General features: G+C 43.2%; 2 protein-coding genes across 2 annotated transcripts; one reads left to right on the top strand and one right to left on the bottom strand.

The window, feature by feature from the left end:
- The first annotated feature begins 11,724 nt into the window (after nucleotides 1-11,724).
- Nucleotides 11,725-39,893, top strand: LOC120054137 (AMP deaminase 3-like). Its single transcript, XM_039001551.1, has 15 exons — nucleotides 11,725-11,863; nucleotides 25,121-25,346; nucleotides 25,571-25,763; nucleotides 25,950-26,115; nucleotides 26,317-26,536; nucleotides 26,638-26,767; nucleotides 26,918-27,112; nucleotides 27,440-27,571; nucleotides 27,662-27,825; nucleotides 30,519-30,645; nucleotides 32,851-33,014; nucleotides 35,583-35,703; nucleotides 37,905-38,078; nucleotides 38,328-38,438; nucleotides 38,702-39,893. The coding sequence occupies exons 2-15, from the start codon at nucleotides 25,126-25,128 to the stop codon at nucleotides 38,876-38,878; spliced, it is 2,295 nt and encodes a 764-aa protein (XP_038857479.1). The 5' UTR covers nucleotides 11,725-11,863; nucleotides 25,121-25,125; the 3' UTR covers nucleotides 38,879-39,893.
- A 6,804-nt stretch (nucleotides 39,894-46,697) lies between these two features.
- On the bottom strand, nucleotides 46,698-58,986 carry LOC120054136 (RING finger protein 141-like). The gene is made up of 6 exons (XM_039001550.1): nucleotides 58,846-58,986; nucleotides 51,991-52,188; nucleotides 51,449-51,557; nucleotides 51,072-51,250; nucleotides 50,818-50,925; nucleotides 46,698-47,181 (listed from the first exon to the last, which is right to left on the bottom strand). The coding sequence occupies exons 2-6, from the start codon at nucleotides 52,125-52,127 to the stop codon at nucleotides 47,031-47,033; spliced, it is 684 nt and encodes a 227-aa protein (XP_038857478.1). The 5' UTR covers nucleotides 52,128-52,188; nucleotides 58,846-58,986; the 3' UTR covers nucleotides 46,698-47,030.
- Between the last annotated feature and the right edge of the window lie 13,103 nt (nucleotides 58,987-72,089).

The following is a 72,089-nucleotide window of genomic DNA, read 5'->3' as shown; positions in this document are numbered from 1 at the left end:
CACACACACAAGTATTACTAGCATTTTCCAACCAAGCATTAGCGTCACGAAAGTCAGAAATAACAATAAAATAAATCTTCCTCTGGTGGCAATGCCAAGTGTCCTAACTACACAGTGAATGTTCGTTTTGTTTGATAAAATAAATTTTTATAGCCTAACACGAAACATTTGTAAACCGGTTGCGTCGTGATTTCCGTCTTTCAACTTTGGATGAAGCGTTCGTGGTAATTACACACACTAAACAAACGTTTATCCAGTCATGGTTGGTTTCATTGCAATCCTCTTGTTGTTAATAACACAACCATACTTGATGGTTCTTTTCCTGGGACGTATTGACTGAAACAAACCGTTTTGAAGACACCAATCAATGACCTCATTGCGCACCAATGGTAGGACCGGTCTATCGTTGATTGACTGTATTTTGGCCCAATGACCATCTTGAAATCTAGCTTGGAAGATATCCAATGTGGTGAGGTAAACGGCAATATGTAATGGTTATACGTTCGAAGACCAGCCTTTGTCGTAAACTCTGGCGTAAAAGAGGTTCATTCGCCATTGCAAATCCTACTTGGCGGAGCCATGAGTGTTACGCATAGCAATACATATTCAATAGCATTTTCAACAAGTTTATATATTTAAATTAAGGCGAATAAATCAGGAAAAGCTAAAACAGTCTAGGTATACAGATTTAACCCAAATTATAGAGGAAATTGATAGAGACAGCGAGACCGAGTTTCTTCAGGAAGATGAATCTTTCAGCGAAGCTAGTTTTGACTCCCAGGCGGAGGAAATGTTTCTGCACGGCGAGGATGCCATGCTGGATTGGTAAGTTCTAATGCTAATGTCATTGTTTGAAATTAATATGAAATATTATTCATTTGAGATTTTAAAAAATATATTTTATTATTTTATTTGCAATATATAAAAATATCATCTAATGAAATGTGTAAAGTACACATTGGCAATACTGTGTGTGTGTGTGACATATTTGTAACATTTATTTTACATAAACATGGAATGGAACAGCACTTCACCATAGTGATTATGTTCCCTGTACTCTATATATATCTGTATATTTTACGTGTTGATACAGGGCTCATACGTGAAAGTATTGTTACTGATTTTTTAAATCTTTCACAGTGGCAGTGATTCTGATTATGAGCCGCCAATGTCTAGGTGTCCATCTCCCTCTGAAGCTGGATCCAGCCGGACCCCCGGCTCCACACCTACCCGGCCATCTAGAGTTGTAAAGTCAGTGACAAAGAAGAGGAGGTGGGGAAGAGAGAAACCTGCAGACAGAGGGCCAGAGGGTCGTTGGCACTCTGTGTTAAAAGATGATGTGGAACCAAATCCACCAGTTTTTAGACCCAAAAGGCAGCCAGGACCTCAACTAGACATGACTGCAAAGCCCCCTTCAACTTTTTCAATTGTTTTTCACCTCGTCAGTTGTTGATTCCCTGGAGTCGAACACCAATAAGTACGGGGTGAAGAAGCAGGCAGGAAAGAAAGAGGCATGGAAGACCATTTCCATGTCAGACCTTTTCTGCTACTTTTCAATGGTCATTTACATAGGGCTGGTGAAGTTGAAAACTCTAAGGGACTACTGGAAAACGTCAGCTCTCTATCAACTGCCTTTCCCCATGACGGTCATGTCTTCTAAAAGGTTTCTGATGGGGAGAATGACAAGAAGAGAGGCACGCCAAGGTTTGATAGGCTCTGTAAAATAAAACCTCTCTACCCCAGCATCGTTGAGGCCTGCAAGACCTATTTTCAGCCCGCCCAGAACCTGTCCATCGATGAGAGGATGGTAGCCTCAAAGGCCAGAATCAGCCTCAAACAATACATGCGTAACAAACCAACCAAATGGGGTTACAAACTGTTTGTTTTGGCTGATTCTGTGTGAGCCTACACTTGCAATTTTTTTTGTTTATGAGGGGAAAAACAGTTTTGCTACCGGTAATGTACTGAGTTATGATTCCGTTATGGAGTTATTGGATTTTCAACTGCTGGGGAAGGGCTACAAACTGTTTGTGGACAACTTCTACACAAGCCCTGTTTACAGAGCCGTTATGAAGTTATTGGATTTTCAACTGCTTGGGAAGGGCTACAAACTGTTTGTGGACAACTTCTACACAAGCCCTGTTTACAGAGCCGTTATGAAGTTATTGGATTTTCAACTGCTGGGGAAGGGCTACAAACTGTTTGTGGACAACTTCTACACAAGCCCTGTTTACAGAGCCGTTATGAAGTTATTGGATTTTCAACTGCTGGGGAAGGGCTACAAACTGTTTGTGGACAACTTCTACACAAGCCCTGTTTACAGAGCCCTGTAAACCCTGTTTACAGAGCTGAGGAAGCGGGAGGTGTGGGCTTGTGGCACCATTCGTACCAACAGGGTGGGATTTCCAAAGACAAAGGTGAATGACATGCCTAAGCGGGCTGAGCGGGATACCATGCGATGGATCCGTGAAGATGGCCTGCTGTTTGTGAAGTGGATGGATACCAGAGAGGTGGTCATGTGCTCCAGTATCCACAAGTCCTTCAGTGGAGATCACGTCGTCAGGCGTGTGAAGGACGGTGCCGGGGCATGGACCACAAAAAATTTCCCCATTCCAGCTGCTGTGAAGGACTACAACAAGAGCATGGGAGGTGTGGACCTGTCAGATGCGCTGATAGGATACTACAATGTTCTCCACAAGACCATCAAATGGTACAAAACATTTTTCTATCATTTCATTGACATTGCTGTGGTGAATTCCTTCATACTCCAGAAGGAAATGGCCAAGAGCTGTGGACAGCCCCCCATCTCACAGCTAGCCTTCAGGGAGCTGCTCATCCAGGAGCTTGCTAGCTACAGCAAGTCCACTGCAGCACCTTCTGTCCCTTCTGCTCCAACCAGTGGTGTTCACCTGCCCAGATTCATCTCTGCAGGCATGAATGTGCCTCAGGGCAAAAAGGGCACAGTAGGGAGACGTTGTTGTGCCCTTTGTCACAGGAAATGCCCCATCACCTGCACCACCTGTTCGGTAAGCCTCTGCTTTACAGCAGAAAAAGACTGCTATGGGCCATGGCACCAGCAGCACAATATTGTGTAGAGGACTAAGGGTCTTCACAATATTGTAAATAGAAAATGTGTAAATAGTTACCCTTGTTATTTGTTTGTTTATTATAATAAAAAAATGTATTATGATTTTTTTCATATATATATATTTATTTTTGGGGGGGGGGGGGGGGGTGTTAGAATAGCCTTTCTTCAAAATGTATCACTGTACCAATTCGGCCACTTGGGTACATTTGGGTACATTTGTGTGGGACACCTGGGTGACTTCATGCTCAATGTCATGTAGCTCGCTCATTTTTGAAGTTATCTGTCTAAAACTTTGCTCAGCTATTGTTGCCATCTTATGTTGTTTATTCAAATCATCCACAGCATCCTATCTGTATGTTTGGCTGTTCTTGGTCATTTGAAAGATGTAGCAACAATAAAAAACAGAAAATGTATGTTTATTTCCTTGTATTTTCTTCTACCAGATCTATTGTGTTATATTCTCCTACATTCACATTTCCACAAAATTCAGAGTGTTTCCTTTCAAATGATGCCAAGAATATGCATATCCTTGCTTCTGGGCCTGAGCTACATGCAGTTAGATTAGGGTATGTCTTTAGGCGGAAATTGAAAAGAAGGGGGGGTACCCCAAAGAAGTTAAGTACTTTAAATCACTGTAAATAACACACACATATATATATATATATTATTCAACCATTTAAAAACACAGCATGGGAATACAATTATATATATATATATGTGTGTTATTTACAGTGATGTAAAGTACTTAAGTAGATTAAAAAACATGAGCTGGCGCACACCCAAAAAAATGTGTTTGTGTGGGGAAATAAACGATAAACTATCAAAATAAAGAACACTCCATATATAAACTCCCAGTAATTTATTGAGTATTTGCCAACGTTTCGGCATCACTGTGCCTTCTTCAGGGTAAGTTTCTTTGGAAGAGATACATAGATTGTGCTTTGGGAAGGAAGTCAGCGGGAACTAAATTAATTCCAAACCCTACTAAACGAGAGCTGTGAATACCTCAAATTCACCATGCAGACTGATGAGAGAAAAATAAACTACCTGGACTTATGGATCATCAAAGAGGATGATGCAGTACACACAGACTTATACACAAAGCCCACAGACCGCAAAACCTCGCAATGTGCGGATAGTATGCATCCCCTTCCCCTCAAGAATGGTCTACCATATAGCCAGTTATGCAGGGTTACACAAATCTGTGGCCAGCAGACAGATTTTGACAGCACCTACCCCAAATGGGAACTACAAATGTGGCTCAGTGCAATAGCACTATAAAAACATCCTTCTTCAGACACCCACATACAGGTCGAAAAATCCCTGTTTGGGGTATCATCTCATGCAAGACCACGGGAGTAATCTATCTCATCACCTGTTCATGTAAAAAGCCTACAAAGGGAGGCTTACTGGATATCCTGTCTAAAAACATTGACCCCTAGTGGTCTGAATATTGACTTTGATCTCAGGCCCTTCTTATGAACAATTCTTTCTTTTATGAACAAGTCTTATAAATTGATATATTCTTTCTACAGCTTATTAGCATACACCTAATATGTTCCCTCTGTTGATGATGCTCATTATACATTAAGGTTGAACTAAATGATTACATGTGACAAATATGAAATGAAATATGAAACAATTAAATATGTGAAATTGAATTAAACAATAATGTATGTGGATGCTAATATGATGTACTATATTCAATTATGTTTCTATATGATAACAATAGCCTAATATATTTAATATGCCACAAACAATTGTTTTTTTTAACAGTTTCACTAATTCATTCTAATTAACTTAATCATTATGACACACCCCTCACTATTGTCATTGGTTGCACTAACTGCACTGTTTGTCTACATAACCTGGTTCAAGTATTCATGACATTACCCTGAAGCAGGCACAGTGATGCTGAAACGTTGGTAAATACCCAATAAATTACTGGGACTTTATATATGGAGTGTGCAACTTTCTTTATTTTCATATAAAGTATTTAAGTAAAAATACGTTAAAGTACTGTATCTGTACTTTACTATTTATGTTTGACATATTTTACTTTTACTTAACAACATTCCTAAAGAATATGATGTACTTTTTACTCCAAACATTTTCCCTGACACCCAAAAGTACTCATTACATTATGAATGCTTAGCAGGACAGAAAATAGTCCAATTCCCACACTTATCAAGAGAACATCCCTGGTCATCCCTACTGCCTCTGATCTGGCGGACTCACTAATCACTAAACACAAATGCTTTGTTTTTAAACGATATCTGAGTGTGACCCTGGCTATCCGGTTTGCTTAATTTAAGGAATTTTAAATTCATACTTTTACTTTTCATACTTAGGATGCTATAATAAATAGATAATTGCGATTTTCAGATTTATTTGAGTAGTGAGAATTTATTTGCCGTGCATATATGCTGATAAATTGAATATGAAACTAAAGTGAATTTTTTTCCAAAGGCGTCTGTGGCGTTAGCTGCGAACGTTCCACACAGATGTTCAATGAGCGATCGAGTTCTACTAAACTCACTAGGCCTACTCTCATTTAAATAAATTCAAAACCACTACTGTAATGAAAATAAAAGCCAGTAAACTGAATAATTACTGTCAAACTATTATTTTTATTAAATTGTTGAATTAGTCCTATTATATTTAATGTTACATTTCATGCCTATTCAAGTGGATTTGACAAACTTTTGATGTGGACGGACGGCTGCTATGTCATAATGTACATGATGTCATAATGAAGCATTCTTTTGTTAAAATAAAACATTCCATAGACAGGTCATTGACGCTCTTCTTGAACTGAGGTAGGACCTATAATTTAATGAAATAATCTCAAATGCATTACTTTTATTTTATGAGAACTTTATTTGATCAATAACTGTCAGAAACTGTTATGTTTTGTGATTTGTGACTAGGTCTTGTTGTCTTGTGTTTCTGTTTTCAAGAATATATTGTTGAAACTGTATAGTCAAATCCTACGTGTGCAAATTATCTGGAAGTCCAAATTGAAGGTAGGCCTTAGTCTGTAAATCTTTAATTTTTATGAATTTATGAACATTTGGCAGGAATTGGAATGTCCTTTGAAAGTGGAAGAACACTAGTTCATAATAACTTTGATCAAATTCTATTTATTCTAGATTCTTATTCTCAAACATGCTTTTTGTTGTTGTTTGCTCCTCCACTGTGACTCTCACAGCCATGAAAGACAGAGGGAAGTCCAAGACTAGGACACAAGAGACCAGTCACAACAGTTCTGAGAACAGCCTGACAGACATCCTCAGTGTCCGGAGTGCCAGTGATATTGTCCTACAGCCAATGCCACCAGGGAGAAAGAACAGCCGATCCCACGTCCACAACATGGATGTGACTAAAGAGAGGGCTGACATGGGAAGGCTTCCAATGGCCACTCCACCCATCAGGCTCCCAATGCTCACTGTGACCTCTCTCAATGTCCAAAGGATCAAAAACACCCCTAAGGTGCCTCGCATGCCTCGTCTGCAGCTGGAGGGACAGATGGGTAGCAAGCGTCTGGGTCCGGTCTTAACCAAAACCGGAGGGAGCACATATACCTCTAGCCACAAGCAGGAGCCAGAGGTTAAATCCAGCAGACCACAGACACCAGGAAGCATCCCTAGGAGGCCCAATGTATGCTCCACTGCAGCCAAGGCAGTAGCTCCTTTATCTGGGACTCCATGCAGCCAGTCTGAGGTCAGGATCCAGGCCGACTGGATCCAGGCCAATCCTCTCCAGACGTCTAACATCCAGGACCAAAGTCCCCGCTCTCCTCCTGCTCAGGCCAGACGGTCTCTTTCCGACGGCAGCCTCTTGCAGCCACCATGGTCTCCTGTGGATGTCCTCCAGCCGGAGGTCCAGGCCAGCAGAAGCCTGGCTCGACCCAAGACCGGGATAGCTAGGATAACAAGACATACTGACGGCAGCACTCTGAGGTTCCCTAACCAGACCTTAGAGCTTATAAACTCCATGGGTAGGAGGGAGAGCACCAATTTTCCCCCTGTACTGCCAACCATTGCAGTGTCAGCCTCACCTGCCCAGATGGCCATCCCATTGCCTACCCCAATGGTCAGCCATGTGCCTGACCTTCTGGTGCCTACTCCATCTGCTTCTCCGGTTCCTTCCAGCCGAGTGCCTGCCCCACCTGCCTACCCAGTGCCAGCCCGGCCTGCCAATGCCAGATCACGGCGTGTGTCGAAGAGGATCCAGCTCTTACAGATCCGGTCTGCTATGCTGGATCAGCAGCTACCAGAACAACTGGGTGACAAACAAATCATATTACCCTCTGAGCCCCTGTCCTTCAGTAGCACTGAGAGGATTTTCCTCTGTGGTCCACCTTTAATCTGCCACCCAGCTAACGTAGGCGGAGATGATGGCTGTCACCCCCTGCCCAGACCTACGCCCAGCCACACAGGTCGCACCGACCACTCCGCTTTACTGACCAGTAGGAGAGCCATGCAGGCGGGCGAGAAGTGCCCCTTTGAAATCCTCTTGACCCCCTTGACCCCACTGGCGGAACAGCCTCCTATCAAGCGGTGGCACATGCCCGCCTCCCGTGCCAAGGCCAAGCGGGAATGGGAGAATAGCCAACGAGGGCGCAGGAAGAGAGTGAAGCCCATTCACTGGGATGTTAACTTTAAGTCTGGGCCTTTCTTCCATGTGTGTGTCTCTCCATCACTGCCCTCGATCTTGGAGGTGGATGAAGAGTCTCTTTCTGAAGAGATGGAGCAAAGCAAGTTGTAGGGGGTCGCGCAAACACACACACCTTCATTTTATTAACTTTATTTAAATAGGCAAGTTAGTTAAGAACAAATTCTTATTTACAATGACGGCCTACCCCGGCCAAACCCTAACCCGGACGGCACTGGGCCAATTGTGCGTCGCCCTATGGGACCAGTGCCTTAGACGGCTGCGCCAATCGGGAGCCCTATTGAGACCTCATGGCCTACCATGGACCAGAGAGGATCAGCCAGCATCATCCCAGCGTCTGCTTTGCCTGCCATCCTAGTACCTCCACTGCCCTTTCAACCCCAAACCACAAAGGGCAGGTGACAGAATTGATTCAGCGCCCACCGATCCAGGCTGTTGTGCATAAGCAGCAGCAGCAGCTACTGTCGGAAGTACTGTTGGAACAGACTTTTCCTATGAGATCCAACAGGAGCCACAAGCTGTCAAAGTACTTTCATCCCTGGGGTGTGTAGCTTCTCGAAGAGTGTTCTCTTCCTGAAGATGGACTGCTTCAACCCCTTGGGAGTACCCAGAGTATCTAGTAGGCTAGAGTGATGATAGAATATGTCCCTCAGTATCAACTAGAGATTAACATGAATCCACTTGTTATTCTAGTTAGGCAAATGTTAATTTATCCTCAGCATGTTCCAAAGAATTCTGTTTCTATAAAGTTTTATTGCAGTTGAAAGTGATCTGTGGTGTGTGTTGGTGGTTTCTTTTGAGCTATGAAGTATACCCTTTTAGTAGAATATTTATTTCTTCATTGGATTTGTTGATTTGTTGACCAAGGAGAAGAGGTAAGTGCTGACCTGACTAATATAAGTGAAGGTCCGATTCAAATTTGTATTAATCCGAAGGAGGCACATCGGACTCACAACTTAGTGCCATAATTCTATTTGTACTACAGCATTGGACATGAGGATCTATCCAAACACAGTGTTTATGAAATGCGAGAATGCTGAACAACATTTTCTAACCAATAGGCTTGTTTGTCATAATATTTGGCCAAAGTTTTCTTCGCTTGAGTCAAAAGGCCCTGTCTCAACTTGCACATGTAAGGGAAGCAGACAGTTGCAGATTTAATATAACTGCTGGGTTACGCGGTAAACGGGTCTCTCTTGCCAAAAGAACCCACTTTTGCAAGAAAGACCTGGATAGTGCCACATAACACAACACCTATATAATTCTTCCTTTTATACAAATAAAAATTACCCCTTTATCTGGAATAGATGTAGTGTTGCCTTGCATCTGTGAAATGTGAATGACATTTGCTTAGCCTTCAAACTGTGCTTCGTTTAAAATACCGTTGGTTGGACTGCGAGGCAGTGACTGTATCGTTTTTCTTTTGATCTGAAGCCTGATACTGTACGACACATCGTGTCTCATCCTCCGTCTTTTGAATAAAGCTTCCTCGGCATGATATTATTATAACATTATCCATGTGTATTTTTTCTTGCAACACTCAAAAACAAATGTTGATCCCCATGTAACGACACGTGATATTCCACAGGGGGGCACTAAAGGTCTGTAACGAAAGGTGGTTGAACACATTGTACCTTGAACGCCATCAACTTGCTCACAGCCTCAAATATTTAAATGACAGAAAATGTCATATCTGCTCTCACACAGTACATTAATAGATGATGATCCCTTGGGTTTTTCACAGTCCATCAAAATAAATAATTTTTGGCAATTTATGTATTGTTGTCTAAGGTTCATTCTGAAACGCATTCTCTCCACCAAAGCCCAAAGCTTACTAGCATTATAAATATATCACTCAAGTTTAAGAGGTGTTATCACATTTTTGTAGAGATTTATATGGGGGCCAGTGCAAAGACTCACATTGCACTGTAAGATCAGTCATGCATCGTACACAGTTTCTCTCTAGAAACATGCATGAGAAAGCTATGACTAAGCAGAGAAGTATGGCTGTATCAATTGTTCTAGAACTGGTTCAAGAAAGAAGAGCCAGAGATAGAGAGCAAAGCATAGAAGGATGTTGGTTTACATATGAACACTTTCCATCATACTCTCAGGAAGGTTAGGTTAGTTAGGCTACATGTGATTGTGCGTCACCATAACTGAAACATGGCCTTCTTTCTTTCATGGGTTCATGCCATGGTGCAAGTATTTGCATAACTGGGAAACATTTGCATACATTTCAATTTCCCTGGCCGGCAGTGAAGGGGTTAATCAGCTGTGTGCTCTCAGTGTACGCTCACTAGCAGAATCTGTCTGCCTCAAAATCTGTCTGCCGCAGCTGCTGCGCTAAGGCTAATCTTCTATCACAGAGAGCGATGACAAGCAGAGGTGTTTCCAGAGGCCAACAACACAGAGCAGGTTAGAGAAGCTTCAAACTTAACCACGCACGCACGCACCCGCACACACACAGTATGCTAATGAATATTTAGATGCACTTGCAGGCACATAGAGTATGAAAGTAAAACAGCAATGTCTGAATGCCGAGGTGAGAACGCAGCCCGGGGCATTCCATTGTTCTCTACCAGCATTTAAGAGTTAAGTACTGTTCAAGGTATGAGCATGTGCACTGGCCATTCAGCAGGGTCAGTGCAATAACAATGAACATTAGTTCATACACTAATTGTGTGCAGCGCTCCAAGCATGAGTGTCTTATTTAATCTTATTCAATGATATTACTACATGTTAAAGAGCATGAATTTCTTATTTAATCTTATTCAATGATATTACTACATGTTAAAGAGCACGAGTGTCTTATTTAATCTTATTCAATGATATTACTACATGTTAAAGAGCATGAGAGTGTGGAGACCAACGCCAGGTTGGATGTGCTAGCTACTACTACATCTAAATGTAGCTTTTTTCATCACTAGGTGAGCAATTATGACATAATAGAGCCTGGCCTCTGTACCAACACTTCATATGGAAGTGTATGAAGTCTGTAGGTCAACACTTCCTCTAAAGCTGAATTGCTGTAAGTGATAAGGGAGCTGGTTGCCTTATTTTTGATTTCTTCCTAAATGTAGGCCTCGTTGGCACAATGCTGGCATGCTGGAGCTGATTTGTCAAGTGAGCTCAAGACTACAGCGCTCACTCCTACGCTAAGCCTAAATAAATCTATGCTAATCCATGTTCCTATGTGTGTTTCTATGCATCACTGTCAAAAAGTGTGATTTCTTCTCGTATGAGTAAAGAATTGGAGTATCGTATTACCAGAGTACTGAATATATTGCAAAATGTCACAATCCTTCATATAATACAATTCCAATGCCATAATTAGTCAAGCAATAATCTGTGGCTGTGGTTGTGTGTGGCTCTGAGTGTCACGCCCTGACCTTAGAGAGCTTTTTATGTCTCTATTTTGGTTTGGTCAGGGTGTGATTTGGGTGGGCATTATGTTATTTTTTCTATGTTTTGTATTTCTTTGTTTTGGCCGGGTATGGTTCTCAATCAGGGACAGCTGACTATCGTTGTCTCTGATTGGGAACCATACTTAGGTAGCCTTTTCCCACCTGTGTTTTGTGGGTAGTTGTTTTCTGTTTAGTGTTCTGCACCTGACAGGACTGTTTCGGTTTCGTTTATTCACTTTGTTATTTTTGTTTCAGTGTTCAGTTCAATAAAAGTCATGAACACTCACCACGCTGCGCTTTGGTCCGATTCTTCCTCATCAGACGACGACACCCGTTACACTGAGTGGGAGTGAGAGTAGGAGTGAGAGATGGGGAAGTGGTGGTTTTGGGACTGGGACAGGATAGGATAGGACTGGCACACACACAAGTCTCTGTGGGATGGGCACGTACAGCAGCAACGCTTTCCGAGGCGGAGTCAGGCTTCCTCCAATTGTTTCCATGCGAATAAAGGAGAGGCCGGGGAGACGCAGCTCAGCCGTTAAAAAGATACATAAATAGAAGTAGTCTGCTGAGAGCACCACACACTCACTCCACTCGTCTGATTCTGTAGCATCAGGACACAACACCGAACAAATAAACCACGCACCAAGACAATATATCTACCACCTTCTCAGCTTTGTTACGCTTTGGGGTAAGTAGCAGGCCTGTGTCTCTACGTACTTTGGGGGTGGGGGGGTTTGCACGTTTTCATTGGAGACAAATGACATATTTTTTACTGCCCTCTGTGTTTATAATCTGACTTGTTCCTGACACTTTCCATTCCCTGCCACTGGACCAGTGATTGTGATTACTACACCGCACAAATAGCTCCAGGCATTTCTCACCCTGGTGTGTCAGCATACTACTATTGAATTACATTATGTTTGTTGTTTCTGTAAATGCTTAGGGGCACATGTGACTGTTGACACCCAGCGCGTACTAAGGGTAAAGGAGGCCACTCACTGCAAATTGGATTCAGTACTCTATGCCTGGTATCCTACGTCAAGATCTATCAAAGCATGGGTTTGGGAATGTGTGCATTTTACTTCAACATTGTGTCCTTCACTGTGTTTCATTCAGTGTGACAATGCTTCAGGGACAGAGTGTTCCATAAATTGCCATGAGCTCTAGTGCGCACAGAACACTCTATTATATCAGGTACTTGTATTCTTGGTCCTGTTATGGACTATGGAAACCTGGTAAAGCTCAGTTGCCTGTCCACCACAGTGCAGGCCGTGGTTGCTATGCTCCGGGCAGGCTGGCATGGCCCAGTTCCAGGCCTGGCTTTAAGTAGAGCCAGCTGGTGCAGACAAGCATATGTTTTACCTTTGCTGTTTAGCAGAGCGTCTTGCTTGCCTCCCTCAAAGACATGACTAGAAAATCAAAGGCAAAGAGGTTGCCTCCTGCCACTAATGATCTATTCAAGCAAGAATGAAGTACTCTGCTCTCCTGTTCTCCTTACAACTGTTACAGTGTATGGTGGGGGGGGGGGATCAGGAGGACATTAGGTTCCCCCATCACCCTATCTCTCAGTGAGTGCTCGCTCAGTGAGTGCCTCGCTGAGAGCCAGTTGTGACATACACGACTTGGATTAGCGGGTCGGGTCGCCATGACGCTCCCAGCCTCCTAAAATAGAGAGGGAAAGGATACACAAGACACAGAAACAACCAGCTGCTGCCTCATACACAGACCAGGGCTGATAAACAACTGAGCGAATCCTGAGAAAGACACACAGAAAGAGATAAAGCAACTGTATCACACCGAAGAGACAGAGAGGCTGTCAAAACAGACAGAGAGAGACACAACAGGGAACCCCTCCTGCATCACTGTAGTGACCAACAGAGTGATACAAAGAGATTCACAAGAGAGACAGAGAAAGTCACTACAGACTCATTACTCAGAGCCAGAGAGCCAGGCATGGCCCGGATCACTGCAGAAGGTAAGAGTGAGAGATAAAGCTAGCTACTGGCCGTCCCGTTGTGTTGTGATGATGACAATGGGCGTGGTGTGAATGGCAGGGGTCATTGAATTTCTATGGCTTGGGGCACTCTGAGGGTCGGGATCTACTGGATAGAGCACTTCCTGTGTGCAAGAAAATACTGTGATGAAGCACAGCTAGTTGACAAAAGGCAAATGCTGAAAAAGGGGCATTTTCAGAGGAAATGACAATAAGTTAGGATGAGTCGCCAGTTTGATGATGTCATGTGTTTGGATTGTGTGTGTGATTGTGTAAAGAGGCACTGACCTTCCACACGGACACAAAGTCAACAACTAAATCACTCAGTTTATTGTCCCCATATACACTGTTGTTGACTGTGTTGTATGTATATGCGTCAGGCTGCCATAGACAGCATATGGGTTGGGTGGGGTTCCATGACCAGCTGAGTTTGACTCTGAGGAGGTCAGAAACTTAGCAGTGTGGTGCCGGGACAACAACCTCTCCCTCAACATCAAGGAGACCAAGGAGCTGATCGTGGACAATAGGAAAAAGAGGGAAGAGTACGCCCCCAACCACATCGACGGGGCTGTTGTGGAGCGGGTCAAGAGCTTTAAGTTCCTTGGCATCCACATCACGAAGGACCACACACACCCGCATGGGCTCTCAGATCCTCAAAAAGGTTCTACAGCTGCACCATTGAGAGCATCTCGACCGGCTGCATCACGCAAAACGTTACAAAGGGTGGTGCAGACAGCCCAGTACATCACTGGGGCCGAGCTCCCTGCCATCCATATCAGGCGGTGTCAGAAATGGCCAAAGACTCCAGCCACCCAAGTCATAGACTTTTCACTCTGCTACCGTAGGGAAAACGGTACCGGAGCCTCGGCTCTCGGACCAACAGGCTCCGAGACAGCTTCTATCCCTGTTACGAATCCCTTTGGCCCGATACTAGGGGGGATGTTAATGGGACCCGTAACACAACTCATGCAAATTATAGTAGTGAAAACGTAACAGTGAGAACAAATAACACAGACAACTTAATTACCGTCAAACACTGAATGTTTATTTATAAACACACGGTAAATGGGGGGGGGGGAAGCAGGAAAAGGGGCTGAGCGGGACCCAAGGAATGAAAGAATAATAATTCAAAAACACCCCTAAGCTAGACTAGCCTACTTCACAAACAGCTAACTAACTAACCAAAAATACAGGGGGTGGTCCGCCCAGTTCTAACTAGTGTTTTTAACAATGTTTAACTACGGGTAGTGTAGCCCAAGGGCGACTTGTCTGGTTACCCCCTTTTCCCACCATCAAACAAACACTCAAACACCATAACCAAAACAATACTCACAGGTGGGGACAAAGTGACATGTAGCTGCAAAACACACAAGCGATCTACAGACAGAAGGCATGTTACAAAGAGATTGAGCTCCTGAGAAACCAACTGACAGGGGTTTTAAACCAAGGGAAAGGGACTGTGATTGGGTAAGGGAAAAGGAGCAGGTGTCTTCCGATTAGCGACTGATTGATGACTGATTGGGGAATGATTATTGTCACCTGTGAGTAGGGGAGAAGGAGAGAAAAGAAATACACACAGGATACACACAGAACACTTGTATCCGTAACACTCCCACCCTTAAAAGCGCAACCCTAGGGATTGCGAACACATTTACAAAACATACAAACCATCATTATTTTTACACACGTGACAAAGCATCTGCTAATACATTTTCTGAACCCTTTTTGTGGCGGATCTCCAAATTATAATTTTGCACAATCAGGGCCCAACGCATTAGGCGCTGGTTCTGATTGTACATACGGTGGAGAAACACTAAGGGGTTGTGGTCCGTATATACAATCACTGGTAGGGCACTGGAACCAATGTACACCTCAAAGTACTGCAGAGCCAACAACAAAGCAAGAGCTTCCTGTTCTATTGTGGCATAACTTGTCTGACATTTGTTAAACTTCCGAGAAAAATAACACACTGGATGATCCACTCCACTCTTGTCCTGCTGCAGTAGAACAGCACCAGCACCTCTGGCACTAGCATCTACCTCAAGTTGAAACGGTTTTTCAAAATCCGGAGCAGCAAGTACAGGGGTATTACACAAGAGGGCTTTCGCAGATTCAAAAGCTATTTTACAATCCGGAGACCACACAAATGATTTAGCCGGACTGAGCAAATCGGTCAATGGAGAAACTACCGCAGAGAAATTTTGACAGAAACTACGGTAGTAGCCAACCATCCCTAAAAAGCGGCGTAGCTGTCGTCTGGTGGTAGGTGCGGGAAATGCAGTTATAGCCAAGACCTTGGCATCAACAGGGCGCACCTGTCCATGGCCGACCTCTTTGCCAAGATAAGTAACAGTAGCTTTTCCAAACTCGCACTTTGCCAAGTTCAGGGTTAGCGAAGCAGCTGCCAACCGTTCACATACTACCCTGAGAGAGTCAACATGATCTGACCACTCAGACGAATAAATCACCAGATCATCAAGATAAGCACTACAGTTGGGTACTCCAGCTAATACGGAGTTAACCAGTCGTTGGAAAGTGGCTGGTGCATTTCGCATCCCAAAAGCCATGACTGAGTACTGTAGGAAGTTGTCTGGGGTTACAAAGGCAGAAATCTCCGAAGCACGTGAAGTTAACGGAACCTGCCAGTAACCTTTTAAGAGGTCCAACTTAGTAACATACTTAGCAGCTCCAATAGTGTCGATACAGTCGTCCAGTCTGGGTAACGGGAACGAATCTGGCATTGTGACAGAATTAACCTTTCGATAATCCGTACATAACCTGGACGTACCATCAGGTTTAGGAACCAGAATGCAAGGAGAACTCCAAGGGCTTGAACTTGGCGTAGCCAGGTCATTCTCCAACAAATATGTCACTTCATCCCTCATTATCTTCCGTTTGGAAGCGTTGATACGATAGGGGTGTTGCTTGATAGGTGTAGCATTTCCAACATTAATGTCATGTTCCAACACGTTTGTGCGAGTAGGAACATCATTAAAGAGACATGGAAAACTGTGTAGTAGCCTCACAACATCGTCGGCCTGTCCGTCCGTTAAATGAACCAGACCTGACTGGATAGACAGCAGCATTTCTGAGTTGGGCAATCTAACGCACTGCTGCCGAGTATTGCGCAACTCTAATCCATCTCCCTCAACATTATCAATATGACAGTCCACTATCATAGCAGTAGAAGCAGCGGAGACAGCCGTACCTTCCTCTGTTTTTGAACTATCCACTTGGGTGATGGGTCGGGTGTGGTAGGCTTTTAACATGTTAATGTGGCACACACGAGATTGGCGTTTTCTATCAGGCGTTTGAAGCACATAATCAGTTTCACTTAATTTCTTCTCAATGAAATAAGGACCAGAGAAACGAGCTGACAGTGAAGATCCTGGAACAGGCAATAACACCAGTACTTGGTCACCTGGCTGTAGTGGACGAGAAACAGCCTCTTTATCATAGTGTCTTTTCATGCTCCTTTGGGAGGAAGACAGAGCTTCCTTTGCAAGAGCACAGGCTTGGTGTAGGCGCTCCCGAAAGCGACTAACGTAGTCCAACACATTTTCATCTCCTGTACACAACTCTTGGGACAAAAACTGTTCTTTAAGAACTTTCATTGGTCCTCTCACTGTGTGACCAAACACTAGTTCAGCCGGGCTGAAACCTAGGGACTCCTGTACAGTTTCACGAGCAGCAAACAAAACTAGAGGAACTCCCTCATCCCAATCTTTCTCAGATTCCAAACAATATTTACGTAGCATAGACTTCAATGTCTGATGCCAACGTTCAAGCGCACCCTGAGACTCTGGGTGATAGGCGCTTGACACACGGTGCGTAATTGACAAGGATTTTAACACCTGCTTGAAAAGCTTGGACAGGAAATTGGTACCTTGATCACTTTGTACCACCTTAGGTAATCCGAATGTCGTGAAGAATTTAATTAAGGCTTTACTCACTACCGGGGCTGTAATCCTTCGCAGAGGAATGGCCTCGGGGTATCTTGTTGCCATACACATAATTGTCAACAGAAACTGGTTACCCGATTTTGTCTTCGGTAACGGTCCAACACAATCAACCACCACATGTTCGAATGGTTCACCTATGACAGGTATTGGACAAAGAGGAGCGGGAGGAATAACCTGATTTGGTTTTCCTGTTATCTGACATGTGTGGCATGTACGACAGTACTGAGCCACATCTTGTTTTAAACCTGGCCAAAAGAAATGGCGAAGAATCCGATCATAAGTTTTTGTGATTCCTAAATGACCAGACCACTGGTGATCATGAGCAAGGGATAACACATTTTGTCGAAAGGCTGTAGGAATCACTATTTGGTAAACAGCATTCCAATCTCCGCCCGCGTCATCATGGGATGTCCATTTACGCATGAGGAGATTACCATCAATGAAGTAAGCCACGTTTTTCTTCTTTACCTCTTCCAATGAGACAACACTAGAAAAACATTTAGCAAGCTTGGTGTCAACCTTTTGGTTAGCAACCAGCTGCTCACGAGTGACTGGTAACTGTATTGCATCAGCAATAAGTTCAACATTCTTCGCTTCTTTCCTGGGCTGTTTGTCAGAGGTGATCAGCTTCCCAGAGGTAGCACACAACCCATCCTCTTGATCATCCTCTTTGAACAGAACAGTGTTCGACAAATCTATCACGTCACTCTCTTGTCGTGCCTGAGCACGAGTGACAGCACAAGCAGGGAACACATGTGGATAACTCTGTGCCAGCTCATTGGAGAGAGAGTGGTCACTTTTATCCAATACTTCCAATATGGGTACTATCTTTCCTCCGGCAATATCGTTACCCAATATAAAGGTCACACCTTTTACTGGCAACATAGGACGTACCCCCACTCTGAATATTCCACTGATTAACTCAGAGTGTACTTTCACAAAGTGCAATGGCACAAAACCCATTTCTATACCCTGAACTAACACACTGGAACCACAGTATGTATCGTCGGATAAGGGCAACACATCAGACAATATAAACGACTGCGCCGCACCAGTATCTCTAAGGATTTTAACCGGACGCTGAGACGCTTCGTCATTCGCTAGGGACACAAACCCCTCGAAAATGAACGGTTCATAACTACGGTCGGGAACTGGGTCTTTCAAAATACATTTACCCTTAGGCACCTGTTTCGTTTCAGACCTCACAACCGTATGAATTAGACCAACACCTGTTGGTGGCTTGGCACGAAGAGGCATCCCTTGTTTACGTTTTAGCAGGAAGCAATCATTAATCATATGTCCCACCTTATGACAATAGAAACAGGGACGCTCATTTTTCTGGCGTGCTTGATATACTGCTGGCCGACTAGGGCTATAAGTAGGCAATTCTGTAACTCTACTCTCAGTATGAGCCGAAAACACACTCTTGTGCGTCAACACAAACTCGTCTGCCAACACAGACGCTTCGGACAGGGAGGATACTTTCTGTTCGTTTAGGTACACTACAATGCGTTCAGGTAAGCAATTTTTAAACTCTTCCAACAAAATTAACTCCCGGAGAGAGTTAAAATCAGTTACCTTGCTAGCAGCATGCCATTTATCAAACAGATTTCCCTTCTCTCTAGCAAATTCCACATAAGTCTTACTAGAAGACTTCTTATGAGACCTAAATCTCTGTCGGTATGCCTCAGGCACAAGCTCATAGGCGCGAAGAACAGTAGCTTTGACCACTTCATAATTTAAACTGTCTTCAAGAGGTAGCGCTGACAAAACCTCTTGGGCTTTACCAGTTAATTTACACTGAAGTAATAGGCACCATACCTCTTTAGGCCATTTCAAGGCTACGGCTATACGTTCAAATACACAAAAATAGGAGTCAACCTCTGACTCTCTGAACAAAGGTACCAAGGCAATCTGCCTACTAATGTCAAAAGTGTTGGGAGCTCTAGTTGGTGAGGACGGCTCACTAACAGTCACTGCAGGAACGAAGGCTAGCCTCGCTGTCTCTGCCTCCAGTTCCATCTGGCGCATTTTTAACTCCATCTGCCGCTGTTCTCGTTCTTTTTCTGCCTCAATTTTACACATCTCCATTTTTAACTCCATCTGCCGCTGTTCTGCCTCAATTTTACACATCTCCAACTGGAGAGTCTCTCGCCTAATTTGGGCTCTCTCTTCCGCCTCCAGTTGGAACTGTATTGACCGGCCATCCCTCCTGGTATCACCGGTTGACTGTGGGGAGAGTGGATCAAAACGGGGCAATGTGGCTGGAGCTTTAGCCTCGCCCTCAGACACCACTGGGCTTAGAGGAGCAGCAACATCCCCTACAGGGGTAGTAGGCTCAGGCAGCGGTAATACAATCACCTGTTCTTCCAACAAAACATTCAACACTAATTGTTTAACCTCCGCTTTAACTACATTCTGTGGAATCAATACTGAATAATGGTCAGCCAAGGTCATTAAATCAATTCTACGACACCTATCAAAAACCTCCCACGAAGGGTTATCCAAAAAGGACTTCAAATCAAATGTAGCCATTTTTAATTACTACACAGAGCCAACAAATAGCAAACACTAATTCTACTTTAGCTATAACGTTCAACACTGAACTAGACCACTAAAACAATCTGCACAAGCGGTATGGGTGTCAGTAATGACATATCCCGGATGAGCCCCCACTTATGTTACGAATCCCTTTGGCCCGATACTAGGGGGGATGTTAATGGGACCCGTAACACAACTCATGCAAATTATAGTAGTGAAAACGTAACAGTGAGAACAAATAACACAGACAACTTAATTACCGTCAAACACTGAATGTTTATTTATAAACACACGGTAAATGGGGGGGGGGAAGCAGGAAAAGGGGCTGAGCGGGACCCAAGGAATGAAAGAATAATAATTCAAAAACACCCCTAAGCTAGACTAGCCTACTTCACAAACAGCTAACTAACTAACCAAAAATACAGGGGGTGGTCCGCCCAGTTCTAACTAGTGTTTTTAACAATGTTTAACTACGGGTAGTGTAGCCCAAGGGCGACTTGTCTGGTTACCCCCTTTTCCCACCATCAAACAAACACTCAAACACCATAACCAAAACAATACTCACAGGTGGGGACAAAGTGACATGTAGCTGCAAAACACACAAGTGATCTACAGACAGAAGGCATGTTACAAAGAGATTGAGCTCCTGAGAAACCAACTGACAGGGGTTTTAAACCAAGGGAAAGGGACTGTGATTGGGTAAGGGAAAAGGAGCAGGTGTCTTCCGATTAGCGACTGATTGATGACTGATTGGGGAATGATTATTGTCACCTGTGAGTAGGGGAGAAGGAGAGAAAAGAAATACACACAGGATACACACAGAACACTTGTATCCGTAACAATCCCCAAGACATAAGGCTGCTAAACAGCCAGACTGTTAAATAGTCAATTATCTGCACTGACTCTATGCACACTCACTAGACTTTATATACACACCATATACACACACTAACTCACACAGTCACTCCTACACAAATCCCTAACACATTCAAACACTATATACGCACGCACACACGCACACACACTCTGATCATTTGCTGCTGTTACTGTTCTTAATTTTGCTCTTATTATTATCTAACCGGATGCCTAGTCACTTTACCCTGCCTTCATGTACATACAGTGCATTAGGAAAGTATTCAGACCCCTTGACTTTTTTTCACATTTTGTTACGTTACAGCTTATTCTACAATTGATTTTTTTTTTATCCCCTCATCAATCCACAGACAAGACCCCATAATGATGATGCAAAAACAGGTTTATAGAATTTTTTGTAAATGTATAAACAAACAAAAAACAGAAATACCTTATTCACATAAGTATTCAGACCCTTTGCTATGAGACTCGAAATTGAGCTCAGGTGCATCCTGTTTCCATTGATCATCCTTCAGATGTTTCTACAAGAACACAGTGGCCAGTGGAATTTTGGAACCACCAAGACTCGGCCGCACCGCCAAACTGAGCAATAAGGGAAGAAGGGCCTTGGTCAGGGAGGTGACCAAGAACCAGATGGTCACTCTGACAGAGCTCCAGAGTTCCTCTGTGGAGATGGGAGAACACATCTCTGCAGCACTCCACCAATCAGGCCTTTATGGTAGAGTGGCCAGACGGAAGCTACTACTTAGTAAAAGGCACAAGACAGACAGCTTGGAGTTTGCCAAAAGGCACCTAAAGGAAACAAGAATCTCTGATCTGATGAAACAAAGATTAAACTCTTTGTCCTGAATACCAAGAGTCACGTCTGGAGGAAACCTAGCACCATCCCGACTGTGAAGCACGGTGGTGGCAGCATCATGCTGTGGGGATTTTTTTCAGCGATGCTCCCCATCCAACCTGACAGAGCTTGAGAGGATCTGCAGAGAAGAATGTGAGAAACTCCCCAAATACAGGTGTGCCAAGCTTGTAGAGTCATACCCAAAAAGACTCGAGACTGTAATCACTGCCAAAGGTGCTTCAACAAAGTACTGAGTAAAGGGTCTGAATACTTATGTAAATGTGATATTTCTGTTTTTTATTTGTAATAAATGTGCAAACATTTCTAGAAACCTGTTTTGCTTTGTCATTATGGTGTATTGTGTGTAGATTGAGGAGGGAAAAACTATGTAATACATTTTAGAATAAGGCTGTAATGTAACAAAACGTGGAATAAGTCAAGGGGTCTGAATACTTTCCAAATGCACTGTATCTACCTCAAGTATCTCTGCACATTGATCTGGTACTTGTACTCTGCATCGTTGGGAACGGTTTGTAAACAAGTATTTCACTGTAAAGTCTACACCAGTTGTATTCAGTGCATGAGATAAATAACATTTCATTTGATGAGACGGCCCAGCTGTTGATGAGACTGCCCAGCTGTTGGAACAGTATACATGTGTTGGGAAGACTTGTCGGAAATGCGGCCTTCCTAGAGACGCTGGACGAGGAACAGGCTGGAAATGTTCCAACCAGGGGGAAAATGTTCCAAAGCATTGTAGGCCTATTTTTTTTTTTATGTTGTTGAAAGATCTTAGATAGCTTGAGTTCCATGTCAACATTTGGTGAAAGAGAGTCAACAGCGAAGCACTAATTTGATAGGGTGGCTTGTTGCTCTACACAGTATCCGTGACGTCTGACTGGTGAACTGGCCAACTGACCCACTCAGTCACAGATGCTACCCTAATAGTGGCACTAGTATTAATAGTCACACGTGGAGACATGGTCAATAAAATAAGAGCACAGCAAACATCATAGACTGGGAGTTGAATAGCAACCGAAGGTCTGTGTCACTACAAAATGGCTGAGCTACGTGAATCAGCAGAATCAGTTGGTTGCAAATGGAAGCCCGGTAATTGTAAGGCTTGAGGGCTACAGGAATAAACAAAAAGGTCCTGGGAACCAAGAGTAATATAGTCTGCAAATAACTGAATACTAAAACAACAAACACTCTGGGTTGTCTTTGCCTTTTCCAGTAGAAATGGACCTCGAGATTGTTAACCCCTCATTATCTCTGTCCGCTTGGTCTGACTGGGAATATTCTGTCTCATTTAATGTGAATAGAGTTGGTTTTGTGCTACAACACAGAAACAGACACTGGAACTGAAAGACGTAAACGAAACCATGTTTGTTGCATAACAGTGGTTTTGTGAAACCGCCAGGCAGAAACAAACACCACAGTAACCAGATCAACCCTGAACCAAGCCTATGGGCAATTCTGTAGAACAAGAAAGGAATCATTTATAAACTTTTTTGGGGGAGGAGGGGGAAGGCAGTTGCCTAATATGGTCACTCATTTTAAAAACTCATTCTTTTTTTTCCATCCTGTGCAGTAACAATATAGACATGATCAGCCATGAGCTCATACTATCCCATGAACTGATATTTGATTGATATGCATACTCAACACATTATCAAGGCCATTTTGTCTGCATCACAGTCGAAAATGCTTTACAAACAAAATGTACAGAGTCACTGAGACAGATAATTGGAGACAGAGAGGCTGGGTGGGTGAACAATTTTTCTTTTCATGCTCAGTGACTGACCTCTGATCCAGGAGGTCAAAAGTGATGCAGTCTCTGTAACGTGACCTTTTTGGTGAACAGTTTTGTTTACTGTAACATGATTATGACTCTGACAGCAAATGAGGGCACATAGAAACAGGAGACAAGGACACTCAAGGACATGTTTACTGCAGTGATTTAAGCTGAGGTGTTGCAAACACGTGTTCCCATTACACCATGCTCTCATATTCAGCCTGTTGTGCTTGTATTTACTGCCTCTGTCAAGATAATATTTTATTTTCCCTGACAGCAGTAGTATTTCATCATAGACAATATAATAATCATACCAACAGTCTTCATTTATAAGTAATTTACAGAACCAGTCAAAAGTTGACACACCTACTCATTCAAGGGTTTTTCTTAATTTTTTAAAACTATTTTCTACATTGTAGAATAATGGTTTAGATATCAAAACTATATGACATAACACATATGGAATCATGTAGTAACCAAAAAAGGGTTAAACAAATCAAAATATATTTTATATTTGAGATTCTTCAAAGTAGCCACCCTTTGCCTTGATGACAGCTTTGCACACTCTTGGCATTCTCTCAACCAGCTTCACCTGGAATGCTTTTCCAACAGTCTTGAAGGAGTTCCCACATATGCTGAGCACTTGTTGGCTGCTTTTCCTTCACTCTATGGTCCAACTCATCCCAAAACATCTCAATTGGGTTGAGGTCGGGTGATTGTGAAAGCCAGGTCATCTGATGCAGCACTCCATCACTCTCCTTCTTGGTCAAATAGCCCTTACACAGCCTGGAGGTGTGTTGGGTCATTGTCCTGTTGAAAAACAAACGATAGTCCTACTAAGCACAAACCAGATGCGATGGCGTATCGCTGCAGAATGCTGTGGTAGCCATGCTGGTTCAGTGTGCCTTGAATTCTAAATAAATCACAGACAGTGTCACCAGCAAAGCACCCCCACACCATCACACGTCCTCCTCCATCCTTCAAGGTGGGACCCACACATGTGGAGATCATCCGTTCACATACTCTGCGCCTCACAAAAACACAGCGGTTGGAACAAAAAATCTGAAATTTGAACTCATCAGACCAAAGAACAGATTTCCAGTGGTCTAATGTCCATTTCTTGGCCCAAGCAAGTCTCTTCTTATTGGTGTCCTTTAGTAGTGGTTTCTTTGCAGTAATTCGACGATGAAGGCCTGATTCACGCAGTCTCCTCTGAACAGTTGATGTTGAGATGTGTCTGTTACTTGAACTCTGTGAAGCATTTATTTGGGCTGCAATTCTGAGGTGCAGTTAACTCTAATGAGCTTATAACTCTGGGTCTTCCTTTCCCGTGGCGGTCCTCATCATCATAGCGTTTGATGGTTTTTGCGACTGCAGTTGAAGAAACTTTAAAAGTTCTTGACATTTTCAGGATTGACTGACCTTCATGTCTTAAAGTAATGATGGACTGTCGTTTCGCTTTGCATATTTGAGCTGTTCTTGCCATAATATGGACTTGGTCTTTTACCAAATAAGGTTATCTTTTGTATACCACCCCTACCTTGTCACAACACAACTGATTGACTCAAATGCATTAAGAAGGAAATAAATTCCACAAATTAACAAGGCACACCTGTGCATTGAAATGCATTCCAGGTGACTACCTCATGAAGCTGGTTGAGAGAAAGCCAAGAGTGTGCAAAGTTGTCATCAAGGCAAAGGGTGTCTACTTTGAAGAATCTGTTTAACAGTTTTTTGGTTACTACATGATTTCATATGTGTTATTTCATAGTTTTGATGTCTTCACTATTATTCTACAATGTAGAAAATAGTAAAAATAAAGAAAAAACTCTGGAATGAGTAGGTGTGTCCAAACCTTTGACTGGTACTCTATAAGTCATTTTATAACTGAATTCTAAGGACAATTTCACTATGTGCTTTAAACCTGTGTTCCTCTGTTTCAGTAGAGATGCCGCGTCAGTTCCCCAAGATCTCGCTGAGCGAGGTGGATGAGTCGGTGCGTCTGCTGGCAGAGAAGGTGTACGCCTCGGTGCTGAAGGAGGAGGACACCAAGGATGCCCTGTCCATGTACACCGTGCCTGAGGACTGCCCCATCGGCCTGCACCAGGACCGGGAGATGGAGATGCTCAAGGAGATCGCCGAGCAGTACTCAGAGGAAAGCACCAAGAGGTCAGAGGGCACATATAAACTAATGGGTCTAATAGGTCAGGGACTTTGGGAGTCAATTTCATTCATTTCATTTCATGTCAAGTCACTGAAATTAACTGAACTTCAATTGTAGACATTTTCAGTGAGTATTATTTTACCAAAGTGACTGGAATGACATTGATTTGAAAAGGAGAATAGGATCCAGAATGTCCACTTATCCACTTGTATGATGTTGGTCTCACCAGGAAGAAGAGTTTTAAGATGAAGCGTTCCCAGTTGGTATCTCAGCAGTTCCCCAGTTCCCTCAACATCAATCCAGAGTGGGCTATGTCTGTAGTCACCCCTCTGCTCTTCCCTGGCGCCCCTGTCTGCCCCAGTATCCCAGAGAACTCCCCAGAGTTCCAGAGGGTCACCATCAGCGGAGATTATTGTGCAGGGGTAAGCGTCATCATAAAATAATATATTTATATAATCTCATTGAATCACATCACAAATTATGTCATATCCTTCATACACTGACCCACCAAAAAAATTATACTTGCTTGGAAACAATACTTCTAGGAGTTGCCATTTCTAATGACAGTGTATTGCCTATAATGGCCTGTCAACATGCATTTTTCCCAGATCACAGTGGAGGACTATGAGCAGGCAGCCAAGACACTGATGAAGGCCCTGTTCATCAGGGAGAAGTACTCCAGGCTGGCCTACCACCGCTTCCCCAGAACCACCGCCCAGTTCCTTCGCAGTGCTGAGAACCAGAAGTGGAACGTGGAGGACGAGATCTTGCCAGGTAGAGAATCACACTGTACACATCCAGCATCAACCACATACCAGTTTTGGGGCTAAGAGAGATTATTTCTGAGCTCAAGCTTTAGAAAAGTAACTCCACTTCGAGACACTCGTTCTCAGCCTCTTCTTCTGTCGTTTCCTTTCACCTATCATCTCTCTCCTCTCTTCCCTCTGGTCACTTATTTAATCCTGTCCTCTGCAGATATGTGCCCCTGCCCTCGCGAGGGGGAGGACCCGTACACTACGGAGGGCATCCCTGACGACCTGAACTACTCGCTGCAGATGAAGGACGGCATCGTGTACGTGTACGACGATGCGGAGGCCCTGAAGCAGCAGCAGCCCCACAGCCTGCCCTACCCCGACTTGGAGACCTTCGCCATAGACCTGAGCCATGTCCTCGCCATGATCGTAGACGGGCCCACGTGAGCAGCCCACCACCGACATCACCACCTCACACTGGTGCCCAGTTCCCAATGACCCTCTCTATTACGGTGTTTCTAATATTATCTCATTGTCATTCCAGGAAAACCTACTGCCACAGACGACTGAACTTTGTGGCCTCCAAGTTCTATCTGCACGAGATGCTGAATGAGATGGCTGAGCTGAAGGAGCTGAAAGGTGTTCCTCACAGAGACTTCTATAACGTCAGGAAGGTTGGTGACGCATAGAGTATAAGATGGAATGCAGATGCAAGGGTTGAAACTCCCATGATTACATGGTCATAAATGACATCTCACTGACTCAAGCTGTGCTTTAGAACAAGCTGACAAAATATGTCGGCTTATGCCTCCTCGCGAATACAGGTAGACACTCACATCCACGCAGCCGCTTGCATGAACCAGAAGCACCTGCTGAAGTTCATCCAGACCACCTACAAGACCGAGGCAGACCGCGTGGTGCTGGAGAAGGGGGGCCAGATGATCACCTTGAAACAGGTGTTTGACACCCTGGCCATGGACCCCTATGACCTCACTGTGGACTCCCTGGACGTACACGCTGTAAGAATGTTCTAGAAACTTTTAGACGCAATGCTTGAAATACTATTGTTGGATAGTATTTAGGTTACTACAGTTTATAGGTTATGTCATTATTTTTAACACATTTAATAACCTATTCTGCATGACGATTAAACTGTTCATAAGCAGTTCATAACACCATTATAATGCATATATGAATATTCAGAAGTATGTATTTAAACAATTGCAGTTCTGCTGTAGGTTCCATGTAACTTGCCAATAGTGTGTTTGAGGATCACAATGATAGTGGTGCTAAACTGCTGTTGTTGACAAAAACATGTAATCAATTATAAATGTGTACTCTCTTAGGGAAGGCAAACATTCCACCGCTTTGATAAGTTCAACTCCAAGTACAACCCTGTGGGAGCCAGCGAACTCCGAGAGATTTACCTGAAAACAGACAACTACATCAAAGGGGAATACTTTGCACGCATCATCAAGGTATAGCATCAACTTAAGATCAATATCACAACTCCACTATCATGGGAATCTCTAACGTACTGTAATTCCTTTCCTCTTCCTCTATAACAGGAAGTGGCTCATGAGCTGGAGGAGAGTAAGTACCAGCACGCAGAGCCCCGTATGTCCATCTACGGCCGCTCCCCTGATGAGTGGGAGAGCCTGGCCTCATGGTTCATCCAGCACAAGGTTCACTCCCCCAACATGCGCTGGATCATCCAGGTGCCCAGGATCTAGTAAGTGTCACAGGGAGAAGAAGGGAAGATAAGGGAATGTTGCTCTCAATGCTGATCTCTAGGCTAGTGGTACTATAATGCTTCAACCATAATGGTCTTTGTAAAACTACACTAGTTGTAATGGCAACGAAGATGTGTAAAAGCAACGTCCTCTCACTGTCAACTGCGTTTATTTTCAGCAAACTTAACATGTGTAAATATGTGTATGAACATAACAATATTCAACAACTGAGACATAAACTGAACAAGTTCCACAGACATGTGACTAACAGAAATTGAATAATGTGTCCCTGAACAAAGGGGGGGTCAAAATCAAAAGTAACAGTCAGTATCTGGTGTGGCCATCAGCTGCATTAAGTACTGCAGTGCATCTCCTCTTCATGGACTCCACTAGATTTGCCAGTTCTTGCTGTGAAATGTTACCCCACTCTTCCACCAAGGCACCGGCAAGTTCCCGGACATTTCTGGGAGGAATGGCCCTAGCCCCCACCCTCCGATCCAACAGGTCCCAGACGTGCTCAATGGGATTAAGATCCGGGCTCTTCGCTGGCCATGGCAGAACACTGACATTCCTGTCTTGCAGGAAATCACGCACAGAACGAGTAGTATGGCTGTGCATGATTTCCTGCAAGACAGGAATGTCAGTGTTCATGCTGGAGGGTCATGTCAGGATGACCCTGCAGGAAGGGTACCACATAAGGGAGGAGGTTGTCTTCCCTGTAAGGCACAGCTTTGAGATTGCCTGCAATGACAACAAGCTCAGTCACAATGATGCTGTGACACACCGCCCCAGACCATGACGGACCCTCCACCTCCAAATCGATCCTGCTCCAGAGTACAGGCCTCGTGTAACGCTCATTCCTTAGACGATAAACGCGAATCCGACCATCTCCCCTGGTGAAACAAAACCGTGACTCGTCAGTGAAGAGCACTTTTTGCCAGTCCTGTCTGGTCCAGCGACGGTGGGTTTTTGCCCATAGGCGACGACGTTGCCGGTGATGTCTGGTGAGGATCTGCCTTACAACAGGCCTACAAGCCCTCAGTCCAGCCTCTTTCAGCCTGTTGGGGACAGTTTGAGCACTGATGGAGGGATTGTGCGTTCCTGGTGTAACTCGGGCAGTTGTTGCCATCCTGTACCTGTCCCGCAGGTGTGATGTTCGGATGTACCGATCCTGTGCAGGTGTTGTTACACGTGGTCTGCCACTGCGAGGACGATCAGCTGTCTCCATGTAGCGCTGTCTTAGGCGTCTCATAGTGCGGACATTGCAATTTATTGCCCTGGCCACATCTGCAGTCCTCATGCCTCCTTGCAACATGCCTAAGGCACATTCACGCAGATGAGCAGGGACCCTGGGCATCATTCTTTTGGTGTTTTTCAGAGTCAGTAGAAAGGCCTCTTTAGTGTCCTAAGTTTTCAAAACTGTGACCTTAATTGCCTACCGTCTGTAAGCTGTTAGTGTCTTAACAACTATTCGACAGGTGCATGTTCATTAATTGTTAAAGGTTCATTGAACAAGCATGGGAAACAGTGTTGAAACCCTTTACAATGAAGATCTGTGAAGTTATTTGGATTTTTACGAATTATCTTTGAAAGAAAGGGACCTGAAAAAGGGATGTTTCTTTTTTTTGCTGAGTTTAGGACGTTACATTGTCAACCAAGGTTAATCAATCAAATTTATGGTCCCTTTTGCTGGTTGATATTTAACTTAGAAGCAATTCATTCCCAGAACCTAAAAGGGTTATTTGGCTGTCCCCATAGAATAACCATTTGAAGAACCATTTTTGGTTCCAGGTAGAACCTTTTTGGGTTCCTTGTAGAACCCTTTCCACAGAGGGTTCTACATCGAACCCAAAAGGGTTCTACCTGGATCCAAACAGGGTTCTACATGGAACCAAAAAGTGTGCTCCTATGGAGACAGCCGAAGAGCCATTTTGGAACCATGTTTTCTTTGAGTGTATGTTATAGCATTTTGTAATCAATGTTCATAAATTTCAATTATCTTAATCGGTCTGCAACCCAGAGGTTGTAAAGTTCTGGTCTTAAATAAAACAGACAGAATTCCCAGCTCACAATTGATCAGATCCAGGTTTATTTGCGAGAGCTCTCTCGTGCATACACAAATACATTCCTTTTATACCATTCTAACCTACGCACATACATACACACCAACATTTGGGTTCTCTCTTTTTCTCCTGGAGTCTCACCACAGTTTATTACCACTCAGCTGACAGTTCCAGTCCCCCCCCCAGATCTGGGAAACCTGGAGGGGCTCTGCCTGTCCTATCTTATCTCCCCAGAGTTATAGCCGGGTCGGTTCAAACATAGGTTAAGGCTCCTCTTTGTTTTCTTTCGGCACACACATACATTCCTCTCTTCCCAGTCCAACCTATTTGGACTTATGTTTATCAGCTTAATTACTCCTTGTCCATGCTACATAACCTCTAATCCTACTGGTTAAGTTTCCGGGTAGAATTATTTAACCATTTATCTTAAACCTTGATAAAATCTTTTAACAGGGTATAAGTCACACAAAGGATAGTAGGAATGGTGCTGCTACTTTAACAAAGAAAGGCTGTTGTCAGCATTATTATTAATCAACAAATAATTGAACTGAATCCACCATCAGTCTTACAGTGATCAAGCAAGTCACATCTAAAGATATGTTTCACAAATGTAACATTTTGTCTTGCAGTGACATTTTCAGGTCGAAGAAGATAATACAGAACTTCGCCAAGCTGCTGGAGAATATTTTCCTCCCACTGTTCGAGGCTACAGTCAATCCACAAAAGAACAAGGAGATACACGTTTTCTTGAAATACGTGAGTATTTACAACACACAGTGGAGTAGCTCAACTTTATCAGACTGATTTTCCAAGTCAGAAATGGTGAAATAACTACACACACATACAGTTGAAGTCGGAAGTTATCATACACCTTAGCTAAATACATTTAAACTCCGTTTTTCACAATTCCTGACATTTAATCCTAATAAAAATTCCCTGTCTTAGTCAGTTAGGATCAGTTAGGTCAGTTAGGATCACCACTTTTTTTTAAGAATGTGAAATTTCAGAATAATAGTAGAGAGAATGATTTATTTCAGCTTTTATTTCTCTCACATTCCCAGTGGGTCAGAAGTTTCCATACACTCAATTAGTATTTGGTAGCATTGCCTTTAAATTGTTTAACTTGGGTCAAACGTTTCGCGTTTCCACAAGCTTCCCACAATAAGTTGGTTGAATTTTGGCCCATTCCTTCTGACAGAGCTGGTGTAACTTAGTCAGGTTTGTAAGGCCTCTTTGCTCACACACGCTTTTTCAGTTCTGCCCACAAGTTTTCTATAGGATTGAGGTCAGGTCTTTGTGATGGCCACTCCAATACCTTGACTTTGTTGTCCTTAAGCCATTGCTACAACTTTGGAAGTATGCTTGGGGTTATTGTCCATTTGAAAGACCCATTTGTGACCAAGCTTTAACTTCCTGACTGATGTCTGGAGATGTTGCTTCAATATATCCACATCATTTTCCTCCCTCATGATGCCATATATTTTGTGAAGTGCACCAGTCCCTCCTGCAGCAAAGCACCCCCACAACATGATGCTGCCACCCCCGTGCTTCACGGTTGGGATGGTGTTCTTCAGCTTGCAAGCCTCCTTTTCCCTCCAAACATAACGATGGTCATTATGGCCAAACAGTTCTATTTTTGTTTCACCAGACCAGAGGACATTTCTCCAAAAAGTGCGATCTTTGTCCCCATGTGCAGTTGCAAACCGTAGTCTGGCTTTTTTATGGCGGTTTTGGAGCAGTGGCTTCTTCCTTGCTGAGCGGCATTTCAGGTCATGTTGATATAGGACTCATTTTACTGTGGATATAGATACTTTTGTACCTGTTTCCTCCAGCATTTTCACAAGGTCCTTTGCTGTTGTTCTGGGATTGATTTGTACTTTTCACACCAAAGTACGTTCATCTCTAGGAGACAGAAGTTGTCTCCTTCCTGAGCGGTATGACGGCTGTCTGGTCCCATGGTGTTTATACTTGTGTACTATTATTTATACAGATGAACGTGGTACCTTCAGGCATTTGGAAATTGCTCCCAAGGATGAACCAGACTTGTGGAGGTCAACAATTTTTTTTTGATTTCTTTTAATTTTCCCATGATGTCAAGCAAAGAGGCACTGAGTTTGAAGGTAGGCCTTGAAATATATCCACAGGTACACCTCCAATTGACTCAAATGATGTCAATTAGCCTATCAGAAGCTTCTAAAGCCATGACATCATTTTCTGGAATTTTCCAAGCTGTTTAAAGGCACAGTCAATTTAGTGTATGTAAACTTCTGAACCACTGGAATTGTGATACAGTGAATTAATCTGTCTGTAAACAATTGTTGGAAAAATGACCTGTGTCATGCACAAAGTAGATGTCCTAACCGACTTGCCAAAACTATAGTTTGTTAACAAGAAATTTGTGGAGTGGTTGAAAAACAAGTTTTAGTGACTCCAAGTGTATGTAAACTTCCTACTTCAACTGTATATACATACATATATAAACACATATATATTCTTTTTTTACCTTTATTTAACTAGGCAAGTCAGTTAAGAACAAATTCTAATTTTCAATGACGACCTAGGAACTGCCTTGTTCAGGGGCAGAACAACAGATTTGTACCTTGTCAGCTCAGGGATTCGAACTTGCAACCTTTCGGTTACTAGTCCAACGCTCTAACCACTAGACTACCCTACATATATATATGTATACACATATATATATATATATACACACACACATATACATATATATATATTCCTCCTAATAATAAAATGTTGTTATTGGATTGCATTCATACAGTAGTACTTCCCCCTGGGTCTCAAAGCATTTTACATTATATGAGAGTAACTCACGACTTCTACCACCACCAACGTGTAGCACACTCCTGGGTTAAGCATCATGTATTTCAGCAATTTAGTGCCAAAATTGTTACAGTGCATCAGCTATGGCACCTGCTCAGATCCACACCTCCTGTCCTGTAGGTGACCGGGTTCGACAGCGTGGATGATGAGTCCAAGCACAGTGACCACATGTTCTCCTACAAGAGCCCCAAACCTGAGGAGTGGACCTCAGGCGAAAACCCCCCCTACAGTTACTACCTCTTCCACATGTACGCCAACATCATGGTCCTCAACAACCTGAGGAAGTAAGTCACTGCTCATGACCAGGGTGTCAGGAAAACATGTACTGTACTAATGTTATTCCTATGTGTAGCCTACTGCTATGATTAAAGGTAGACTCGCAATATACAATACACACAGTACAGTGGCAAGAAAAAGTATGTTAACCTTTCGGAATTACCTGGATTTCTGCATAAATTGGTCACACAATTTGATCTGATCTTCATCTACGGCAGGGTAGCCTAGTGGTTAGAGCGTTGGACTAGTAACCGAAAGGTTGCAAGTTCAAATCCCCGAGCTGACAAGGTACAAATCTGTCGTTCTGCCCCTGAACAGGCAGTTAACCCACTGTTCCTAGGCCGTCATTGAAAAATAAGAATTTGTTCTTAACTGACTTGCCTAGTTAAATATAAAGGTAAATTTGTAAGTCGCTCTGGATAAGAGCGTCTGCTAAATGACTTAAATCTAAGTCACAACAATAGACAAACACAGTGTGCTTAAACTAATAATACACAAATTATTTTAATTTTTCTTGTCTATATTGAATAGATAATTTAAACATTCACAGTGTAGGTTGTAAAAAGTATTTGAACCCCTAGGCTAATGACTTCTCCAAAAGCTAATTGGAGTCAGGAATCAGCTAACCTGGAGTCCAATCAATGAGACAAGATTGGAGATGTTGGTTAGAGCTGCTTTGCCCTATAAAAAACACTCACAAAATTTGAGTTTGATATTCACAAGAAGCATTGCCTGAAGTGAACCATGCTTCGAACAAAAGAGATCTCAGAAGACCTAAGATTAAAAATTGTTGACTTTCATAAAGTAGAAAAGGGTTACAAAAGTATCTCTAAAAGCCTTGATGTTCATCAGTCCACGGTAAGACAAATTGTCAATAAATGGAGAAAGTTCAGCACTGTTGCTACTTTCCCTAGGGGTGGGCGTCCTGCAAAGATGACTGCAAGAACACAGCGCAGAATGCTCAATGAGGTTAATATCAGGAATCAAGGTAAGACCCAGATGCAGACTGTCGAAGTAACAATGTTTATTGTAGCAACAGGGGCAGGCAAAGACAGGTCAAGGCAGGTAGGGGTCGCAGATCCAGGGTAAGGCAAAGGTACAGGACGGCAGGCGGACTCAGGGTCAGGGACTGGCAGAGTTCAGTAATCCAGAGGTGGAGCAAAGGTACAGGACGGCAGGCGGACTCAGGGTCAGGGACTGGCAGAGTTCAGTAATCCAGAGGTGGAGCAAAGGTACAGGACGGCAGACCGGCTCAGGGTCAGGCAGAGAGGTCAGGCGGGTGGGTACAGGGTCAGGACATGCAAAGGTCAAAAACCAGGAGGACGAGGAAAGAGAGGCTAGGAAACAATAGGCGCTGACAGGAAAAACGCTGGATAGCTTGAAATAACAAGACGAACTGGCAACAAACAGACAGAGAACACATGTATTAATACACAGGGGATAATTGGGAAGAATGGCAACACCTGGAGGGGGGTGGAGACAAGCACAAGGACAGGTGAAACAGATCAGGGCGTGACAGTTAAGAAGAATCATAGTGTCAGCTAAGGACTTGCAGAAATCTCTGGAACATGCTAACATCTCTGTTGACGAGTCTACGATACGTAAAACACTAAACAAGAATTGTGTTCATGGGAGGACACCACAAAAGGACACTGCTGTCCAAAAAAAAAACATTGCTGCACGTCTGAAGTTCGCCAAAGAGCTCCAGGAAGTTCCACAGCGCTACTGGCAAAATATTCTGTAGACAAATTAAACTAAGGTTGAGTTGTTTGGAAGGAACACACAACACTATGTGTGGAGAAAAAGGCACAGTACATCAACATCAAAACCTCCCAACTGTAAAGTATGGTGGAGGGAACATTATGGTTTGGGGCTGCTTTCCTGCCTCAGGGCCTGGACAGCTTGCTATCGTTGATGGAAATATTAATTCCCAAATTTATCAAGACATTTTGCAGGAGAATGTAAGGCTATCTGTCCGCCAATTGAAGCTCACCAGAAGTTGGATGATGCAATAGGACAACGACCAAAAACACAGTAGTAAATCAACAACAGAATGGCTTCAACAGAAGAAAATACACCTTCTGGAGTGGCCCAGTCAGAGTCCTGACCTCAACCTAATTGAGATGCTGTGGTATGACCTCAAGAGAGCGGTTCACACCAGACATCCCAAGAATATTGCTGTACTGAAACAGTTTTGGAAAGAGGAATGTGCAGGTCTGATCCACAACTATAGAAAATGTTTGGCTGAGGTTATTGCTGCCAAAGGCAGGGCCAACCAGTTATTAAATCCAAGGGATCATACTTTTTCCACCCTCCACGGTGAAAGTTTACACAGTGTGTTCAATAAAGACATGACAACATATACTTGTTTGTGTTATTAGTTTAAGTAGACTGTGTTTGTCTATTGTTGTGACTTGGATGAAGATCAGATCAAATATTTTGACCAATTTGTGCAGAAATCCAGGTAATTCCAAAGGGTTCACATACTTTTTCTTGCCACTGTACTTTATTTGTCCAACTGTTACAGAAATCCTTATTCTTCTTTATGTAATGCGTCATTCTTTGTTTTCCCTAAGGGAACGAGGCCTCAACACCTTCCAGTTCCGGCCCCACTGTGGCGAGGCCGGCTCTATCACCCACCTGGTCTCTGCCTTCCTCACGGCCGACAACATCTCCCACGGTCTCAACCTGAAGAAGGTCCGAAACCTCAACTCTGACTCCTAATCATTACCTATGACATGCCCAGGGTTGGGTAGTAACGGATTACATGTAACAGGAATTATAATCTTTGAAAGCTGTGTTGAGCCACACAGCTCGTAAATCACTTTTCAGTGGGAATGTAAGCTTTTCCCTACTGTCTAATCTACACGACCAAAAGTATGTGGACACCTGCTCCTCGAATATCTCATTCCAAAATCATGGGCATTCATATGGAGTTGGTCCCCCCTTCGCTGCTATACCGGCCTCCACTCTTCTGGGAAGGCTTTCCACTAGATGTTGGAACATTGCTGCGGGGACTTGCTTCCATTCAGCCACAAGAGCATTAGTGAGGTCGGGCACAGATGTTGGGCGATTAAGCCTGGCTCGCAGTCGGCGTTCCAATTCATCCCAAAGGTGTTCGATGGGGTTGAGGTCAAGGCTCTGTGCAGGCCAGTCAAATTCTTCCACACCGATCTTGACAAACCATTTCTGTATGGACCTCGCTTTGTGCACGGGGTCATTGTCATGCTGAAACAGGAAAGGGCCTTCCCCAAACTGTTGCCACAAAGTTGGAAGCAAAGAATCGTCTAAATGTCACTGTATGCTGTAGCGTTAAGATTTCCTTTCACTGGAACTAAGGGGCCTAGGCCGAACCATGAAAAACAGCCCCAGACCATTATTCCTCCTCCACCAAACTTGACAGTTGGCACTATGCATTGGGGTAGGTAGCGTTCTCCTGGTATCCGCCAAACCCAGATGGTGAAGCGTGATTCATCACTCCAGAGAACTCATTTCCACTGCTCCAGAGTCCATGGCGGCGAGCTTTACACCACTCCAGCCGACGCTTGGCATTGCGCATGGTAATCTTTGGCTTGTGTTCGGCTGCTCGGCGATGGAAACCCATTTCATGAAGCTCCTGACAAACAGTTATTGTGCTGACGTTGCTTCCAGAGGCAGTTTGGAACTCGGTAGTGAGTGTTGCAACCGAAGACAGACGGTTTTTACGAGTACACACTACAGCTGTCCAATTCTGAGAGCTTGTGTGGCCTACCACTTTGTGGCTTAGCCGTTGTTGCTCCTAGACGTTTCCACTTCAAAATAACAGCACTTACAGTTGACCGGGGCAGCTCTAGCAGGGCAGACATTTGACGAATTGACTTGTTGGAAAGGTGGCATCCTATGACGGTGCCACGTTGAATGTCACGGAGCTCTTCAGTAAGGCCATTCTACTGTCAATGTTTGTCTATTGAGATTGCATGGCTGTGTGTTCGATTATATACACCTGTCAGCAACGGGTGTGGCTGAAATAGCAGAATCCACAAATTTGAAGGGGTGTCCACATACTTTTGTATATACAGTGTATTTGAAATCTCCAAAACTGCCAAATTTCCTCTCCTTGGTTGCTTTCCACAGAAACTTTTTTTTTTACCAAAAAAAGTCAAGAGCGCCCACTTACTGAGATCTGAATCATTCCACATTTCATCAGCTTCTTTGTGTCAAAAGGACACTTTTCATTTGCCAACACAGCTCCACCATGTTCACTTCACAGGCACTGGGATGACATACATGACAAATCAGCAGCTTATTTTAGCTGAGTGGAAACGAATACAGTAAAACCCACCTGTCTACCTTTGTAAACAGATCTTCGTGTTTTTGCTAACTTTGAATAGACTACATTGAGTATTTGCACCATTGATCATCTAACTCGTGAAATAATCGGATTGAACTAGGACATGTTACATCTATTGAAGTCTTTATCATACTGTTATGTTAAGGGTGGATCAGACAATAAAGACCTAGAATTGCACAATCAAAGAATGAAGATTGGGAAAGCTTCCCTGGAACTTGGTGTTACATTTTTTTTGTATACCAATCATGAGAAACAGCAGTAGAATATACAATGGCACAGTTTGGTACATTTTCTAAGGTTGCAAATGGTACAATTTAAACATGGCAATCTGTGAAAAATGTGAAAGGTTGTGGAAGACCATAAGAACCTCTTTCTCTCCCTCCTCCCATGATCCCAGGTCACCATACAGCTGACCCTCCCATCCCATCCCAACCACCCTTTCTCCAGATCCCACCTGAGACCCCTCCTAGCTGTCACACCCGCCCCAACAACCCCACCCGACCCCCTACCCATGGTTCATGGCCAAGACAAAGGGAGTGTTGACATCTTTCCATCTCTCCCTTCTCAGAGTCCTGTGCTGCAGTACCTGTACTACCTGGCCCAGGTCCCCATCGCCATGTCTCCTCTGAGCAACAACAGCCTGTTCCTGGAGTACTCCAAGAACCCTCTCAAGGAGTTCCTTCAGAAGGGCCTGTGTGTGTCCCTGTCTACCGATGACCCCATGCAGTTCCACTACACCAAGGTCAGAGCCCCTGGGCACTGTAGATCTGAAAGGATTGGATTGGTGTAAGCAATGTGGCAGAAATGACTAGCCTACCAGAAGGCAAGATGAAGCTATCACCATAATAATTATATCTACACAACCCAACCTACCAGAGTAACAATTGTAAAATCAATGTTTGACGGTTAATCTTCTGTGTGTGAAAGAAAGTAACATGTTAGCAAAGAAGCTTTGGGGAAACTCCCCCTTGTCTGTTTGTCCATGCTGCAGGAGGCCTTAATGGAGGAATATGCCATTGCGGCCCAGCTGTGGAAGCTAAGCACCTGTGACACGTGTGAAATCGCCAGGAACAGTGTGCTGCAGAGTGGTCTGTCTCATCAGGTACAGTAAATCAATACTTGGTAAATAGAACTGCTTGGTAAATTGTAGCGTTGTGACAAACACTAGTAGTGCCTGCTGACCGTGACAGATGCTTTCACCCTCAATAAGCTCATGCCGACAGCTTAGGAGAACTCACCAGGACGTCACCTCAAGTGATTTCTGTAGCCATCCCCGACCACCTCCTCATGTAACTCCTGAGTGTGTCCCAGTGTGCTGTGTCCCCGAAGTGACACGTATCCTGTATCACCCTTTAATCCTGCCAGGAAAAGAAGCACTTCCTGGGGGCCAACTACCTGCAGGACGGGCCTGACGGGAATGACATTAGACGGACCAATGTGGCTCAGATCCGCATGGCCTACCGCCACGAGACCCTGTGCAATGAGCTCAGCTTCCTGGTGGAGGCTGTGAAAACAGAGGCCAGCGGCACACAGGTCGAGTGACCGCAGCACAGAGAGGCCCTTTTCACACTACCGAGCCAGGCGGAGCTGTACTGCGCTTGCCTGGTTACACATTTACCACACAGTAGCTGCTGGGACAGTGTTGGAGAGGTCAATGATAAAAGTATCTGTGGCAGCACAGTATGGTTTGGGTCGGGACAGTAGTGTTGAAAAGGGTTAGAGTGACCTCTGGTCTCTCTCCACTTCAGCTCTAGACCACAGCCAAATACCGTACTGTTACTGCGCTACGGTAATACTGAGAGAATAAGACACCATGCTAAATGAATGAGACGGTACCGTGTAAGCCACACCAAATCAAGCCAAGCTACCAACACCACACTAGGCAAATCAACATTACCCTATTGATTCTTGTTTTCTTTTGTTTGCCTTTTTCCATATGGTGTTTGATAAAGTAGAACTTCATCCCTACCATGAAAACCCTGTTTGTAGTTGAACATGAGATCCAGAGGGACACTGCTTATACACTGCCATAGTTCTCATGTCCTGTTCAAGAAATACTACCAACTGTGCCAATGCAGGAGCTCTCACGTCAGATTGAAAGCCAATCCAAGAGCACACCGGTCATTGTGTTATTCTGGCCTTTCTATTTGAAATACAGTACATAGTGGTAGGAGGGATATTATTATGTCAGGTAAAGGGACTCGCATGTAAAGGATAGCCATAGATTTTGATGCATTGTTTTCGAGGTCTGTATCTCTGTTGTAACTGTGTCTGAGGGTGTGGTGTTTTTTTGTTTGTGAAGTTTGTGAAGAGAGGTTTGCTACGGAGCCCCTTCCACTATTTCGAATGCTCCTCTGATGTGGTCATTATATCACTGCTGTAGAGATGGTCCACAAAAAACACTTAAAAAAGGTAAACTGTTATCGTGTGCCGAATATTACAAAATTGGGAAACTTTCACCGTTGTCTCAATGCAGCATAAATGTTACTCAACTGTATTGTACATGATGCGATAGAGGAAATGTATGTTTTTATATGACAATAAAGAGTTACTTACAGTTGGCTTCTGTTTGTGTGAAGTATTGTAACACATGCACCTGAAACCCAGTTGGTCAAATATGAGAATGGCAATCACAAGACGTTGTCAACACTCTTTTAATATAAGACAAATTACATGTGTGCAAAATGTGAACTTCTTTATTAGCCAATGGCATTGGTTTATTTAATCAGTGTTGCAAAGTACTTAAGTAAAAATACTTTAAAGTACTACTTACATCATTTTTTGGGGTATCTGTACTTTACTATAGATATTTTTGACTATTTTTACTCCACTACATTCCTAAAAAAAATTATGTACTTTTCACTCCATACATTTTCCCTGACATCTAAAAGTTACATTTTGGTCCAATTCACACACTTATTAAGAGAGCACCCCTGTCATCCCTACTGCCTCTGATCTGGCGGACTCACTAAACACAAATGCTTTGTTTGTAAATTATGTCTGTGTGTTGGAGTGTGCCCCTGGTAGTATGTACATAAAATAATTAAGAGAATTGTGCAGTCTGGCTTGCTTAATATAAGGAATACAAACATGGTCTCTTTTTTGTTTTCTTGAGTAAGGCAGCTCCAAAATGCAGGTGTTTCAGCCTAGCTCAGTGCTTTCTGTGGTGGTGGGGCAAGCCAGCAGAAAATACGGAGCGTTACGCCGTGATTGGCTCAGTGGGGACACTACGTCATAGCCAAGTCTAAGGGTAGAGATAGAAAATTCAAGCCCCTTGGGTGCTGCCATATAGTTACATTAGAAGTGCCCATCCAAGAAGTCTCAAGGTTATTGGCCACAGATAAAATGACGTCAAATCACATATCTACAGTAGCTTTGATTGGACTAATCATGTCAAAATCATACTTTCAAAATCTTAGCTAGCAGTCAACATCATGAATCAAGTCGACAATCTACTGGCAAATCCTTTTTAATCCTTGTCATATGAAGAGAAATAATGAAGAGAAATTATAGATAAAACGTATCGGTGCTCATCGGCCATTGGACATAAAAACATTACACAAGTTGGAAATCGCAAATTCAGTGATTTGGAAGGAATCAGTGGCTAACTGCAAGCATTGCAAAGCAATCACTAGCCTGCTATTCAGTGGATTGGCTGTGTGGTCTCAAGTCTGGGTTTAAGGGTCTCTTTTCCAAGTTTAAAATTATAAACATTCAACATTGGCCATGCTGTCAAATAAGCATGATTTGGCCCACGCTCAAAACAACTTAACTCGGAACTGGGAAGTCTGACAACTGGGAACTCGGGAAAAAACTAGCTCCGACTTGGAAAATACGTTTTGAATGCTCATCCATCTCGGAATTGTAAGTCGGGAACTCAGGCCTCTTTCTAGAGCTACAACCTGAAGCTACAACCACAGACGTCATCATGATTTAACCTCCCCCAGAGTTCCCAGTTGTCTTGATAGCACCATAAATCCAGAGAATGCCAGACTTTGATGACGAAATTTGCCCACGAAAGGACCGCCACGCCACCTGCCTGTTCAAGTAAGCACAACAAGGTGAGTCCAAAAATGTATTGTATGCTGCTGCATAATGATGTAATATGCCATTTCTCCTTCACCAAGATAATCCATCCACCTGACAGGTGTGGCATATCAAGAAGCTGATTAAACAGCATGCTCATTACACAGGTGCTGGGACAAATAAATATAAAAAGGAAAAGCAGCCAACAGGTGCTCAGCATACGTGGGAACTCCTTCATGACTGCTGGTTAAGTGAATATGTAATTTCATAGTTTTGATGCCTTCACTATTATTCTACAATGTAGAAAAAAGTAAAAATAAAGAAAAACCCTGGAATGAGTAGGTGTCCAAACTTTTGACAGGTACTGTATATGAACATGAAACATTGAGTTTATGCCTTTTTAGATAATGGGCATTAAAGCATGGATGTCTCATGGTAGGGTTGGGTATGCAAAATGGGTCAACTTTGAGCACCTTAAGGTCCAAAAGTTCCCTTTCACCATGGGCAAACCTGTATGGAAGGTGTTGTTCAAATCAAAAGGGGTGCAGTCAGAAAGTGATCAAAATCATATGGAACAACCCTTTACGCAAAGATGCACTAATAATTACAGTAAACTACAAAAATATTCAAAAGTGCAATTGGTCAACATTACAAACACTAAATAATTTGGTCAGATCTGAATTACGTATTTTCTGTGGACACATTTTAAAATATTAAAATGTTGTTTAAGTACACTGTTACAATTCATATAAGGAAATCAGTCTATTGAAATAAATGAATTGGGCCCTAATCTATTTCACATGACTGGGAATACAGATATGCATCTGTTGGTCACAGATACCTTAAAAAAAAGTAGGGGTGTGGATCAGAAAACCAGTCAGTATCTGGTGTGACCACCATTTGACTCATGCAGCGCGACACATCTCCTTCACATAAACTTGATCAGGCTGTTGCTTGTGGGATGTTGTTCCACTCCTTTTCATAGTCTGCATATTGGCGGGAACTGGAAGACACTGTCGTACACGTCGATCCAGAGCATCCCAAACATGCTCAATGGATGACAAAATGTTCCCTCTAATTTTTGGGGGCACTGAGCACATTTTTGCTCTTGCGAGCGGAAACTTGAACATTGTGAGAATTTTGTGCAACTTCCGGGATTCGTTTACAGTGAACACTGAGGCTGTACCCTTACAGTTTTAGACAGTAGCCAATCGGCCATTGTGGTTTTGAGCATAATGTAGGCCTACCAACAAAACCAATGGAACGAATCCCATAACATTTTCACACGTGATAAGCTTTTGATTTATAGGATGTAGCCTATATGTCGTGTTCAGTGCAGGCCTATATAGCATGAGCCTTTTAAAAACGCTTTTACATTAGGTGTTTTACTTGGTCTGTAACACCATGGGCCAAATAGCTGACGGTAAATTGCATTCATTGTACAATGCAAGAATAATAAAAAATAAAAAATGTATTATCACCATACAGAAATTTGACAATGTAGTCTACCCCTCTGCCTAGTGACTTATTCAAGCCTGTCTCAAAATACAACACTGCTCCTTTAATTAAGACATAAGCTTTTTGACTGACCGGCTTTTCAAATACCGCTTGAAATGTAGCCTACACGTTTTGTGCTCTTGTATGAAGCAGTAACTCCCCATAGCTCACCTAACACGTATCTATCTATAACTGGGATAACAACTCGATAACAAGCAAAGAATAGCAACAAATGTGCACACGCGAGCTCTGCGCTCTGATCTGACAAGCGCACTCTCTCGCGAGTGATTGAAAGACCGCAAGTGGGCTACCCAGGCCAATAGAATTCTACTCCGTTGCACTTTGGCTCTGCCTACAACTAAATCAAAGACTCAAACTTGCAAAGTTAGATTTGTTTTGGTTTGTTGCATTGAAAAGTCGTTGATATGTTGATTCGATCACAGAAAAAAACGTTGATCTATATAGTGCAAATGAACGGGGCGAACTCAATGAAGTTCAATCGTTTGCGTCTCTGTGCAGCATGACATTTCTTTTGCACGGCAGTCCTGAAGGACAGGCGCGGCCGCGGAACATTGGTGACGTGTCTGGTGAGTATGCTGGCCATGGAGGAACTGGGACATTTTCAGCTTCCAGGAATTGTGCACATATCCTTGCATTATCATGCTGAAACATTGGGTGATGGCGGCAGATGAATGGGACGACAATGGGCCTTGGGATCTCATCGATAAATGCAATTGTAAAATTGTCGATAAAATCATCGATAAAATGCAATTGTGTTCGTTGTCCGTAGCTTATGCCGGCACTTTCGCAAACCCACAGTTTCGTCAGCTGTCCTCAGACAATCCTGCAGGTGAAGTAGCCGGATGTGGAGGTCCTGGGCGTGGTTACAGGTGATCTGTGGTTGTGGATGTACTGCCATATTATCAAAAAGGACTGAGGCAGTTTATGGTAGAGAATTGAACATCAAATTCTCTGGTGGACATTCCTGCAGTCAGCATGCAAATGGCATGCGCCCTCAAAACTTGAGACAAAACTGCACGTTTTAGAGTAGCCTTTTGTCCCCAGCACAAGGTGCACCTGTGTAAGGATCAGGCTTTAATCAGCTTCTTGATATGCCTCACGTGTCAGGATTATCTTCGCAAAGGAGAAATGCTCACTAAAAGGGATGTAAACAAATGTGTGCATAAAATAAGAGAATTTTTGTGCATATGGACAATTTCTGTGGATCTTTTATTTAAGCTCATGAAACATGGGACCAACACTTTACATGTTGCATTTACATTTTTGTTCAGTATAGTACCAGCCAGTCATGAGTAAAGTACATACAGCTCAAATCTTCAGTTCCCTAATGGGAATAAGACATTCCAAATATATTATTTGTAGTACTTTTTTTTTTTTATATATATATTTTTTTTATAAATTTTATCCCATTTTCCCCCCAATTTTCGTGGTATCCAATCGCTAGTAATTACTATCTTGTCTCATCGCTACAACTCCCGTACGGGCTCGGGAGAGACGAAGGTCGAAAGCCATGCGTCCTCTGAAGCACAACCCAACCAAGCCGCACTGCTTCTTAACACAGCGCGCCTCCAACCCGGAAGCCAGCCGCACCAATGTGTAGGTACACGGGGGCCACGGACCTCCCGGTCGCGGCCGGCTGCGACAGAGCCTGGGCGCGAACCCAGAGACTCTGGTGGCGCAGTTAGCACTGCGATGCAGTGCCCTAGACCACTGCGCCACCCGGGAGGCCCTTGTAGTACTATTTTAACATTCACTCAGCCTCACAAGTTTAATATTGAAAACAGCCAGTACACTGGCCTTGCTTAAAGTACCCATGATATAGAAATTATTTTGATAAAAACGACAACATTTTGTTTTACTGATTCATATTTAAACTAAAAGCTACATTTTTGGGGAGATAAATCACCTCATCTAACTAACATTGAGGAGAAAATAGAAAGACTATCCTGGCTGAAGCATCCATGAGATTATTGTACTTAATTTCACATTTCATCAAATAGCAAACCATTCACATTGAGTGTGTTATAGGATTTTAAAAAGTATAGAAGTTGTGATTAGTGATTTATGGACATTTCCACAGCAGTTAGAGGTGCCTATAAAAACATCTACTACTATTCAAAGTGCAATTATACGAGTAGGTATAACCAAACGGAAACAGTGTGATTGGTTTATATATTATTGTGGAGACATGTGTGCGCATGTGTCTATTTTGATTTGTTTAACACGTTTTGGTTACTACATGATTCCATATGTGTTATGTCATATAGTTGATCTCTTCACCATTATTCTACAATGTAAAAACAAAGGAAAACCCTTGAATGAATAGGTGTGTCCAAACTTGAGTGGTACTGTATATACAGTGCCTTCAGAAAGTACTCAGACATTTCACATTGTTAGGTTACAGCTTTATTCTAAAACTGATTAAATTGTCCCGACCGTGTGCCTTTCCATATCATACCCCATAACGACAAAGAAAAACAGCTGACATTTTTGTTAATTCCTAAAAATAATGAAATGTCACATTTACATAAGTTGTCAGACCCTTTACTCAGTACTTTGTTGAAGCACCTTTGGCAGCAATTACAGCCCTGAGTCTTATTGGGTATGAAGCTACAAGCTAGGCACACCTGTATTTGGGGAGTTTCTCCCATTCTTCTCTGCAGAGCCTCTCAAGCTCTTTCAGGTTGGATGGGGAGCATTGCTGCACAGCTCTTTTCAGCTCTCGCCAGAGATGTCCAATCGGGTTCGTCCAGGCTCTGGCTGGGCCACTCAAGGACATTGGGACTTGTCCCGAAGCCACTGTCTTGCTGTGCGTTTAGGGTCATTGTCCTGTTGGAAGGTGAACCTTCTCTCCAGTCTGAGGTCCTGAGCGCTCTGGAGCAGGTTTTCATATGGATCTTTACATTTTGCTCCGTTCATCTTTCCCTCGATCCGTTCTAGTTTCCTAGTCCCTGCCTCTGAAAAACATCCCCACAGCATGATGCTGCCACCACCATAAGGATGGTGCCAGCTTTCCTCCAGACGTGACGATTAGCATTCAGGCCGAAGAGTTCAATCTTGGTTTCATCAGACCAGAGAATCTTGTTTTTCATGGTCTGGAGTCCTTTAGGTGTCAGTTGGCAAACTCCAAGTGGGCTGTCATGTGACTTTTACTGAGTAGTGGCTTCATCTGGCCACTCTACCATAAAGGCCTGATTGGTGGAGTGCTGCAGAGATGGGAGAACCTTCCAGAAGGACAACAATCTCCACAGAGGAACTCTAGGACACTGTCAGTGACCATCGAGTTCTTGGTCACCTCCCTGACCAAGGCCATTCTCCCGCGATTGTTCAGTTTGGCCAGCTCTATGAGGAGTTTTGGTGGTTCAAAACGTCTTCCATTTAAGAATGATGGAGGCCACTGTGTTCTTGGGGACCTTCAATGCTGCAGACATTTTTTTGGTACCCTTCCCCAGATCTGTGCCTCGACACAATCCTGTCTCAGAGTTCTACAGACAATTCCTTTGACCTCATGGCTTGGTTTTTGCTCTGACATGCATATAGACCGATGTGTGCCTTTCCAAATAATGTCCAATCAATCGAATCTATCACAGGTGGACTCCAATCAAGTTGTAGAAACATTAAGGATGATCAATGGAAACAAGATGCACCTGTGCTCAATTTCAAGTCTCATAGCAAAGGTTCTGAATACTTACGTAAATTTGATATTTCAGTTAAAAAAAAGAAAAATATGCACCTCAAATTTCTAAACCTGTTTTCATTATGGAGTATTGTGTACAGATTGCTGAGGACTTAAAAAAAATATATAATCAATTTTAGAATAAGGCTGTAACGTAACAAATGTGGGAAAAGTCAAGGGGGCTGAATACCTTTCGAAGGCACTGTATACACACACACAACCTTCTTATATACACACACAAGTTTAAGAGCAATCATGTAAAAGTAATCTTGAAATAATATGGAAAAGTAAAAAAGAACATAAGAAATAATCACAACAGGCAAATTCCTATAAAGCAACCCATCTTCTCTACATACCCCCCAAAACCAGGGCACGGTGTTTTTCCTGGCAAAAAACTCCAGACCCTTCCCCGAACTATTCTTGATGTCAGTTTGGTTGTCAGTGGTTAATCAAAGTGTCTTAGTGTTGAGTAGCTTAAGGTATGTGCGGATGGCCTGCCTCGTCAGCCAGGTTGAGGATATAGCCAGCTACGTCGTCCTCTGTAGGGGCATCAGGCATCACCCACGACTCATTGGCAGCGGTCACTTGCAAGCGGCATATCGGACAATTCCTGCTCTGCCCACTCCTATGAAAACAAACCAAATCATTTAATTGGGTACATTTACATGGACACTGATTAATGTAGTTTGATTAAAAGGTCTATATGCTTTGCAAGAAGAACAATTCCCCTAATAATCCTGTTTAAAAATGGACATCAGGCCTAAATTAGGCTACCTGAAGGGACTTTAGTGAATGCAGAAAATCTAAATAAATGTGTTATCAAATCTACCATTTTATTAAAACAATACAAATGGCTGCGCCCATCAGTGGGTTCTCTGGGCAGTGGATACGCTTTCCCCCCACCCGCCCCGAGATGCCAGCAGTGCAAAGCCCCTGTCCCAAAGGGATTTTCTAAGGGTGGGAAGAACCAAGCCCCACCCGATGCCCAGGCGAGCATGGAAGCGAGCCCCACCCGATGCCCATAACCACCAGAAACACACCGCCCACAGCGTAAAACAAAAAAACATACATAAAACATACAATCACATCCCCACACTCACCCCTGATTGGAGGATCTCAAACCTTTATAAATGTGCAAGTGTGTATGTATCTATTCCAACCCATCTCTCCCAGTAAATCACCATTGTACCATTTCCTCTTGCAATACATACCTCCAATCTACCATGGTGCCTCACTAGGGAATTGAACCTCCCTGAAAATGCTCCAAAAACAAGCCACAGATGGACAGTACCAAAAGAGATGCTCTATTGATTCGGTTTCCTTGTGGCAGCCTGCACCGGTCTGACTGTTCAATGCCCCATATACTGAGCTTTCTTTTGTAGTGAGAATTTGATATAACAGCTTAAATCTAAGATCTGTATATCAGTTCATAAAACCGATGTCATGGTATTGGGACTTGGAAAATGTGTTCAACTAATCTTGAATTTTATGAAGCATAGTTGTCAAACCTCTTAACCGTAAGTGAAACTGATACATTTTACAATTTATATTGGTCATTTTATGCCATTGATACTGTACTTTCTAATTGGTGGCAGACAAACAAATTCATTCCTTTCTCTGTCAAGTAATTGCTTCTTCCATTTGTGGCAGAGCTGCGATGAGTTGGTTATTTAAACAATACGGCTCGAGGGGGTATGCTATATGGCCAATATACCACGGCTAAGGGCTGTTCTTATGCAAGATGCAACGTGGAGTGCCTGTATACAGCCCTTAGCAGTGGTTTATTGGCCATATACCCTAAACCCCCAAGGTGCCATACAGCTATTATAAACTGGTTACCAATGTAATTAGGCAGTAAAAATATAGGTTGTGTCATACCCATGGTATAAGATCTGATATACCACAGCTGTCAGCCAAATCAGCATTCAGGGCATGAACCACCCAGTTTATATATTTTTTTATACCATGGCATTGTTGAATACTCGTTTCTGATTGGCTTGAAGGGCATTTTAGAGCGGGCATTATTTCCCTATAACACAGTATATTTGCACAAAGAATTCAATGGCTATAATAATGGCTGTTGAGTGTCTTGAATGGCCGTTCCTATTCAAAACTTTGGAAGCTTTCAAATTTCGAGCTGAAACAATACATTTAATAAACTTATTGTATAAATATCCTAAAGCAAAAATATACATAAATACATTATCTGATTAAATTGCTTTAGAAAGGGGCACAAGACAGGGATGTCCCCTCTTCCCCCCCCCCCCCTCCTGTTTGCACTAGCAATTGAACAGCTTGCAGAAAGAACTAGACAGGACTCAAATGTAACAGGTATCAGCATTGGTAAACATTCATTTAAACTAAACTTATTTGCCGATGATCTCCTGATATACCTGACCAATATTGAAAACTCAATGCCACCTTTGCTTAAAATATTTTCAGAAGACTCAAATCTCAGGTTATAAAATTTGTGGAAAAATATTAAATAAATGTCAATAGGACAAAGAGAAACACAGCAATCCTTTAAGTGGACCACAAAATGTAAGATTTAGGATGCTTAATAAGTTAAACAAATATATAAAAGATAACTTTATTCCGTTAGTCCTTAATATGAAAGCAGATGTAATTAAATGGAATAATATTCCCATAAATCTCACAGGTATAATAAACCCCTTTAGAATGGCATAGCTGCCAAAGTTTTGTATATATTTTTGGTAATACCAATTACCCCACCAAAAACTAATGAAATTACAGTTAACATTTTGCTTAATCCAGTAAAAACTAATGTATAGAATTGCTTGTACAAGAGACAAAATTCACAAATTCCACAGCACAACATCAGAGTCATGTCTCAAGTGTACAACTAATAATGACTCAATAATCTATGCTTTCTGGGAATGCTATAACGTTTAGAAGTTATGGGCGGAGATAGAAAGTAGTCTGTCAGAAGTATTAAAATATAAAAACGTACTTTTAATCCACCTGTCTGCGTATTTCAAGACATATGGGGATGTAGTGTGATACCCAATGGGCTGGACAATTCTTTTCTCATCATTCATTTTGAAAAAACTAATACTAAAAATGTGGAAGTCAATTATTCTGCCATAATTAACACAATCTAATGATTAATTTTAAAAATATTGTAATGGTTTATAAAAAAAAGTAATTGTTTATATTGTACCTTTTTAAACCTCTGAAATCATTACATTTTTTGTTTATATTTAGCGCGACGTTAAAATACTTCACCATTCAGTGCGGATAGAGCAGCTTGCTATGGAGCGGGCAAGTTATTTACATGCATTGGACAGACAAGTGTAGGGTGCACGATGCGACTGACATTTTGCAGGTGGGGAATAGTGAGAAAGGGTGGAGGAGGGTTTGCTTCAAGCGCTGGGCATCTTTTATCCGTTACTCAGATCTATTCCCTGAACAGGTTCCAAACCCTGGTTCAGAATGTCTTTAGCTCCATGAAAGTGAGTGGTAGACAGCTCCATATAAATGATATTCAAAAAAGTGAGGAGCCATTGACGGATAGGGTGAGTGTGGAAGCTTCCATTGTACTGCAATCATCTTCTTATGATTAGGCCAGAGTGGACAGGTTCGATGCTACTTCATCCCAGAAAATAGATAGGGCATTCCCAAGCCACGTGTATAAAAGCTAACAGGTTCATTAAGAGGGAACAATGTACAGGAAGCATCATTCAAAAGGTTCGTATGAAACAGCTTACGAGGAGTTATAGGTCCTGTGTAAAAATTACAATGGATGTTGGCGATCAGGATTCAGAGAAGTGTTGAATATTAGACCGCACACGATCCCAACTAAAACATTTATCCTGGAAGGCATCTTATCCACAAAGTGTCAAGAGGAAGAGGTTTATAACAAAATGTACAGTAAAAACAATTACCCTTTTGTCTTGCGCCTTAAACTCAAAATCTTACGCATAGGAAGTAGCATCAAAGCTGACTGCCATGGTACCCAAGTTCAGACAGAAAGTTTGTTTATGAAAACTATTTCCAATATTCACACTTTTAGGTTTTACACGCTCACTTCACTCGCGCATAAGGCTCATACTGCTCCTGCAAGCACATGCTTGCAGGAGCAGTATGAGCAGCTGGAACTCCGATTAAGGTGTTTACTTGTCCTAATTATATGAACGATTGCAAAGAAATCTAGGCGTTTTAATCTAACATGCTCAATGACAACAGACGTTGTGACAGATTTATCAGTGGGACTACTGTGGAAAGCGTCTGCGTCTCTTACCACTTGTCAATGCACTTTTGACAGAAGCTGTGAGCACAGGGCAGAATGAGGTCAGATTTCCCATCCATGCAGATACAGCACTCCTCCTCATCAGTCAACTGCTTCACCCTGTATGGGGATACACACAATGGCAGCCAGTCACAGACTTGCCTCAACTTCCAGACTTCCTCACATTAAGGAACAAGACTTGGAAGGATGGCAATGCAAGACTTCCCACAGACACATGAAATAAACACACACACTGAACTACTAACCTGCCCATCCACATGCTGGCCTGGCAGGAGTCCCCTGACGAGAGGGTTCCAGACGGGAGGCTGGCGCCCTCTGCTGACAGCACATCTACGGCCTGACTGGTGATGTCACGGTACAGTTGGATGAACTGATACAGGTTCATGATGCGAGACGCCTCCACCATCCCATTCACTTTGTTGATCTGCCAGAGCACAGCGCAATAACACAACCATGTTTCAGTCTCAAAAACACACATGCCATGAACACAGACACAGTAACACACACATCATTACTGTTCCAAAAACACACATTTCCCCTAAAATAAATATAGTGAGAGTGGAGACTGATTCACAATGACATGTCTCCACCAGAGACCAACTTTAGTTTGTCCCTTTCTCACCTTGGTACAAACTATCCTCACAGCCACTTTCCACAGAGCAGAGGCGTCCGAGCCAGTCTGGACTTCAAAGATCAGGTGTTTTTGCTGTCCAGCTGCTAGCTTAGCCGTCCTGTCCAGTTGACAGTCATGGAGAAACATTGTTACTTGACAAATGATCCAATGACAACTTAAAACTGTCACCTAACCATCCTCAGTTTCTATCACTCACTGCCTATGAAAGCCACATTCACACCAGCAAGGCCTACTGATTGGGGAAGGACTAGGTTAAATCCTAGCAGGGAGACAGTGCTCTAAACTCTTGATTAAGGTTCATAACCTGGATTAGGTCAGTTAATAACTAGTGTTATATGTGGATAATGTTCAAGAAGTGCCAGCGGAGGAGCTGGATGTTACATAGGGGAATTTGCTTCCCATCTGTAAATGAAAAGGGAAATACTACTATTCTCTTTGTAGAGCTGGATATTATCATCATCTCTTTGTCTAATGACTAAGTACAAAGCAAACAAGGACTACATTGACAGTCACAGCATGGCCGGCCTTACACGTCATTGAGCTCTGCCACCCTGGCCAGGAACTCCTCGTAGTTGAGGTAGCCGCTGTCGCGTACCAGCCCAGCATGTTTCACCAGCTTCTCAGGTAGACGGGTCATCACCGCCTGGCCTGAGATCTGCTGGCCCATCCCAACCGCGCTCAAAGAACAGCACTATGAAAAGACCGTGCCTCATTCAGCGCAGGGTGGCCTGACCGAGGGAAACAAAAGCAAAGTCACCAAGTCATTTACCTACGGTCTTTAGAGCAAGGGTTCCCAAACTTCTGGCCCACGACCCCATTTTGATATTTAAAAAAGTTATTGACCCCACCATGTTAAAGAAAGTGATGCAATCAATCGCCAATGTTTACCTTTTTTTTTTTCTCTCTCAAATTGGGGCTGTGACAGTCTATTACAAATCAGTCTGACAGTACTTTTGATAGTATTTCAATCTGAAAAAAGTATGGTTTGACGTGACAGAACTGCATCAGAAAGGTATTGTTAAATTCAGAAGAGCATCAGGTAATCATTTTGTATGGTCTTCTGTGTAGAAAAGATGACTATTGATTATGTTATTCCCCCCCAGTCTGATTTAGAGCCTGGTCTTGTCCAGTCTGTTCTAATGTGGCTTGTGGGCATTGTAGAGGGAAACAGAGTCTTATCTTTCAGTGACGGGGTTATAATCTTTTGTACCTTAAACCGTTTCAAAAGGCAGCGCCACATTTGTAGGAAGAAAACAGAAACCACTCTGTTTATTACAACCACACTTAGTTTCTCGCAACTCCATTTTCAAATCAAGCAACCCCACATGGGGTCACAACCCCTAGTTTGGGAAGCGCTGCTTGAGAGGGAACTCAGTGAAGGACTGTTATCCCAGCTTTGTAGCCTACTATCTGAGTGTTTTCAGACTTCTACCAGCCAAAGGGTATTATTTAGATATCAAATCCCCCCCCCCCAATTTCATGATTACGATCTTGCCTCATCGCGGCAAATCCCCACAGGCTCGGGAGAGGCGAAGGTCGATTCATGCGTCCTCCGAAACATGACCCACCAAAACGCTTCTGAACACCCGCTCGCTTAACCTGGAAGCCAGCCGCACCAATGTGTCGGAGGAAACACGACCGAAGTCAGCCTGCAGGCGCCCGACCCACCACAAGGAACCACTAGAGCCAAGTAAAGCCCCCCTGGCCAAACCATCTCCTAACCCGGACGACTCTGGGCCAATTGCGCGCCGCCCTATGGGACTCCCGGTCACGGCTGGTAATGACACAGCCTTGGATCGAACCCCAGGCTGTAGTGACACCGCAATACTGCGATGCAGCGCCACTCGGGAGGCCCATTTGTGAACATTTGTAATGGATTGGACCCAGATAAATTGAGGCAGGTAGTGTTTCACAAAATAGCCAAATATACCTGGCTAGCTAGGACTTAGCCCTTCATCGTCACTCTCAGTTCCATTACACATAAGAGTAATTGGACCGACGCTCGGTCTGAACATTAACAGCGCTTGCGCTACGGTTTTGGAAGCATATGGACCATCTTTCATATCAGTGAGAAATAATAAAACTAAAGGTTGAATTGATACGCACCTATCTAGGGTTACAGCGCTTGTTTACGGAAAATAGACGGATTAGCTGTGTTGGCCTAGGCCTACTACGCACCTTGACCGATCATCCTCAGCATACAACACCTTCTGATCGTGGCAAGCTTAAACCCTCTCTCACACCGTGCACTTCTAATCCCCAGCAACATGGACACCCCCACAATTGACCGTTTTTCAGTTTCACCCCGCTTGCCACCGGGTCTGCGTCGCAACAAACGGCGGGCATAAAAGACACAGGGAATGTTCAATTTCAGTTGTTCCACCTCAACACACCGCCACCCCAGTAATCACAAAAAACAAGTCACAGGTCTTGTCGCAGGTCTTGTCGCAAGGCTCCTGACAAAACACCGCTCCCTCTGGGCAGAAAACACAGAAAACCACCACAAGACCATGTCGAGCTACCTTCACCGATTTAACAGTACCCAACTTCTTTTCTACCCAGCCTGATACTATCTATGGGTCCGCCAAAAGGCAAGGATCCACATTCTCCAAAAATGTCACTCCCACTGGGCCAGATTCATCCTTTGCATGAACAGGGAGGCAACCGCAGATAATTCATCCTCACTCTCGTCAGGTTAAATTTCTACGCTGACAGAGTGCGGTTTGTACTTGGCGCCATTCTTCCTCAACACACATAGTCCCTCTGCACTCGGCTCTACTCCATCACTGTCCATAACCACGTCTAGCCATTCACCGCGCTCTTACCAAGCCTTTCATCTGTAATATTCAGGGCCAGCTCTACGGTATAGAAAAGCCCCCCCCAAGATAAAATTTGGATCCCAGGGCGGGGTCAAAGTTACTTTATTTTGCAGACAGCTACAGCTAGCTTCACTAAGTTTTGGTAGTGGCGCACTGAATAATTATAGCTAGTTGGGTAAGCTTTGATCAGCATGGATATCCGAAAATGACTGGGCACCGCCAAGAGCATTTTAATTGCGGACCACCATGTAGAGACAGATGCCGAGCAACTTGCTAGCCCGGCCACTGAGGTTGACGAGCCGATCAGCAAAATGTAATACCCACCCATCTCCCACCACTGCCTTCTGACCAAGATCGAGAAGAGCCAGGGCCAGGCGCCAGCAGCAAGAGGGCAACATTACAACAAGCACCTGCACCGCCGTTACCCCAGCCACTAGCACCTGACGACCTCGGTGATGAGGAGCCAGCACAGGTTTGTCTTAACACTTAACCGAGTCGCATTTTCAGTGGGAGAAAGCAGTCATTTGTAGCACCTGTTTCAAGGTCTGCATTTGGTTGTGGTACACACTATGCCGTCGGAGGCGATATAGGACTTTTCAATGTGTGTAGCTGCCTGAGCAATTTATTCAGGAAAGCCACAGTGGCTGCACAGTACACTGGGGGGGAAAAAACGTATTGATCAGAGGGGAACTGGCCACCTCGCCACGGTGTCAGTCACTATGAAATCAAGTGACGTCAGAGATACTCAGTGAAATCGAATCTACTCACGCAATTGGCACAGATGTGACACTTGAGGTCACAGGCTTATTGAAAGCACTGGCAGAGCCAAGCTTTACATTTATAAGACTCAAAATCCAGGGGCTTCTCGACCCACCTAACAAGTTCCTGCAGTCTGAAGATACTGATCTGCACCCGGGTATCAAACTTGTCTGCAGTACCTATGGGTGCGTTGAAAAACTTTGATGTGATGCTGAATTCGAAAAGCTTTGCGAGGCATGAGAACACCAGCTCCAAGCAAATTAGAGTTTATTGTGGCGCGCACGTTCTTGCAAAGTAAAATTGCAAACACAGCCAGCAAACAACAAATGGACCACACTCAGTGTTATTCAAAGATACAGCGGGCCTTTGTCAGCAAGGCCGACTGTGCTGTTGGCACTGAAACATGGATTAACATTTGGGGCATCTACAGCGATGTGCAAAAATTCCATCTCCACCCTAAAGAACATATTAAGTAAACACAGACACAGCATACTACATCAACGAAAAGCCCAGCTTGGATTGGAGGGACCTGACAAGTAAAGGAAGGGGAATGGAATAAGAAACTGAGGTTCAACACATCGAGGAGGCTGCAACTCTTCTAAATGGTAAGTTACAACCTTTATGGCCCTGGCCGCCGTGCCAGAATTATTAATTAAATTGGTTTTCCCTCATGTAAGCCTAGTTCTTTGGCAGATTTTTTTTTGTAATGTAGTGTTACTTCAGTCCTTTTTACTTCAATTAATGTTATATTTATCTGTGATTCTTAATGTCATAGCTTGCTTTTGCGGGTCTAATTGCTATTGATCGATATACAGCTTTGTGTTATTTTATGGGTATAGGGACAATGACCAATGTAGCCTACTGGTTGTGCTGAGGTGAGCCCTGGCGCAGTTCTCAGATTCTCCTGGCTGTCCACTTCAGTGGGTTTGAAATTGGTAGAGCACCCTTTCAAATCAAATGTTATTTGTCACATACACATGGTTAGTAGATGTTAATGCGAGTAGTGAAATGCTTGTGCTTCTAGTTCCGACCGTGCAGTAATATCTAACAATTTCACAACAACTACCTTTTACACACATGTGTAAAGGAATGAATAAGAATAGGTACATAAATATAAGAATGAGCGATGGCTGAACGGCATAGGCAAGATGCAGTAGATGGTATAGAGTACAGTATATACATATGAGATGAGTAATGTAGGGTATGTATGTAAACATTATATAAAGTGACATTGTTTAAAGTGACTAGTGATACATTACGTCCCTTTTTTAATTATTAAAGTGGATAGAGATTTGAGTCAGTATGTTGGCAGCAGCCACTCAATGTTAGTGATGGCTGTTTAACAGTCTGATGGCCTTGAGATAGAAGCTGTTTTTCAGTCTCTCGGTCCCAGCTTTGATGCACTTGTACTGACCTCGCCTTCTGGATGACAGCGGGGTGAACAGGCAGTGGCTCGGGTGGTTGTTGTCCTTGATGATCTTTTTGGCCTTCCTGTGACATCGGGTGCTGTAGGTGTCCTGGAGGGCAGGTAGTTTGCCCCCGGTGATGCATTGTGCAGACCTCACTACCCTCTGGAGAGCCTTACGGTTGTGGGCGGAGCATTTGCCGTACCAGGCGGCGATACGGCCCGACCGGATGCTCTCGATTGTGCATCTGTAAAAGTTTGAGTGTTTTTGGTGACACGCAAAATTTCTTCAGCCTCCTGAGGTTGAAGATGTGCTGTTGAACCTAATTCACCACACCGTCTGTGTGGGTGGACCATTTCAGTTTGTCCATGATGTGAACGCCGAGGGCCTTAAAACCTTCCACCTTCTCCACTACTGTCCTGTCGATGTGGATGGGGGGGTGCTCCCTCTGCGGTTTCCTAAAGTCCACGATCATCTCCTTTGTTTCGTTGACGTTGAGTGTGAGGTCATTGCGCGGTAGCCTTCTGCCCATGGTACTGAATCGATGTTACGGCGTGTGCTGTTTTAAGCGCTCTTGGGCCACCAGTCCTCATGTGGATTTATTTAGGTTCTAAAGCAATACAAGTTGTGCCCCCCCCCCATGGATTTAAAAAGCCCCCTCCGGCATGTCATCATGGAGCCGAACCTGACTGTATTGCTAGAGGAGCATGCACTGATGGCATTTCTCCAAAATTCAACTTCTTCCTTAGCCAGGCTTGTAAATTGGGCTATCTCGAGCCTCTCCATGCTTGCTCCCTTTGTCAATACTAGTGCTCCTTCTCAGTGCTCCTCTCTCGTGGAATGTATTTTCTAACCGACTATTTACATTGATACAATCGAAAGTTTAGATGTCACTTAATTCAGTCATCCTGTACTTGCTGCCGTAAGGAAAGTTAGAATTCCTTAAGCAAAGGAAGATGTTGTAAACGCGACATTTTCTGTGAGATTGGTGCCGCCTACAGAGTGGACTACCTGTGCTAATTAGCTATATGCGTCTCCGAACACCTGTATACACCACAAACGTGTTATCACTGACAACGTTTACATGTGCACAAGATTCCAGCTAGTAGCTCATATCCCACTTAAGGTCTTATTCGGGATAATCTATGTACATGCACCTTTGATATCCCGCTCATTAGTATCCCAGTATTCATGAATAAACAGAATATTCCTAATTTAAGTTCATATGGGTTAAATCGAATAGTAATTTAAATATGGACACAGGAGAAGTTATTTATTATTTCAGCATCTCTTGAGAAAATGTGAATGTCTGTATGTGTCATCTTTTACACTTATGGAACCAGACAGTATTTCAACCACATAAAATATGCACCCAAGACACACTGAAGTCTTCTTGTGTGTCGTTCTCTTTTCATTTCCTTAAAACCTTTCAAACTGATGACTAACATTTTGCACAGGACCAATCTTTCTGTATTGCGTTTTCTCCCCGTCCCTAAAACAAAAACTAGATTACTAATGCATTCATTCTAGATGTAAGACATTATGGTGGGCACTACTTTATTTAGTCTTCTGGGGCAACAAGTTATGACAAAACAAGTTATGACAAAAGAGTATCCCGAATAATAACGGGGATATTGGTGTGCATGTAAACGTGGTCATTGAAAAATACTGTCGGCTGCAATTGTGTTAAAAAAAAGTGTACAGTAACGTGTGCATTTTGCATTTGTGAACTGAAAGTCGAGAGATTTGTTTCTAGAATCGTACCGCCAATTGAGAATCAATTCCCGTTTAGATTGCGTATTTGGCTGTTTATTTGCTTCCAGAGCCAATTGCACTATAAAACATACATAAGGTCGTTGGACTGTCGACTGTTTGCGGTACAGTCGATATCCGCGGTTATAAACCCAGGGTCGTTACAGTACTTTAGGCTCCTTTAGTTAATTATGTGGCTAGTCAAGACTGTTACCTATCACGGAATTGATATGTTTATCCAGCAAACGTTAGCTTACGATAATGTCGAAGTTCCCAGAAGAATCACATCAATTTGAACGCTAACCAACGTTACACGCTGTTACGAATACGATACTAGTGATATCAGAAATGTTATGTAATCAACTTAGCGAGCTAGCCAGCTAAGTTAGCTTGCCTTGACATGAAAAGCTGTAACTGTTAGTTAGTCACACGAAAGGCTTGCCTATATTTGTTGCAATTTCTCTTTGGCATTTTACTCTTCGTGGCACATAGCTACATAAACATATGACTAACTAGCTAACGAACGTCACAATGTATTTCTCAGGTTCGGATGCTAACGTTAGCTAACAGAGGAAAACACGCACTTTTTTCAAAGCCCAAGCCCACATAAGATCATCGGTCTACATTTGGTGATATAGGTTCCGCTTACCTGGTATGGCTACGTGTCAACATCGATATTTTACAATCCACATGCAATCAGCAACGTTTCATTTGTTTGGGAGTTTATGTTGTGGTTTTTATAGCGCTAGTAGAGATGTCGCAGAATGATGACGAAAGAAAATAGTGACCCGCAAACTTCGCAATGTCCTAACCTAACCATTTTAAATGTAAATTTAAATTGGGTAGGGTTGTCCCAAAGATTCCGGATAGCAAGAACCATTTTAACGCAGATCACCGGTGGCTATCAAACTAAGCCTAATGCTAACTCAATGAATTGATCAATTCAAATATGTTTCATTAAATGTATTAATGTTCTTAAATAAGGAAAGACAGAACTGGAAATTATGATCAAGGGGTGATAAAACCATGGAAAAGGAAACATTTTAAGCAATGTTATATTTTGGAACTAAAAGCTCATTCAGGTAGACTATTCTTGCATTATGTTGGCTAGACCACGTTTGGCTCCTTGTGACAGGTTGGGGGCGCGTCAAGAGCCGCGCGCAAAATTAAGATTATTGATGTCGCTTTGTTTACACAGCTACACTAAAACCCAATTCATTTGTTTTCTCCACATCCAATCTTTCCACACTCAATTTTACATATGACCCACATCAGATTTGTACATTTACACTGGGAAGATCTCAATTGCACACTCCTCGCGTCATCGTCTACTTTGGTATCATGTCGTTCACACATTTTGTTTGTGCATGCCGCCACTTACTCTGCGGTAGTGTGCTCAATCACGTTGCAGTTTGTGATACAAAACTAAAATAGGAAGGGGGAAAGGAAAACAATTATAATTAGCACTACCAACTAACCCTACACCTATATACAACAATTTCACAAAAAAAAAACACCCCATTCAACTACTTTTACCCTACACCCGGCTGACGGGCTGGGAGGATGTTCGTTCAACACACCTTGTAACTCTTCTGAAGCAAAACATTGTACACCCAAGTACTTCTCAGCAGCTGCCAGCATAACATTTATTTTCAGTGATTTAAGTTACATTTCTGTGGTACAGTTGATAACCATGGCAATGAATGCTTAAGACAACCATACTGAAGCACAATTCATATCACTCTGTATTGGCCTACTACTCACCATCGACCCATCATCCTCTACTCATATCGATTTCAATTTAAGGGATTTATTGGCATGGGAAACATATGTTTACATTGCCAAACCAAGTGAAATAGATTTATCTATAAACATTTAGTGAAATAAACAAACAAATGTACAGTAATCATTACAATTACAAAAGTTCCAAAATAATAAAGACATTTCAAATGTCATATGTCTATATACAGTGTTGTAATGATGTGCAAATAGTTGTATTGGCAAGGGAAAATAAATAAACATAAATATTGTTTGTATTTACAATGGTATTTGTTTTTCACTGGTTGCTCTTTTGGCAACAGGTCACAGATCTTGCTGCTGTGATTGCACACCGGTATTTCACCCAATAGATATGGGAGTTTATCAAAATTGGATTTGTTTTCAAATTCTTTGTGGGTCTGTGTAATCTGAGGGAAATGTGTGTATCTGTAATATGGTCATATATTTGGCAGGAGGTTAGGAAGTGCAGCTCAGTTTCCACCTCATTTTGTGGGCAGTGGGCACATAGCCTGTCTTCTCTTGAGAGCCAGGTCTATAGCAAGGCTTTGCTCACTGATTCTGTACATAGTCAAAGATTTCCTTAATTTTGGTCAGTCACAGTGGTCAGGTATGCTGCCACTGTGTACTCTCTGTTTAGGGCCAAATAGCATTCTAGTTTGCTCAGTTTTTTGTAAATTCTTTCCAATGTGTCAAGAAATTATCTCTTTGTTTTCTCATAATTTGGTTGGGTCTAATTGTGTTGCTGTCATTGGGGGTCTGTTTGTGAACAGAGCCCCAGGACCAGCTTGCTTAGGGGGCTCTTCTCCAGGTTTATTTATCTGTAGGTGATGGCTTTGTTATGTAACGTTTGGGAATTGCTTCCTTTTAGGTGATTGTAGAATTTAACAACTCTTTTCTGGATTTTGATAATTAGCGGGTATCTCTCAGATCGTTCACAGTTTTGTGGAAGTTACCTGTTGCGCTGATGTTTAGGCCGAGGTATGTATAGTTTTTGTGTGTGCTCTAGGGCAACGGTGTCTAGATGGAATTTGTATTTGTGGTCCTCTACTCTCTTCACTGCCTCAGCATGCAACACCTTCTGTTCTATGCTGGCAACCTTCTTCTTCTTCGGTGGGGTTTATCGGCACTTGGCCTCCAACATTATGGTGCATTACCGCCACCTACTGTACTGGAGTGTTGGCCAGAGACAGGGAGAAACTAAATCCTACCTGCCAGCCCCGTTGCTCTTAAAAAGAAGAAAGATATAAAGAAGGACTTTATCAAACAAAACGAATATTCATTGTATAGCTGGGACCCTTGGGATTGCAAACAGGGGAAGATATTCAAAGGTAATTGATTTATTTGATCACTAATAGGGATTTTTGTGAAGCCGGTGCTGGTTGAAAAAGTATTTTGATGTGGGGCGCTGTCCTCAGAAAATCGCATAGTATGCTTTCGCCGTGAAGCCTTTTTGAAATCTGACAACGCGGTTGGATTAACAAGAAGTTAAGCTTTTAAATGAATTTGGTGCGCTCCAACTTCACCGGATGTTGTCGATTTTGATTTTAAGAGGTTTAAAAAAAATATATATATATCTGAGACATTCTAATGACTAATGACGTTCTACTCAATATACTCGTTAAACTGATTTCCTGTATCCCCTTCTCCCTCATAATAGAGCTCAGCCTTTCTCTTTCCCTCTGATACTGCCCATACTGTAGCAATACATGCTCCACCGTCTGTTTCCTGGCAATAATCACACTTTCATGTTGGATGCTTTCCTATCACATTTAAGGTCTTATTCAACTGGCTGTGTCCCACCCTTAATCTTGTAAATATAGTCTCCTCTCTTCTGTCCCTTCCTGCCCTCCCTGACTTTCCTCTGTACTTTAAATAAATGCCTGCCCTTAGCATCTCTATTCCACTGCTCCTGCCATCTCTGCACCATCACTGTCCATATCAGGCTTTTTGCCTCTGCCTTGCTCATTGAAACTACAACCTCAACATCCCCACTACTAAGTGCTTGTTTAGTACATCAACTGCCTCGTTCCCCTCCACCCCCACATCGGCTGGGACCCAAGTAAATCCTATCTGTATACCCATTTCTCTAATCCTGCCATGGGTTTGTAGCACCTCATAAAGCAGATCTTGTCTGCTAGGTGAGCTGAAGGACTGGAGACTTTTTATTTATTATCTTTATTTAACTAGGCAAGTCAGTTAAGAACAAATTCTTCTTTTCAACGACAGCCCAGTGGGTTAACTGCCTTGTTCAGGGGCAAAACGACAGATTTTTACCTTGTCAGCTCGGGGATTTGATCTTGCAACCTTTCGGTTACCAACACTCTAACCACTAGGCTACCTGCCGCCCCAGAGAGACTCATTAACACTGCACATGAAACCAGAGCAAATAACTACTGCTTGACTTCCTCCACCCACTGCAACGCCAACAGTATGGCCATTAGCTCCACCGTATATACAGCCAGATTATCTGTAATGTGTTTCCTAACTTCCAACCCACATTCCTGCACTACAAATGCTGACCCAGTACGTCCTGTCCTTTGATATTTTGAACCATCTGTGTAAATGGCCACAAAATCCTGATACATAGTATCCAGACGTCTCTTAAACAAATCAGATGGATCAACACCCTCCCTATCTTTCTGTAGTCTCTCCAACACTTCTAGATCAACTATTGGAGGTGGGAATAGCCATGATGGATTTACAGGAATAGCTACTGTTGGACTAAACTCCCTTCCATACAGTCCCATCTCCTTCGCCTGGGCATTACCCACCCATCCAAAGCTTGTGTTCTGTCTTCGCTCATGTTCCCAGCATGCCTGTAAAATCCCTTTTTCAGGATGAGACACCCCATGTCCCTGTAGGTTGACCCAATAATTAATTGCCAGCTGCTGTCTCATAATCTGCAATGGCATATCCCCCATCACCTGTAGTGCAGCCACTGGGGAGGTCTAAAACACCCCATTACATATTCCGAGTCCTTGCCCCTGTATGACATCTAGCCTTTCCAATGATGTCCGGGCTGCCGAACCATACGCTATACTGCCACAGTCTATTACAGATCAGATCAATGCAACATACATGGTCCTCAGTGAGGAACGCCCAGCCCCCCACTCCTTCCCCGTCAGACAGCGCATCACATTTAGCGTCTTCTTACACTTTCCCACCACTCAGTCAATGTGTTCTGCCCAGGCCAGTGTAATGTTAAAGTATACCAGAAGGAACCCGAAGGCCCCCACCCTCTCCAAGTTTCTCCCATATAACCTCAAGCATACCTCATCTTCCACCTTCCTCCTGGTAAAGAACACTGTGTGAGTTATCTACAGAGAACCCGAATCCCCACATTAATGCCCACCGCTCTACCTCGTCAATTGCTTCCTGTACCTTCCTGACTACGTATGGCACATTTCTTCCCCTCTTCCATAAGGCCCCATCATCTGCAAATAACGACCTCCCAATATCCGTCCGTACCTGAGAGTAAACATCATTGATCATGATTGAGAACAACAGAGGACTAATCACGCTCCCCTGTGGAGTACTGTTATTCACCAGGTAGCTGCCAGATAGAGACTTCCCCACCCTCACCAGGATTGACCTTTCAAACAGGAAGTCCTTTATCCAGTTGTGCATTCTCCCTCCTACCCCCATAATATCAAGCTTGATTAACAACCCCTCCTTCGACATCATATCATACGCCTTCTCCACATCAAAAAAGACAGCTACAACAGTCTCCTTGTTCACCTGAGCCTTCCTGACCTCTGCTTCCAAACAGAGCACTGGGTCCATACTTCCCCTCCCCTTCCTGAAACCACTCTGATGTGGCGATACTAGACCTCTGCTCTCCAGGAAGTAAGTTAGCCTCTCCGTAATCATACGTTCCATGATCTTACATACAGGTGATGTTAAAGCTATTGGCCGATAGCTTGTTGGCCTTGTTGGGTCCTTCCCTGGCTTCCAGATTGGTACCACTACTGCCTCCTTCCAGCTGCCTGGTAGTTTCCCCTCCTCCTCTACACTCTGTTGTACAACACCAGTACCTTATCCAGTGCCTCATCACTAAGATGGGCCAACATAACATAGCACACCTCATCTTTCCCAGGTGAAGTTAACCCAGCCTTACCTATTGCCCTTTTAACCTCTGCCATGGTAAATGGTGCATTCAACGCATAATTTACATCCTCCCTCATATCCAGCACTCCAGGATGCTCCTCTCTCGTTCTCTCTCTCCACCTTTGCCCCTCTTCTGACAACTTTAACAAGCTATTCGCTTCTCCTCATCTCCTCATCTGTTACTGCCACATCCTTCCCACTCGTCAACACTGGATAATCCCACTCCCTTCTAACCCCACTCATCCTCTTAATCATCCCCTACACTTCTCCCACAGGTGTCACCCTTCCAATGGTGTCACAGAACCGACGCCAACATGACCTCTTTGCCTGACGGATATTTCTTCTCACCAGGGCCTGGGCCTGCTTATACTGAATCAGATGTTGGAAGTTATGTGTCCTTTTCAGTACTCTAAATGCCCTGTTTCTACTCCCCACCATTGTTCCACACTCCTCCGTCCACCATGGAACTGCTTTCCTCCTCCTCCTCCCTGAACTACTTAGGTATAGCCTCAGTAGCTGCTCCCTCTAACTCTTTTCTCACCTAGTTATTCACACTATCCACATCCCCTCTCATATCCACCCAAGCCATCACCTGCTCACTCAGCTCCTAAAACTGATCCCACTTTGCCCTTCCAAACACCCACCTGCCTACCTCCCACTCACAGATTCCTGCCATCACACTAGATACCATAGTGAGGTCCAAGGCAGACTCTTTCCCTGTGGCTACATCAATCCTGGTACCTCAGCCAACATTCAGGTACACCAGATCTTTCATTTCTAGCAGATTTTCCATCACTTGGCCATTTCCATCCATCCATCCACCCCCCCACCACTACATATCCCTGTATGATAAACTCCATAGTCGGTTTGTGCCATGTATCCTGCATACAAATCACATCAGGCTTAGCTGGCACCCACAATGAACTTCTTGAACTATTTCCCATTAGCCAACAGGCTTCAAGCATTCCATTGTCGTACAACCACCATAACTAAGATCCAGTAATACATGACTCCACCCTCTGCTGATTGAGGTCATCTCGAACCTCTTCCCAGGTCAACCCTGTCATACTCAGATGTCTCCCAGCAGCTTTCACTATTAGCTGAATCCTCTCTGTTTCAGACTCTACTTTAGCAGTGCTATTGATAGCTCCTGCTATGAACGTCACCAACTTTCTCTTATCTATGTATACCATATCGCCGCCCACCTGCCCCGTAATCCCCGGTCTAGATGCTCCTACCCATCTCTCCCTTGAACCTGTATCTCCCTGGACCTGGACCACCCTCACTGCCTCAGCATATGACACCCTTCTCTCCACTCTCACTTGTTGCACCTCCACTGCCAGCTTCATTGCCTCACACCCACTATATGCCACACTATGAGCACCCCCACAGCTGCAGCACTTTGGTTCTGCTATTAGATGAAGCACAGTGATATCACATTAATCTGTTGTATAAATATATAAAATATCTGACATTGTATTCCCATTTGAACTATGCCAATGTTTTAAATGGTTGAAAGCACAGTGATAGACATTTGGGTGACAACTGAACCAAAAACCAGACATTGTTTTTCCATTGGATTTGGTTGTGTTTTTAGATGGTTGAAAGCATAGTGATAACACATTGGAAATTCAACCATCCTTTAGCTGTCTTTTTGAGTGGGTGAATATAGGTTGTAATCTCACTGATCAACGTCTCAACCAAATATTACCCAATTATCCACATTGAAATGTCGTATCTTTAACTCATCTTTAAACTGTACGTTTTTTATTTATAAAGTTTAATATATTTTGATTTAATTTAATAACAAACCTCTATCCTATTTATTTCTCGGCAGTTTGGTGTGTCATTAGTGAATGTGTTTCTTTTTAATTTAAAATTCATCACTAAAATCATGGAGCAAAACTCCTTGTCATGTGCCTTGCAGGGGTGAAAATCTGGGACGTGATAGGTCCATTTAAATGTTTGCGAACAGAAAACGTTCTCATTTCAATGTTCTCCCCAGCTTGTAGAATTGCGAGTGGATTAAACGGAGCCCCTAATTATTTTGGCTTTAGTTCTGGATTAACCCTCTGTACTGTCGACTCCAATTCACACTCCACATTTGATGAAATGTGAACTGACATAAATACCGTGGCTCAGTTTCAATCCGATTATGCGGTTAAATCAACTCCATGCTAACCCAAGCATCGGACGCTGGCGGGACTCCTTTCTTCCACTCCTACTAACAAGTGACAGCGCCTCCCCAAAACACAGGGACCCACGCTACCTCGGCATAGCCCCACGCTACACCCTTCACCCCACATGAATGGGGCCCATTCAGTGAGGTGACGCACACAATGCACTGAATCAACCTAAATATTGTTTTATGAGCAGCAAATAGTTGGCACCACATAAAGAAAGCTCCCATCATGGAGTGCTGGAATTTCCACACTTCTTAAAGGGGTTAACAGAATAGAACAAGTAGGAGAAGCTGTGACAATGGCACGTCTTGTGTCCCTTCACCAAGGAACAAAACAGGGTAGGGAGCAACAAGGAGGTAGTCTAAAAGAACTGCATTTTCAGGGTATTGCTCAACTTCAAATACATTTAGCAGCAATACGTTTCCCAGATTTGAGTGCACAAAGGCCTCTCAGAATGGCAAAGCGTTAGGCCAGTTGATGAGGTATGTGTGTGGATGTCTATGGAAACAGGAATTCATGTCCATGGTTATGTGGGACTGGGGTTACAGGAGAATCCTGAGAGTCAGAGAGCTCATGAGAAATCATTTTTGGAGTATCCCACCAAGTGTATTTCAGTCATGGCTTTTGAGTTGAGACCTTTTTGTTACGTTTGCATTCGTTTAAGTAAAACGTGTGTTGCTGAAGTTAGTATGAAGTGTTTTTACCAACAGGCCAGTATAACTTGAATTATTATTGACGTTTGAATATTTACAGTTTTCATAACTTGGATGTGATAACAACTGGCATCTTTCTCTGAATACCTCGAGCCATCTCCCATGTTCATCAGAACCGAATGCCTGTAAAGCAGTGATGAAATTGAGCCGGAGTTACCCGGAGCCGGGATCATGCACCTTGGGTGAAAGGGAGAGCCAGGTGGAGCCAAGCTCCAGCACCTTACAGGTCCAAAGAGAAGTAGGATAAAAAGTACACTAAACCAAGGTTAGGTTTAGGGTCGATAAGAATGGGTTAAGAACCTAGCCCTAACCCTAGCTTCATGTCAACATCCCAGTTCAACTCTAACCCTAATGTTCGCCACAAACCTAACCCTAGCCTCAACCACAACCCTAGCCCTAGCTTCATGTTCACGTCCCGGTTCAACCCTAATCTCGGTTAACCCAGAACTAAAGTCTTGCGTAATTGGTCAGATGCTTGATTAAGTTCTGGGTCCATACCTGTTAAGAGAGAGAACGAGGATCGGAACCTTAATAAAGAGCTCCACCCTCTCTCTTTGCAAGTTATGGGCAAGTCTATGGGCCAAAGGTCCCCCCTCCCCCCTTCTGAAATTTGAAAGATGCTAAAACCTACGAAATCCAGATTTGTCTAAAGCACCAGAACTAATGCTACTCATTATCTCACGCATCCGGTGGTATCATGACATATCTACGGTACCATTTACAGTGCCTTCGGAAAGTATTCAGACCCCTTGACTAAAACAATTAAATTCCCTTATCAATCTACACACATTATCTCTTAATGACAAAGCAAATACAGGTATTTTTAATTTTTTTCCCTCTAATTTATAAAAAATTTAAAAACGGAAATATCAAATTTACGTAAGTATTCAGGCCCTTTACTCAGTACTTTGTTAAAGCACCATTGGCAGCGATTACACCATCGAGTCTTCATGGGTATGACGCTACAAGCTTGGCACACCTGTATTTGGAGAGTTTCTCCCATTGTTCTCTGCAGATCCTCTCAAGCTCTGTCAGGCTGGATGGGGAGTGTTGCTGCACAGATATTTTCAGGTCTCTACAGAGATGTTCAATCGGGTTTAAGTCCGGGCTCTGTCTGGGCCACTCATGGACATTCAGAGACTTGGCCCGAAGCCACTCCTGCGTAGTCTTGGCTGTGTGCTTAGGGTCGTTGTCCTGTTGGAAGGTGAACCTTCGCCCCAGTCTGCAGTCCTGCACGCTCTGGAGTGGGTTTTTATCAAGGATCGCTCTATACTTTTCTCCGTTCATCTTTCCCTCGATCCTGACTAGTCTCCCAGTCCCTGCTGCTGAAAAACATCCCCACAGTATGATTCTGCCACCCCCATGCTTCACCGTAGGGATGTTGCCAGGTTTCTTCCAGACGTGATGCTTAGCCAAAGAGTTCAATCTTGCTTTCATCAGACAAGAGAATCTTGTTTCTCATGGTCTGAGAGTCTTTAGGTACCTTTTGGCAAACTCCAAGCGGGCTGTCATGTGCCTTTTACTGAGGAGGTGCTTCCGTCTGGCCACTCTACCATAAAAGCCTGATTGGTGGAGTGCTGCAGAGATGCTTGTCCTTCTGGAAGGTTCTCCCATCTCCACATAGGAACTATAGAGCTCTGTCAGAGTGACTATCTGGTTCTTGGTCACCTCCCTAACCAAGGCCTTTCTCCCCAGATTGCTCAGTTTGGCCGAGTAGCCAGCTCAAGGAAGAGTCTTGGTCCAAACATTTTCAATTTAAGAATGATGGAGGTCGCTGTGTTCTTGGGGAACTTCAGTGTTGCAGAAATTTTTTGGTACCCTTGCCCAGATCTGTGCCTCGACATAATCCTGTCTCGATCCTCTACGGACAATTCCTTCGACCTCATGGCTTGTTTTTTGCTCTGACATGCACTGTCAACTGTGGGACCTTATATAGACAGGTGTGTGCCTTTCCGAATCCTGTCCAATCAATCGAATTTACCAGAAGTGAACTCCAATCAAGTTGTAGATACAGCTCAAGGATGATCAATGGAAACAGGATGCGCCTGAGCTCAATTTCGAGTCTCATAGCAAAGGATCTGATGACTTAGGCTTTAAATTTTATAAGAAAAATTCAAGGGGTCTGAATACTTTCCGAAAGCACTATGTTTACGTAGTCTGTCCATGAGAGATTAGTTCAGCCCAAACACTAACTTCAACCACAAACCCAACCCAAACCTTAGATCCAGCCCTAACTTTAACCCTAACCTAACGTAGCAGGCGTAAAAGAAACTCCTGAAACTAGATCCCCTACATCCTGGTTATAACGAGAATAAAAACAACTGCCAGGGGAGGCTCTCTTCTGCACTGTTCAACCAATCCAGTACATTTGGAGGAGGAGTTAAGATGGAGTGTCGCCTTGTTAACATCCAAACGTGCAAGTTGTGTCACGGGCCCTCTTTCTAGGCTACTCTTACCCTCTTCAGCTCTAACCGTGACTTCAGTATTCTGTTTCCAAAATGGCCTTTCTCGATTCTATCAGCAGAGGGCGCGCTTAACATTGTTGCTTGAGTGTTTGGACATTGAAATGACAATAATCAGCATTTTCATGAGATTGTGGTAATAACTTAGGTTGAAAATAAAAAATAAAACAAAAATAGTGAATACTGATATTGGATAGACCACTAATTACCTTAGACCGTTAGTCTACTACTAACATGAAGATAATTGACTCTGAGAAAAAAATACAGTAAGAATCCATGCAACAGTCGGAATTCAGCTCTCCCATTGGCCACATTTTTTTAAACATTTATTTAACTCGGCAAGTCAGTTAAGAACAAATTCTTATTTTCAATGACAACTTAGGAACAGTGGGTTAACTGCCTTGTTCAGTGGCAGAACGACAGATTTTTACCTTGTCAGCTCAGGGATTCAATCTTGCAACCTTCCGGTTACTAGTCCAACACTCTAACCACTAGGCTGGCTACCTGCCACCCCATACACAGTAGGAAGCTGACACTATGTACTGAGCCTTGGCTCTGGGTCTTTTGACCAGCCAGTCTCTAACTGCATGCTCATGAAAGGGAAATGTTGTGGTATTGTTCTTGTCAGTGGGAAGTAATTGTAGTGAGCAGTAGGAAACAAGCTGTTGTTGGGTTTGTGTCAGTTGCTCATGTTGATTCATTGCCATTCATTGATCACTGGACCAGGTGGATGGTGACTTTATCTGCATGGTGTCGTACATTAATGTGTTATCCACAAAGACACATTCAGAAATAAGCTAAAACTCATCTGCCGTTGTTTTTCTGAGAACAAACATGTTACAATTCAGATAGCATCCACTCGCTAGTTTATTCCAGAATCAAACATTTTAAATACAAAAAGAACACTTGATGAAATAAACAGACAAACCAACTTGTACACATTAAGAAAATGCACTCACTAGTATAAACACATACAAGCATTTCTTCCTTTTTTACACTTCCCTTACAAAGAAAAGAAAGATGAAAAGAAAAGAAAGATGAAAAACCGCATGTGGTTTTCGGACACGTGAACGGAAAAAAAACATGTGAACAAATCACGTGAAAAATGTTGCGTGTAAAAAAAAAAAATACAGACACGTGGATTTCGGACATACAATGCCAGTCAAAAGTTTGGACACACCTACTCATTCGAGGGATATTTTTTATATTTTATATAGAATAATACTGAAGACATCAAAACTATGAAATAACACATATGGAATCATGTAGTAACCAAAAAAGTGTTAAACAAATCAAAATATATTTTATATTTGAGATTCTTCAAAGTAGCCATCCTTTGTCTTGATGACATCTTTGTACACTCATGGCATTCTCTCAACCAGCTTCACCTGGAATGCTTTTCCAACAGTCTTGAAGGAGTTCCCACATATGCTGAGCACTTGTTAGCTGCTTTTCCTTCACTCTGCGGTCCAACTCATCCCAAATAATCTCATTTGGGTAGAGGTCGGGTAATTGTGGAGGCCAGGTCATCTGATGCAGCACTCCATCACTCTCCTTCTTGGTCAAATAGCCCTTACACAGCCTGGAGGTGTGTTGGGTCATTGTCCTGTTGAAAACAAATGATAGTCCCACTAAGCGCAAACCAGATGGGATGGTATATTGCTGCAGAATGCTGTGATGGCCATGCTGGTTACGTGTGCTTTGAATTCTAAATAAATCACTGACATTGTCAAAGCACCCCCACCCCATCACACCTCCATGCTTCTCAGTTGGAACCACACATGCAGTGATCATCCGTTCACCTACTCTGCGTCTCACAAAGACACAGCGGTTGGAACCAAAAATCTAAAATCTGGACTCATCAGACCAAAGGACAGATTTCCACCGGTCTAATGTCCATTGCTCGTGTTTCTTGGCCCAAGCAAGTCTCTTCTTATTATTGATGTCCTTTAGTAGTGGTTTCTTTGTAGCGATTCGACCATGAAGGCCTGATTCACGCAGTCTCCTCTGAACAGTTGATGTTGAGATGTGTCTGTTACTTGAACTCTGTGAAGCATTTATTTGGGCTGCAATTTCTGAAGTGCAGTTAATTCTAATGAACTTATCTTCTGCAGCAGAGGCAATTCTGGGTCTTCCTTTCCTGTGGCGGTCCTCATAAGAGCCAGTTTCATCATAGCGCTTGATGGTTTTTGTGACTGCACTTGAAGAAACTTTCAAAGTTCTTGACATTTTCCAGATTGACTGACCTTCATGTCTTAAAGTAATGATGGACTGTTGTTTCTCTTTGCTTATTTGAGCTGTTCTTTCCATAATATGAACTTGGTCTTTTACCAAATAGGGCTATCTTCTGTATACCACCCTTACCTTGTCACAACACAAGTGATTGGCTCAAACGCATTAAGAAGGAAATAAATTCCACAAATTAACTTCAAACAAGGCACACCTGTTCATTTAAATGCATTCTAGGTGACTACCGCATGAAGCTGGTTGAGAGAATGCCAAGAGAATGCCAACGGTCACAGCTTTCATCAAGGCAAAGGGTGGCTACTTTGAAGAATCTCAAATATAATATGTATTTTGATCTGTTAACACTTTCTTTGGTTACTACATGATTCCATAAGTGTTATTTCATACTTTTGATGTCTTCAC

Source organism: Salvelinus namaycush, chromosome 9 (genome assembly GCF_016432855.1).
Source record: "Salvelinus namaycush isolate Seneca chromosome 9, SaNama_1.0, whole genome shotgun sequence".
NCBI lineage: Eukaryota > Metazoa > Chordata > Actinopteri > Salmoniformes > Salmonidae > Salvelinus > Salvelinus namaycush.
The sequence above is the reverse complement of the archived record's forward strand: the minus strand, read 5'-3'. Positions and strand labels throughout refer to the sequence as shown.

Bases quoted from the DNA above. Each gene is read 5' to 3' on its own strand.
- LOC120054136 (XM_039001550.1), bottom strand. From the start codon at position 52,127: ATGGGCCAGCAGATCTCAGGCCAGGCGGTGATGACCCGTCTACCTGAG. The intron at 51,558-51,990 runs GTAAGGCCGGCC...TCAACTGGACAG, and splicing joins GTGGCAGAGCTCAATGACGT to GACGGCTAAGCTAGCAGCTG. The intron at 51,251-51,448 runs GTGAGAAAGGGA...GTGCTCTGGCAG, and splicing joins TGAGGATAGTTTGTACCAAG to ATCAACAAAGTGAATGGGAT.
- LOC120054137 (XM_039001551.1), top strand. From the start codon at position 25,126: ATGCCGCGTCAGTTCCCCAAGATCTCGCTGAGCGAGGTGGATGAGTCG. The intron at 26,768-26,917 runs GTTGGTGACGCA...TCGCGAATACAG, and splicing joins ACTTCTATAACGTCAGGAAG to GTAGACACTCACATCCACGC. The intron at 35,704-37,904 runs GTCCGAAACCTC...CTCCCTTCTCAG, and splicing joins ACGGTCTCAACCTGAAGAAG to AGTCCTGTGCTGCAGTACCT.